Genomic DNA, 72,089 nt, shown 5'->3' with positions numbered 1-72,089 from the left:
TATCAAAGCATTATGTATGTGATTATTATTGAATTTATTTCAGCAATTTATAAATTGATATCCCAAATCAACTAAAAACAACGACCAACAAAAAATATGGAAAGTTACCCCAAATTATATGTAATTACCGAAACATGCTCTAATATTCACAAAAATGACCACTAGAAATGATATGTTATCTCTTTATGACCAACTTTTTATGCATTTTAAAAATTACCATCATATCCAAAATGGGACATTTCATACGAGACCAAGTCTATTTTGGAATGAATTTATGACTCATCAAAGTACGCTAACTTAGCAAAAATAGTACAATTCTGATTTTAGATTGATGGATACGGACTTTGGATTTCAGACACAATTCTTACACAAAAACCATTTGGGACAACTAATTCCAAGCATATGTTCACAAGAATAATTGTGATACGTTCTCGTCTAAGTGACTCAAGCTCCCAGCCGCACACACAAAAATGAAGATGAAACATCAGAGGAAGAGGAATGCAACATCCCAAAACAACGATAAATTTTTTCATTTTTAAAACCAACAATTTCAAACATCAAATTGTTCCAAACATTCACAATACACAATATCAAATCATCAGAGTAATAATATCCAGAAAAGTGCGGAAAAAACATGAGGGGAGGATGTTGTTCCATCACGTCGGGCCCTTCCCTTTAGTACGGAAGTACCTAAAACCTGAAACATAACTGTAAGCACAAAGCTTAGTGAATTCCCCATATCAAACATACGAATATGGGCCCCGCCTTGGGGTCAATTTCAATCCAATAAACAAATATGGGTCCCGCCATGGGGTATATTTCAACCCGAACATGCCATAATGGGCCCCGCCCTAGGGTATATTTCAACCCGACATACCATAGTGGGTCCCAGTCTGGGGTATATTTCAACCTGATCATACAAACAAGTATACATCACATAGCAGCTAGCATTCTATATAACCGAAATAATGGGTCGACATTGGTGCCTTTTGTTGGGTTATGGGCACTACATCATTCCTATGGTGTATATGCAACCTCAATTGCTTTGATCACAACAACATTGAATACCAAAGCAATGATCCTAAGAACTAGCATACAACAATCCAATTGACATATAAACTAGGGTTTAGATCTTACATTTCTTGTCATGTGGTTATAACAAGTTCTCCTTGAATATCCTTGACCTTTGAAAGCTTAGTGCCTCAAATGTTGCACCTCTAATGGAGTCACAAACACCACTAGCAACAAGATGACTTTAGGAGAGTGAGGAGGAGGCATAAAATAGTCCAGGGTTCCCTCTAGAAGTGTAGGGCCGAATTTTTGGAGCCTTAGGGTTCCTTTTATAGTTGAGCTACTAGGGTTTCAGTCAAAACCCTAATTAGATTGCTTAGCCACCAAGCAGCCCTTTAGATCCTTCCAGAATCAAGGCCTGGACGATGTCTATGTGGGCTTCCACCTTGAATTCTTCCACCTTATTCCTAAGGGATCTACAGCCCAAAATCCAATTATCTTATAACTGCAATTCCAGTCCCCTAAGTTTAATTAATCTCTTTTGACCATAAAATTAATTCTAATTAGTTCTTGATCAATATTAATTAAACAATATGATTTCTCTTTTAATATATTATTCACATAATATATTAATAAATCATAATTAATCCTCTTTCTCCGTAATTTATCCAACTAGTTGCTATGGTGAAGGCAACCCAAAAGGACCATGCTCATAATCGGGTCAAGTACATACCAAAATAGTTATGGGCTTAGACACCTAATCCAACAGTCTCCCACTTGGATAAGTCTAATAACTATTTTGCAAGTACGACTTCAGAACCTGATGAGCAATCGTAGCTTTCAAAAGTCGTTGTCAAACTCTGATCTTATCAGTAACGCGTCCTTTAGATAAGGGATCATATATTCCTCCATTCTAGATATAGTATGAACTGAGACATGGATCTTAATCATACTCTCTGTTCATGTGTTGTTTCCCGATTTCCGATTTATGACGACTGACTAATTGAACAAATCAAATCAGGCCTGGCTTGGCCAAGCGCTTTAGGGTGTCATCACTAAATCATCGAGGGGCCCACATATATCGCTTGTATCCCTCTTAGGGTAAAAGGAACAGATAAAATTCGACTCAAATGCTCGCTTGTACCTACTCATCGAATCACACATAACAATATGTTTTATAACACCAAGTTACTGGTGCGTTTACATATTATCAATGTGCAACCGACTTGTAAATTACAACTCACATGTCTCGGTTTCAAGAATATAAGATATTATCGTCTCACTAATCACTCGTGATAAAATCCATAAAGTGATTCAAGTGAGCGTGGGTTTAATCCAATACTCAAATCTTATTTCAGGAACACTCATGAGCACTACAGCAGACCTTTGCTATGTCTAAACGCTTTAGACAATCTACAGTCGGATTCATGACAATCTAGCTTCAATACCTACTTCCAAAGTATTTATCGACTGTGGATGGTTTGAATAATCTTATTATTCATGAAGTCAAAAATGCAAAGTGAAACACAAGAATAATCGAATCAAATATGGCCCCAAACTTGTGAGTATAAATAAAACACCTTTTATTTAGTCACCATGTTGATTACACATTACCTTTGACCCATGTATACAGTGAGAAAACTCACCTCACAGACAGATGAGAAAACATAAATAGCACGCTGCTCCGAAATAAACTCGACCAATCACCTTTACTAAAACAGTGACCAAAACTCAGAATATAGGACAAAATACCTAAAATACCCCTAGGTCAAACCCTGGTCAAAGTCAACCGAGTCAACCAAGTTAACTCCGTGAGTACGATGGGCGTTCCCAACTCGTATGCAGGGCGTACTGCTTGCTTGACCAAACAACGAAGGGTTGACCTTGAATGCGCATCGTACCCTTTGGTACGCCCAGCGTTCGTGGCTGCCACCCACTCAATCCATTAAATGTTTAATCCTTAAGCACTTACGTCCAGAATCTAGATCTTGACCCTAAAAAGTGTTCTTAACCATAAGTTTCCAACTTTATGGTTTTGAATGGCTAATAAGACCTTATCACTAAAAACCCTAGCCTCTTGACCCATTAAGACAACCTAGATCATGCATGGGAAGAAACTAATGTCCAGGATCATGTTTTTATGACTTAACACACCCTATAACATCTGAAAGGATAACACAAACATCATGGAGTACTCCATACTCACAAGGATCAAGATTTGGGACAAAAAGGTGCCAACTTTAAGCTAAACGATCTTAATGAAATATTCATCAAGGTTGGAGCTTTATACCTCCAGAAGGTGCACAAGAGATAGTACTTTTTGGATCCAAAGCCTTGAGTGAAACACCACAACTTCTAGGTTCCTCCTTCACCACCAAGAGCACTAAAATGGCACCAAAATGGCTCTCCAAGCTTCAAAACACAATCACACACTTTAGGGTTTCGAGATAGGGATGGAGGCTAAAGATAAGGAAGGGTATGGGGCTATAATGATGCTTAAATATGGTCCAAACCCTAAAATCTATGGTTTACACCCTGGCCACGTACGCCCAGCGTATGCAAGCCTTGCCTAAAAATTACGAAAATGCCCCTTAGAACTAAATTGCAAACCAAACTCAAATCAAGGGTCAAGTTTGAAAATACCTGGAAATCAAAATGTTACAACTCTCCCCCACTTTAAGTAGACTTCACCCTCGAAGTTTGTTGTCGTGAATAAATCAAGGTAGTGCTCAAGCATTTCCTCCTCATGCTCCCATGTCCATTCGGAACCCCTCCGATGCTACCACCTGACCTTGACTAGACATACTTCTTTATTGTGCAGGGCCTTCGTCTTCCTATCCAGTATCGCCACTGACCACTCCACATAATTCAGGCGTTCATCCACCTGAATTTCATCCAAGGGAACAACTACAGACTCATCGGCCACACAGTTCCTAAGTTGAGACAAATGGATGGTGTTGTGAATCTGGCTGAGCTGATCTGGCAAATCTAGCCGATATGCAACCTTACCCACCCGGGCAGAAATCCTGAAGGGACCAATGAATCTGGGGCCCAGCTTGCCCCACTTCCGAAATCGGGGGACACCTTTCCAAGGTGACACCTTTAGAAGTACCAAATCTCCCACCTGAAACTTGAGCTCTGAACGTCGCCGATCTGCATAACTCTTATGCCAGATTTTCATGACTCGCAACTTGTCACACACCTGCTGAATCAATTCAGTGGTCTTAAGTACCACCTCAATACTCCCCATGACCCAATGCCCGACCTCCCCCCAACAAACCGGGGTCCTGAACCTCTTTCCATATAACACCTCAAAAGGCGGGTGGTCAATACTGGATTGATAACTGTTGTTGTAGGAGAACTCGGCCAGTGGAAGGTAAGTATCCCAACTCCCTCCAAAATCTAAGACACAAGCCCGAGCATATATTCGAGCGTCTGAATCATCCACTCACTATGCCCGTCAGTTTGGGGGGTGGTATGTTGTAATAAAATGCAGCTGAGTACCCAACTCCTCGTGAAACCTCCTCCAAAACCTGGAGGTGAAACAAACATCCCGGTCCGAAACCACCAAAACTGGCACCCCATGCTGAACTACCACCTCCCGAATGTAGATGTCAACTAACTTCTCCGCAGATATACTCTCGGCAATCGGTATGAAATGTGCACTCTTGGTCAATCTATCAACAGCGACCCATATAGAATCAACTATATGAGTCGTTGTAGGCAGCTTTGTGATGAACTCCATAGTAATCTCTTCCCACTTCCACATGGGAATGGGTAATGGTTGCATCTTGTTGTACGGTCTCTGATGTTCGGTGTTGAATTTCCTGCAAGTCAGGCACCTCTCAACAAACCAAGCTATTTCCCTTTTCACACAGGGCCACCAATAACTCAACTTCAGATCCCTATACATCTTTGTGGCCCCTGAATGGATCGAGAACTTTGACTTATGTGCTTCCTCCAAAATTGTCTGCCTCAATCCACCAATTTTCGGAACCCAGACTTTACCACACTAAGTCAACAACCTCCGATTGTCTCTGAAAAATAATGGAATATACCCTTTTATTCGCTCAACGTTCCAATTCTCCTTTTTTCAATCCCTCCACATGAGACTTTTTTATCAAATCCAACAAAGGCTAAGTAACAACCATCCTCAAACAAATATCCCTGATTGGAGAACTCATGGCCTTACGACTCAAAGCATCAGCCACCATATTGGCCTTCCCAGGGTAGTACAGGATCTCGCAATCATAATCCTTTACCACATCCAACCATCTCTGTTCCCGCATATTCAAATTCGGCTAATCCATCAAGTATTTTAAGTTCTTGTGGTCAATGTAAATAGTACACCTAACCCCATACAGATAGTGCCTCCAAATCTTGAGGGCAAAAACCACAACCCCCAACTCCAAATCATGCGTAGGATAATTCGCCTTATGAGGCTTCAGCTGCCTCGAAGCGTAAGCAATCACATAACCCTTATGCATAAGGACAACTCCTAAACCCGAAATAGAGGCATCACAATAAAATACAAAATCATCCAAACCCTCGATAAGCGCGAGAATTGGGGCCTCGCATAATCTTTGCCTCATAGTCTAAAAAGCCAAATGTTGATCAACCCCCCACCGAAAAAACCACATTCTTCTTCGTCAAGCGGGTCAAAGGCACTGCAATCTTGGAGAAGTCCTGAATAGATCTACGATAATACCCTGCGCTCAGATGGGGTCTTTGGGACCTCCCATCACATCACTACCTTGATCTTGGCTGGGTCAACCAATATACCCCTCTGGTTGACAATATTCCCCAAGAACTGCACCTCTTGCAACCAGAACTCACATTTAGAGAATTTAGCGTACAACCTCTTCCTCCTAAGGGTCTCCAATACCCCTTGCAAGTACTCCTCATTCTTCTCATTGGTCTTGGAGTAGAGCAGAAGATTATCTATGAATACTATCACTGAACGATCTAGTATCGTCCTGCAAACCCGGTTCATAAGATCCATGAACGTCGTCGGTTCATTGGTGAGCGTGAAAGGCATCACTATGAACTCATAATAACCATAATGAGTCTTGAAGGTCGTCTTATGCACATCATCATCCATGACCCTCATTTGTTAGTACCCTGACCACAAATCAATCTTGGAAAACCAAGATGCACCCTGAAGCTGATCAAATAAAACATCAATCCTCGGAAGTGGGTAACGGTTCGTCATCTTCAACTAGTTAATGCACATCATGTATGAACCGTCCTTCTACTTTACAAACAGGATCGATGCTCCCCAAGGAGAGTTGCTCGGCCGAATAAACCCCTTGTCTAGTATCTCCTAAAGCTGCGTAGACAACTCTTGAGTATCTGGTGGTGCCAAGAAATACGGTGCCTTCGCTACCGAGCGGCACCAGGAACCAGATCAATCTGAAACTCGACCTGCCTCTCGGGAGGCACTCTTGGCAAATCCTCAGGAAATACATCAGGAAAATCCCAAACAATGGGCACCCCACTCAACTCCGCCGTGCCCTCAACTTGAGTGTCTGCAACATAAGCTAGGAACCCATAACAACCCCGTTGAAGATATCTCATAGCCATCACAGCTGAATAGAGAGTCGGCCCATGCGAAGCTCCCTCGCCGATAATAACCAGTTCTCCCCCACTTGGGGTTCGAACTCTCACTAGCTGACGCTCGCAATCAATCATGGCCCCATTGGGGCCCAAATAATCTATCCCGATGATAACCTTCGACCCTCTCAACAAACTCAGCACCAAATCAATAGAGCACCTCTCACAAAACAGATTCAGGACATACCTGCAATGAACCTGTCACAACTAGCATTTTTAGCTAGGAAAATTATGTCTTCATGTAAAATCAACTCTTGTATAACTTGTAATCTAAGTTGATGTCATGTACTATGCTCATTCAAAACCAACCATTTGAATCAAAACTCATGAGTGAAGTTCAAAACCTAATTCAACGCATCTCATATACTCAACTATGGGTTTGAAACCCTAATATCCCAGTTCAAACTCAGAATGGACCAGGATCCTATTATTGGGCCTAATGGGTCAGTAAACTCTCAAATTTGGTTATTTCGGGATAAGGAACGCTATTTGGGCCTTAAATAGACCCATACTCATTAAATAATAGCATTTTGGGCCATAAGACTTCTCATGGGCCTTATTGGGCCTCAAATGTCTCTCTTTGTCATCATGGGCCTTAATGGGTTGTAAATAGTTTCTTGAACCCTAATGGGCCGTAAACTCCTTCTTCCCCATCAGTATTGGGCCGTAAACCCTCATAAGGGCCCAATGGGCCAAAAATCTTCAACTTGGGCCTCATAATTTCGAATATAAGCAACTATGGCCCAAACTCTTCTATTCTCTTTTCCTTCCCCCTCATTCTTGGCTATACTACAAAAAAAGAGAAAAACAATGGGATAATTAGGGAGTGCCACCTCACCATTACAAGGTGGATTTCCAAGCAATTATACCTCAAATATCTAGGCTAATCTCATTTATCCATGTATGTCACATCTCATCTTCTCTCTTCTCTTCTTCTTCTTTCTTATTCTCGGCCACTCTCTCCCTCTCCACCCTTATTCACCACTTCAATTCCAAATCACTTCCTCTCAACATTCAACATTCTCCCACCCTCTATCTCTCTAAAATTTCATGTGAGTGTGTGTGTTCTTCAAAGATTCTTCATCAAAGATCATCATTTTTGGTAAGTTATTCTCTCATCAAAGTGTTTGGCTTCATTTTATGATAATCTTCACTCCTTAACATATCATTTCGTGATCCATGCCCTTAGATCCATCTTAATTTCAAAAAACTCCACTCAAGGAGCTTCTAGAGCCGAGATCCTTCTCAATCTTCATCAAAAACCGAAATCATCAAACCAAAGTGAGTTTATGCCCCTATTTTCGGTTTTTACTATGTTTTGGGGGAGAATACAAGTTGTTTTGTGCAGATCTATGTGTATATGCATGATTTTGTGTGTTTTTCATGATATAAGTGTGATTATGTGTTATAAACTTCATAAACTCGAAAACATACTGACTTACGATGATATTTATAGAACACAACACTTATTACAACTTATAATGTAAAGAAAAGGTTTAAAACACTTCAGAGTTGTTTAACACTAAGAAAATTGCATGAGAGGGCCAAAAATGACAAAATAATCAAAACTGAGGTTCTTTATAGAACTCACGGCTTTAAGGGACCAAAAAGGAGTTATTTTTTATAAATATGAGTCTTTATGGTATTTGCGATTTTCAAGGGGCTAAAAGTGAAAATTATCACAAATGGGCCTCTTTTGGGCTTTCACGGCTTTTGGGCCAAATTTGTAAATTTTTGGACTTTTGTGGGATTAAGTGTCATTTTATACAAAGTTGTGCCAAAAATGTAAATTTTTGATAAAAAGGGTTGAAAATGTAAATTTATCAAATCTTGGGCCAAAAAGTTAAATTTATTCATAAATGGGCCGAGAATGTAAATTTTCATAAAAAGTGAGGCCAAAAATGATATTTTTGACAAAAGTGGGTTGAAAATGTTATTTTTACTTAAAACTAGCCTTAAATGTAAATTCTTGGTCTTAAAGGGCCTAAAGTGTCATTTTTACCAAAAATGTGCCTTTATTGTAAATTTTCGGTTTTAAGGACCAAAAATGTCTTTTTACAAAAAGTGGGTCTTTTATGTCATTTTGGTAAACAACTAAACTTAACAACCAACGTAACAACAAACGGATCAATTACGTCACTTTCATGCTGATTGGGTCTGGAATATAATTTACATGTTTAGTGGACCATAGTTGTCCTTTTACATGTCTATTGGGCCTGGAATACACTTTGCATGCTTATTGGGCCTGGAATATAATTTACATGTTTAGTGGACCATAATTGTCCTTTTACATGTCTATTGGGCCTGGAATACACTTTGCATGCTTATTGGGCATGAATTATAAACTACATGTTTAGTGGGCCTTAGTTTTCATTTTACATGTTTATTTGGGCCGGAATATACCTTACATGTTTATTGGGCCTTCGTGGTCCATTTACATGCTTGTTGACTTCACACACTCACAAACGTACACGTTGGGCTATAAAAACTAAATACCTATACGAAAATAGTATACTCTGTGCAACTTCATATTCACGTAAATTTGGTTAAGGATCTTGTGAGACATTTTGGTTGACACCTATTGAGTGTACAATCGTAGCTTGTAGTTATAACCAGAGTCTCCTGGAGGGAGAGCGAGAGTTTGTGTATAGATCTATACGGGGGTGACACCCCACACCTGAGTTGTTCGCTACAGTTAGACTAGGCCAGTCTAGGGTGACAAACTTTACCATCAACGCGTCGACGTCCAAAAACGTCATGACAGGCGGATTAGTCATTATCATGTATGGTTATAACGACTCACTTAGAGGAATTAACACCATCATAAAATTTACGCAATACAACATCTGTTGATAATACGGGAACACACACTCATTGTATTCAGTTTTAGGGTAATGAAATCACAACGTCTTTTTATAAACAGACAACATCGGGTTGCCTGGAATTATTCACTTTATACACTCACAATATTAACACACATGCATTAATTAAAGATCTGACACAAACCTTTCAAACTGTTTTCAGAAAATATCGGATTTTCTGGTAATTACAAAGCAATGCAAAACGTTTTCTCAAAACATGCTTATGAACTCACCAACATTATTTATGTTGATCTTTTTAAATGAACTTGTATTCTCAGGGAATCGTTGAGCAGGTTGGTCGGCAAGAATATCTGGATATTTTGTTGTGTTTTGTTAGTACTATATTTGGATATTTTGGCATGTAATATTAAAATACAATACTTGATGTAAACAATGACAGTTGTAATATTACATGTGTAATGATGCTGATGTTTGGTTTCAATTATATACACAGTGATGATACTACAAAAATGAAGTCACCCAAGCCCCCGGACATTTCCGCCGTCTGGTGCGGGGTGTGATAGAACCCTTGAAGCACTCACGGTACGATCATCTGCAATATCAACCTCCAATGGAAAATCCAGAGTCCCGGGAGCATCACAAAACTTCTTGCTAGGCACAAGAGATACAAAGGATCACGTAGCACCCGAATCAAATAGATCATGAGCAGACATACCATTAACCAAAAAGGTCCCTATACAAGATCAAATATAATCATAAGCATAAATGAGAAAATAAATAAAAGACAGAAATGAGTCACATACCCGTAACCATATCCGGTGCTGCACGGGCATCATAGGTGGTCAGCTAAAATGCCCTGCTCTTCACCACATGTGCCTCCACCTTGCCCAGGTGGCCATCAATGATCCTCAAGGTGGCTGGTGTAGGCGCCACCATTGCTCCTCCTGCCAGTCTCAGACAATCGGTCTTTTTATGGCTGGTCTGATTGCAATGGAAGCAAATCAGAGCACCCCTACGGCAGTCCCTACTCATGTGGCCCGACTGGCCACAACTAAAACAACTTGATCCTGTCGCTCGACATGCCCCACCGTGCGACTTTCCGCACTTACCGCAATGGCCCCGACCCTACTAGCCTCTGGTGTGGGTATTGGAAGTCTTGGGCCTCTTAACCTGGCCCACTGTTGTCTGCACCTGCTTCGGCTTGCGCTTTGTTTGAAGCTCCAACTCAATCTCCCGCTCGCGGGCCCTCCCAATCATATCATTCAGGGTCTTGCATTCCGAGGAGCTCACAAACTCTCTGATATCAACTCTCTGTTGGATATAGTGTCTAAGTCCATAAGTATATTTGGTATGTACTTGACCCGACCCGACATGGTCCATTTGGGTTGCACTTCACCCGAACAATTTATGGATAATCGTTTGAGAATAGTATAAGTTATGATTTATTAATATATTATAAGTCCTAATATATTAATATAAAATCATATTATTTAATTAGTATTGATCTATAATTAATTTAGAATTAATTTAGAGATCAAAAGTATGACTAATTAAATATGGGTTCTTGTATTTATATAGTGTGGGCTAATGCTTATTTGGAATGGGCTAGGCTTGCATGGAAAGTCCATGGATACTCCATGGAGCTTTAACCCATGGATCTCATGGAAATGAAAAGACATGGGTATTAGGGTTTACATGGATGTAACCCTAATCCACCACACTATATAAATGAGGCTTTGGTTCTTGAAATTACACTAGTTGATGTGTGTAAACCAAGAGGGCCGATTTCAAGAAGTTTGTGACTATTCTCTCAAGTTTCCAAGTTTGTGGTGATTTGTGACTTCCATTTGAGGCATCCACATTATTGGTGCTAGGCTCTCAAACTCCAAGCAATCAACTACTACTACAAGGTAAGTAATTCTACTAGTTTTATTTGATTCAAGTATCCCATGCCATGCTAGTTAGGATAAGAACCTTGGAAAAAATAATTATTTGCATGTATCTTAGTCAAACATAGATCCAAGGTTTCTAGGGTTGCATGTACACCATAGGAGTGTTAGAATGCTCAAAACCCATCAGTGGTATCAGAGCCAGGTTTGTTTATTTGATACTTGATGCAAAAAAAAAAAAAAAAAAAAAAAACTTGAAAATCGAAGTTTTGTTCAAAAGCTCGTATCAAAATTTCAAGTTTTGTATATGTACTTACGATTCTTGAAATTTTTTATATGAACATTCATAAACATATGAGTTTAGAAGATCATAGAAATTATGTGCTAATAATTGATTAGATTAATTCTTGATCTTTATGTGTTTTAATGGAGTCCATAACTAGTTCTTAAGTTATGGATAACCAAAAGTCACATTTATAAATAACCATTAAAAGAACACATAGGTTACAAAAAATGAAGAGTCTTCATTTTTAATAACCATTAACTCATAAGTTATGAGAAATGAAAAGTTTTGAAAGTTTACAAAACTTGCCCTCAAGTTTTGGAACATGTAAAGTCATATTAAAAACTTTAGTTCCAACCCCTAGAATTTTAAAAGTTAAAATTCAACCCTTATACTTTATAATATTATAAGTTTAATAATATTTATATATGTATAAGATCAAGTCGTCTTACCGCTAGTACGCCTCATTCACGAAGCCGGTCTATAAGGGGGGTATAAGGTTGTTGCCTATAAAATGGCAACTTAATGGGTGTCCACTCTCACCCACCGCTTCCTTGATCGGTGGAGGGTCGTTAGCCGAACGGGTAGGACAAGGACTTATAAATTCTCATTAAAAGTATAATGATAATACTAAAGTAACTAAACTTTATTGAATTCCCAATCTTAGTTATTTTAGGAAAATGTGAATAAGGTGCTAATCCATGAAATTACACTTTACACTTTGTTTAAGTCGTTAGTGGAGCGTGTGTGGTTAACCGGCACACTAACTTGAACTTAACAAGGTAGGTAAAGGGTGACTTAATGTTTATCATAGTATCGATGGAGCGTGTGTGGTTAACCGGCACATCGATTGAGGGGTAATACATTAAGGGTACCAAGTAATTTGCATGGTTACTTCACACATTGTTTTGTGATCCTCGGCATCCCAGTCACAAAACTTGAAGGGCACACTCGAGATTGAAACATGCCATTGAAGAAAGTTCAATGAATCTCAAAGAATCTAGGAGTTTCTAAACCAATTAAAACCTAATTAAATATTTCGTTTTTCATGGTGGAAATTGTTGAATTGTCATTCACCTACCTTCAAATATCTTATAGCTTAGATTACGGCATCCCTCTTCTAAGTTATAAAATATTGTGTTGGGTCCTAGCCTTAATATTACATTTGGGTGTTTTGTTAAGGACTATCTCTATATCTAATCTAATCTATTCCCTCTTCTTTTCAGATGTCTTCCAATAACAATTCTTCTGGCTCAAACCCTACTAGCTCCTTCTCTCTCATGAATCTTTGTGGGAGAGTCATCTTTGATGGGTCCAACTTTACAGATTGGATCAGAAACATCAGGATGGTCACTCGGTATGAGAACAAAGAATATGTTCTCGACAAGGAGCTGAAGGTACCCGAGCCAACTGCTACTCCTGAAGAGCTTGCTGAATATGAGGTACATGAAAGAGATGCTACAAAAGTGGCATGCATCATGATGGCCACCATGACAGCCGAGCTCCAAAAGTCTATGAGGACTATTATCCTTTTGAGATGCACCAGGACTTGATGGACCGCTACCATCAAAGTGCTCGTCAAGAGCGATATGAAATAATCTCCTCCATGATAACAACCCGAATGAAGGATGGTGAACCCATCACGGGCCACATGCAGAAAATGCAAAGGTATGTGGACCGTTTACTGAAGCTGAATGTGAACTTCCCTGAGGAGTTAGCAATAGACATCATTTTGCACTCCTTGCCATCGTGTTATGATCAATTCCGCATGACATATCACATGAACAAGGAAGAAGTCACCCTCAGCAAACTTCAAGGACTCTTGAAGACTGCCGAAAGTGGTCTAAAGGGTAAGTCGGTTGTTACTACTCCTACTCCTACTCCAACTGCGGCCAATGTCTTGGCAATCGGGCATGGCAAAGGGAAGAAGAGAAAGAACCCTTCTAAGGGTACCAAGGGTAAGACCCTTGAAGGCTCCTCTTCAAGCAAAACCAAGAAAGGTTTTGTCACTCCTTCTGCTAACCCTAATGAGGCTGAATGCTTCTATTGCCATGAAAAGTCGCACTGGAAGCGAAACTGCCCAAAGTACCAGCAAGATTTGAAGGATGGGAAAGTAAAACCCAACCATGGATGTATATACACTATATTGTCTAATAACTCACCTCATTCTAAGTCTTGGGCCCTTGATACAGGTTGTGGTATTCACATATGTTGTGATTTGCAGGGACTAAAAAGAAGTGAGAATGTGGAGCAGGGAAAGATAAACTTGATCATGGGAAACAGGAAAGCTTCACCTGTCACTAAGATAGGAGTTTATTCCTTAGTGCTAAATAGTGGGTTTACATTAGATTTGAATAAATGTTATTATTCGCCAGAAATGGCAAGAAATGTTATTTCCTTTCATGCATTGTATAAACAAGGTTTTACCTTTTATTTTGATAATAATAATGGTATTATTGATGCTTTCTTTAATAATGTTCTTTATTTTAAAGCATTACCTTGTGATGGCGTGTATGAAACTGTATCTGTTGTAGATAATCTAGGAAATAATGTATTGTGTATTAACTCTTCCACTAGCTTAGATAAAGCATCCTTATGGCATTGTCGTCTTGGACATGTAAGCAAGAAACGCATAGGCCAACTCCAAAAGGATGGAGTCTTGGAGTCATTTGACCTAAAGTCAGATGATAGTTGTGAATTTTGTTTGCTTGGTAAAATGACAAAGTCACATTTTACTGGCACTTGTGCTAGGGGTGAAGGTTTGTTGGACCTCATACACACGGATGTGTGTGGACCCTTCAGAACCGCCACAAGAGATGCTAATCGGTTCTATGTGACTTTTACTGATGATTTTAGTAGATATGGATATGTCTACCTAATCAAGCATAAGTCAGAAACCTTTGAGAAATTCAAAGAGTTTAAGCAAGAAGTGGAGAATCAGTTGGGCAGGAACATTAAGATGCTTCGATCCGATCGTGGTGGTGAGTATCTTAGTACTGAGTTCCTTGACTATCTTAAGGAATGTGGGATTGTCTCACAATTGACACCTCCTAGGACACCACAGTTGAATGGTGTAGCTGAGAGGCGCAATCGGACCTTGTTGGACATGGTTCGTTCCATGATGAGTCGAGCTTCGCTACCAATCTCATTTTGGGGGTATGCCTTAGAGACTGTCGCCCATATCCTTAATCTAGTCCCTACAAAGAAGGTTGCCAAAACACCTCACGAGGTGTGGACTGGAAAAGTTCCCAATGTAGACCACATCAAGATTTGGGGTTGCGAGGCTTTCGTGAGACGCGAGACTCATGATAAGCTCGAACCCCGAAGCGAAAGGTGTATTTTCATCGGCTACCCACAGAAATCCTTTGGTTACATCTTCTACAGACCCAGTGATAATGTGGTCTTTGTAGCAAGAAGAGGATTCTTTCGAGAGAGAGAATTCATGAGCCAAGGAGACAGTGGGAGGAAAATTGACCTTGAGGAAATTCAAGAGTCAAGTGGTGAAGGAACCTCAAACCCTAGCCCTCAACCTGAGGAGGAAACTCCTATTGAGCCAACTGAAGAATCTATACCTCTGAGGCGTTCCACCAGAGTTAGGAATGCACCTGAGCATTATTATGGTTTCATATTACTGCAGAAGGTGAGACACTTATCAGTGATAACACACTGGTAAATCTGGATGAGCCTAACAGCTACACGGAAGCCATGGCAGGCCCTGAGGCTGCTAAATGGAAAGAGACTATGGATAGCGAGATACAGTCCATGTATGACAATCAAGTTTGGAACTTGGTTGACAATGTACCTGATCGTAAGATAGTTGGGTGCAAATGAATCTTCAAGAAGAAGACCGACATGGATGGTAATGTACACACTTATAAGGCACGACTGGTTGCAAAGGGTTATTCTCAAACTCCGGGAGTTGATTATGATGAGACCTTTTCACCAGTGGCCAAGATTAAGTCTATTAGGGTTCTGTTAGCCATTGCTGCATTTCATGATTATGAAATATGGCAAATGGATGTCAAAACCGCTTTCCTTAATGGAAAGTTGGCTGAAGATGTTTACATGGTTCAGCCAGAGGGTTTTGTCAGTACAGAGTACCCCAGTAGAGTGTGTAAGCTTGAGAAATCCATTTATGGATTAAAACAGGCACCTCGTAGATGGAATCTTTGCTTTGCTGAGAAAATCAAAGAATTTGGCTTTTCAAGGAGTGAAGATGAATCTTGTGTCTATATCAAGGCTAGTGGGAGTATAGTCAGCTTTTTGGTACTGTATGTGGATGACATACTACTCATAGGAAATGACATCCCAACCCTGCAGGAAGTAAAGTCCTGGCTTGGGAAGTGTTTCGCTATGAAGGACCTTGGAGAAGCTGCCTATATCCTAGGGATAAGGATTTTGAGAAACAGGAGTAAAAGACTAATTGGACTTAGTCAAAGCACCTATGTGGACAAAGTGTTGAAAAGGTTCAACATGCATAAATCCAAGAAAGGAGAGTTACCCATCCAGAGTAACGCCAAATTGAGTAAGACACAAAGCCCTAGTACTGAGGCTGAGATAGCAGAAATGAGTCGAATACCTTATGCTTCAGCTGTAGGATCGATCATGTATGCTATGACGTGTACTCGACCTGATGTAGCCTTTGCTTTGAGCATGGTTAGCAGGTATCAAGGGAACCCTGGCAAGGCACACTGGACTGCGGTAAAGAATATCCTCAAGTACCTACGGAGGACTAAGGACTGGGTCCTTACCCTCGGTGGCAGTGAGGACTTGAGAGTTGTAGGGTATAGTGATGCTAGCTTTCAGACTGACAGGGATAATTTCCGCTCTCAGTCGGGCTGGGTCTTTACTCTAAACGGAGGGGCAATTACTTGGAAAAGTTCCAAGCAGGAGACAGTGGCTGATTCCACTTGTGAATCAGAGTATATAGCAGCAAGCGAGGCAGCAAAGGAGGCTATATGGCTAAAGAACTTCATCGGAGACCTTGGAGTTATACCAGCTATAAAGGAGCCAATGGAGATTTTCTGTGACAACAATAGTGCGGTTGCCTTAGCCAAGGAACCAAGAGATCATGGGAGATCCAGACACATTGACAGAAAATATCACTTCATCAGACATCGAATAGAAGAAGGAATCCTCGTGGCAAAGAGGGTATCATCGGATGAGAACCCAGCAGATCCCCTCACGAAGGGACTGACTCGGGCTAAGCATCTCCAGCATGCTCGGAGCATAGGGCTGAAGGATGATATTAGTTTTAGTAGTTAGATAATCTTGAAATTTGTAAAATGTAATTGACATTTGATGATAAATAAAAGCTGTTATTTATGAGTAAAGTGTTGCTATCTCTTGTCAATCGTTTACTATTATTTCTTTTTGCATGTTTTGACTTCCAGAATAATTATGTTATGGTTTATATCATATTATTCAAACTCTCCACAATCGGTCATATGTTGGAAGTAGATATGAATCAAGACTGTCATGGGTTGGCTTGTAGAGGTCTAAGATGTTAGACAAAGCGGGGCTACAGCACTCATGAGTGCTCATAAGTTCTGAGTATTGGATTCAACCCACGCTCACTTGTATCACTTCATGGAATTTATCTCGAGTGCTCGTAAGACGGTAATATCATATAAGTCTTCAAACCTAGAGATATGATTTGTTGCCTATGAGTTGGTTATGCATTGATTGCACGAAAACGCATTGGTAACTCGATGTTATAAACCGTGCCTTTGTGTGTAGTTCAACAAGTAGTAGAGCAAACATATAAGTCGAAGTTTATCTTTTCCTTCTAGGATTATTCGATGATTTTGTTTTGACCTATGTACCGGGCCCGGTCAGAACTAAATTGATGTGTTCAGTTAAGTTCTATGTCAAACAAATCGGAAATCGGGAAACAAATGCTGGACAATAAGCAAGACCATGTTCCATGTATTTGTCCGGCTGATATCTAGAACAGAGGATTATATGATCACTTATCTAAAATGGCGCTTCATAGTTCAACAGAGTTTAAAGAGCTACGATTGCTGATCGGTTCCTGAAGTCATACTTGCAACTATAGTTATTAGACTTATCCAAGTGGGAGACTGTTGGATATAGTGTCTAAGTCCATAACTATATTTGGTATGTACTTGACCCGACCCGGCATGGTCCATTTGGGTTGCACTTCACCCGAACAATTTATGGATAATCGTTTGAGAATAGTATAAGTTATGATTTATTAATATATTATAAGTCCTAATATATTAATATAAAATCATATTATTTAATTAGTATTGATCTATAATTAATTTAGAATTAATTTAGAGATCAAAAGTATGACTAATTAAATATGGGTTCTTGTATTTATATAGTGTGGGCTAATGCTTATTTGGAATGGGCTAGGCTTGCATGGAAAGTCCATGGATACTCCAGGAGCTTTAACCCATGGATCTCATGGAAATGAAAAGACATGGGTATTAGGGTTTACATGGATGTAACCCTAATCCACCACACTATATAAAGGAGGCTTTGGTTCTTGAAATTACACTAGTTGATGTGTGTAAACCAAGAGGGCCGATTTCAAGAAGTTTGTGACTATTCTCTCAAGTTTCCAAGTTTGTGGTGATTTGTGACTTCCATTTGAGGCATCCACATTATTGGTGCTAGGCTCTCAAACTCCAAGCAATCAACTACTACTACAAGGTAAGTAATTCTACTAGTTTTATTTGATTCAAGTATCCCATGCCATGCTAGTTAGGATAAGAACCTTGGAAAAAATTAATTATTTGCATGTATCTTAGTCAAACATAGATCCAAGGTTTCTAGGGTTGCATGTACACCATAGGAGTGTTAGAATGCTCAAAACCCATCACTCTCAACATGTCATGATACCCCGTCTTCTTCATCTCCTTATCCCCAGCGTAGTGCGGGACCAACAAAGCCACCCCCCTGAATTTGGTGGTAATCTCCGCCACAGTCTCTGTAGTCAGGAGAAGGTCCTAGAACTCCCTCGCCAGTTGTTGCACCTCAATAGCTGGTGCAAACTCCCTATGGAACCATAAAACAAAATCCTCCTAGGTCATGACCGCCACTGTCGCTGACCCTACAACTCGGCTAACCTCCTCCCACTAGTCGCATGCTCGATCCCTCGGCAGGTTGAATGCAAATCCCACCTTTTCCCCCTCAGGGAAAAAACTTGTCCGCTGAGCATTCTCCATGTCAACGATCCAGTGATGGCTAGCGATGGGGTCCTTAGCCCTGAAGAACTCAGGGGCTCCACAAGCCTTGAACTCCCGGAATGAAGGGGTTCGAGCTCTAATATGACCCGTAGAAATCTCAGCTCGAAAAGACCGGAGCATCTCATCCATCAGCTCCATAATCCACTCATTGATGGTACCAAACATCACATGAGTAGCATCCAAGATACCGCAAATAACCTCAGCCGAAATGAACTCGCTCAGCCTCTCATCACTTTGTTTCGTGCCTGAGCTAGAACCTAAACCATAATCTAAACCTGAACCTGAACCTCATCGAGTAGTCACCACCATACTCAAACTGAAACACAAACATATAAATAATCAACATATAACTTGAGGAAATCCCCACTATACAGTCTTCCTTAGATTTTCAAGATCTTCTCTTGTCTCAGGTACAAATATTGTGCTTCAAGTAGTACGGGCCCAATACTACCTTTCACACCTACCTGTACCTTCCTCAAGATCAGTCCTGATTCCTCTAAGTAACCACAATAAAGCCATATACCAATCCTATGCTAACAAAATACATATCATAGCCTTTCCTAGGAATCCCCAACTCTACCTCTCACAATATAGATAACCTCAATCAACACCGCTGGTTGCCTTATGCATGCAAGTTATACACAAAATCGGATCACATAGACTATCAAATAATGATTCTACCCTAAGTCCACAACCAAACAAGGAATAGAAAATGAGGCCAAATCGATCATTCTTGGGCTATATGATCCAAATTGTATACAACTTTGAAAGCATACACTTCGTAATTAACCGAGTCGATATTAATTCTATGTAATACATAATACCCAATCTTCCTACGCTAACAGGACTCACACAAATCAGGTAATTCTATCATATGATTTCTGAAGGTATCCTTAGCCCTAATCTAGCATGAAATTCACATATCAAGCATACTAATCACAATACATAGGTAAGGGTAATTTGGTAACCACTTACTTGAGCTCGGTTTATTGCACACATTGCACTCTTCCTTTTTACTTAATAAAAATCTTGTTAGAATCCAATTTCTTTTTCTTTTTAAAAAATTATCATTTCCTCAGTTTCAGTTCTGACACACCCGGAAGTGTGCCCGAATCCCTCAAACCAAGACTCTGATACCAACTTGTAACATCCCAAAATAGCAATAAAAATTTTCATTTTTAAAACCAATAATTTCAAACATCAAATTGTTCCAAACATTCACAATACACAATATCAAATCATCAGAGTAATAATATCCAGAAAATTACGGAAAAACATGAGGGGAGGATGTTTTTCCATCACACCGGACCCTTCCCTTTAGTACCGGAAGAACCTGAAACCAGAAACATAACTATAAGCACAAAGCTTAGTGAGTTACCCAAAGTACCACATACCAAACATACGAATATGGGCCCCACCCTGGGTGTATTTCAACCCAATAAACAAATATGGGTCCCGCCCTGGGTATATTTCAACCCGAACAGGCCATAGTGGGCCCTGCCCTGCACTCTTCCTTTTTACTTAATAAAAATCTTGTTAGAATCCAATTTCTTTTTCTTTTTAAAAAATTATCATTTCCTCAGTTTCAGTTCTGACACACCCGGAAGTGTGCCCGAATCCCTCAAACCAAGACTCTGATACCAACTTGTAACATCCCAAAATAGCAATAAAAATTTTCATTTTTAAAACCTATAATTTCAAACATCAAATTGTTCCAAAAATTCACAATACACAATATCAAATCATCAGAGTAATAATATCCAGAAAATTACGGAAAAACATGAGGGGAGGATGTTTTTCCATCACACCGGACCCTTCCCTTTAGTACCGGAAGAACCTGAAACCAGAAACATAACTATAAGCACAAAGCTTAGTGAGTTACCCAAAGTACCACATACCAAACATACGAATATGGGCCCCACCCTGGGTGTATTTCAACCCAATAAACAAATATGGGTCCCGCCCTGGGTATATTTCAACCCGAACAGGCCATAGTGGGCCCTGCCCTAGGGTATATTTCAACCCGGCATACCATAGTGGGCCCCGCCCTGGGGTATATTTTAACCCGATCATATAAACAAGTATACATCACATAGCAGCTAGCATTCTATATAACCGAAATAATGGGACAACATTGGTGCCTTCGACCCATGTATACAGTGAGAAAACTCACCTCACAAATAGATGAGAAAATGGAAATAGCACGCTGCTCCAAAATCAACTCTACCAGTCACCTTTAGAAAAACAGTGATCAAAACTCATAATATAGGTCAAAATACCTAAAATACCCCTAGGTCAAACCCTGGTCAAAATCAAGGTCAAAGTCAATCGAGTTAACTCGGTGAGTACGCCGACGTTCACAACTCGTACGCGGGCGTATTACTTACTTGACCAAAAGTTGAAGGGCTGACCTTGAACGCACAACATACCCTTTGGTACTCCCAACGTTCGTGGTTGCCACCCATTAAATACATTAAGTGCTTAATCCTTAAGCACTTACGTCCAAAATCCAGATCTAGACTCTAAAAAGTGTTCTTAACTATAAAGTTTCCAACTTTATGGTTTTACATGGCTAATAAGACCTTATCACAAAAAATCCTAGCCTCTTGACCCATTAAGACAACCTAGATCATGCATTGGAAGAAACTAATGTCCAAGATCATATTTTTATGACTTAAGACACCCGATAACACCAGAATGGACAACTCTAACATCTTGGAGTACTCCATACTCACAAGGATCAAGATTTGGGACAAAAAGGTGCCAACTTTAAGCTAAACTAGATCTTAATGAAGTATTCATCAAGTTTGGAGCTTTATACCTACAGAAGATATACAAGAGAGAGTAGTTGTTGGATCCAAATCCTTGATTGAAACACCACAACTTCTAGGTTCATCCTTCACGACCAAGAGCACTAAAATGGCTCTCCAAACTTCAAAACACACTCATACACTTTAGAGTTTCGAGATAGGGATGGAGGCTGAAGATAAGGAAGGGTATGGGGCTATAAAGATGCTTAAATAGGGTCCAAACCATAAAACCTAGGGTTTAGACCCTAGCCACGTACCCCCAGCGTACACGAGCCTTGCCCACAAATTACGAAAATGCCCTTTGGGACTAAATTGCAAACCAAACTCAAATCAAGGGTTAAATTTGAAAATACCTGGAAATCAAGATGTTACAAGGAAGCATCTTTTGCTATCTTTGAATCCTTCATATTGGTACTAGCACCTTGCAACAAAAATGAATTCATCTCAAGATTAAAAAATCTGAACTCACTGTGGAATAACAAATCATTGTAACTAAATTCAAGAACAACACACATGCACACATACACACATAATATTTTTGGGTTTGTTCTTCAATATACACGTACTCACTTAAGAACACAAAATTTGATTCACATACTTGATTTTCTGGGTTTTCTCTTCAACATACACACATACAAACACGATTCTTAATCTTAAAATCGATTACATCGAGTTTGAAAAAAGCTTTTTGAAAATCACCAGATTAAGGAGACAATTTTCTGGGTTTATTCAAGAACTATCGATTTTTGAAAATCACCAGATTAAGGAGACGAACTCAAGCATATGTGCTCGAATTCTAAAAATCCACCAACAGATCTTTTTTTTCTTTTTTGACCACACCTGTAAATCAGAAATGAAGGAAAGATTTCTCTCTCTCAATCCAGTAGCATGGTCATCGAGCCCTCCACCTCGTCCACCCAACATAACTTCTGACCCGGTCCAACCAAACCACCACATTCTCTTGCTTCATGTGGCCTCATCCTATTTGGTGGTCCGGTGTGTCCATCTAGTTTTGCAGGATCACCAGGTGGCTGACTCTGCCTTTAAGGCCTTCCTGTCTGACCTCTTCTAAGATTTGAAAAAGACAAACATTTCTTTATGTAACTGAGGATCTCTCGGATCTCACCGGAAGTTGAGAAAGACACAACCATAATTGGTTTCTTTTTAGATAATGGTGGAACAGGTGAGGAACAAGAAGAAGAAGAAGAAGGGAGTGTGGTTTTTTTTCTAATGTAGAGAGATAGATAGATAGATAGAGAGGGAGAGAAAGGTGGGCCCAAGGTGGGGGTTTTTATTTATTTTCTTTTTCTTGTTTTAAATAGATTTAAATAAAAAAAATCAAAAATATATTAAAAATGATATATATATATATATATATATATATATATATATATATATATATATATAAGTATTTTTATGTGGGTGAATGACTATTTGTTAAAAGTTTTGAAACCACATGAACCATCTATGAGGTTTTTTAAACTTAGGTACTATATCCTAAATTTTAAGAAACCACATGTACCATTTATAAGGTTTTGTCCTTAAAAAAATAACTATTCTTTTACATCTTATTTTTATTCAAGTGTCAGTGATGTTTCCACCGTCACTTGCCACCCATCTATTTTGTAAAATGACACTTTCCAACACTCAACTTTAAAAAAATACTTTGTAAAATAAAATTTTTTACCCCTCTAATTCTTAAAATGTCACTTTCACCCCTTCCACTTTGAACTTTATAAAATGTCACTTTCACACCCGCTAGTTTCTAAACGTTCATGTTTAAACCCCGTAGTATATATAATTTGATTTTCCTTAATAACTTTCGTTTGTTAACAAAAAAAAACTAATTTTTTACATGTTTATTTGCATGTATGTGTCAATATATTCAATCTGATTTTTCTACAGTTCCCACCCTCAACTTTGTAAAATTTACTTTAACCCATTAGGCTTTGAACTTTCTGTATAACTGTTACATGTTTGCTAAATACTCTGTATATATTTTTCACATGCAACCCATCATTCATCAAATACATTATCGCCACCGCAATGCGCAGAAGGCAAACCACCTCAATTTTATTATTTCTCAAAAGAAAGAGCCTAGGAAAACGTATTGTAACATCCGGGTCATCAGGCATTTCCCTTGATTTATTTAAGTATTTAATTATGGAAACTTGTGAAAGGCAGTATGTTGGGCATACATAGTGTACGCTAGGCGTTCATGATAGAGGCGTGAAGGGGGGGGGGGGGGGGAGCCCCATGCGTACGCCGGGCGTAGGGTGGCCAGATGCAAGCCCTAAATTTTAGGGTTTGCACCCTATTTAAACAACTTATAACCTCTAAAACACTTATCCTATCAGCCTCCCTTGTCCTCTCAGTGCCCAACTCGAACCCTAACCCTCTTGTTTGTATTTTGGAGCTTACCTTGAGTTTTTGGTGTAATTTTGGTGGGTATTAAGAAGAAGGAGTTTGGAGAAGGAGCAAGAACTTGGAAAGGGCCTCTAGATCCAGGAGTTTGGCATCATTTCTGACTCATTTGAGGTATCAAGCTTCAAACTTGACCATTACATGCTTAGTTGTAACTTTGGGGTGTTTTATGTGATATTTTGACTCGATAGTTGAGGTTTCTTGTGTCCTGGTAGTTTCAGCCCATATGAGCTGTCCTTTTGAGTTCTTGGAGGTATTTAGAGTCATAAAAATCGGGTCTTGATTGTTAAGCCACAACCATGCAAGTGTTAGAAGGTCACAAAGAGTGTTTAAGGACTTAAATCATGTCTTAACCCCCATCCATGCATGCAAAGACATAAAGTTTGTAACTTTATAGCTAAGGACGTCTTAAAGGAACTGGCTCTAAGTTTTGGACGTAAGGACTTAATGGATTAAGTCATAAAAGGAGTTCTAAGGAAACTGACCAGTACGCTGGGCGTATTTCTGGTACGCTGGGCATACTCCTGGTACGCTGCGCGTACTGGATCAATTTCCCGCTTCTAGTCAAGGCCAGCGTACGTCGGGCGTACATTCCAGGTACACCGCGCGTACGCATACAGAGTGGTTAACAGGGACTTTTGGTCCTTAGAAGATTGGGCCTGGATTTGGTGGGCTCATGGCCCACTGTGGAGTAAGGCCTTTGGTCCTAGGACTAAGATTTATGGTATTGGGCCCTATTGGGCTTTAAAGCTTAAAGTAATGGACTTGGGCCTTAATTTAGTTAGGAGTTGGGCCTTAAGAGAAAGAGGCCCAATAGGCCAAGGATTAGGAAACCTTGTCTTGGGACATGAATTAGAAGTTTGGGCTTTAAGGGAGTTCTATTTGGACCCAATGACTGATTAAGGAATTTATTATGCTTTAGCGAGAGCAGTTACGAGCCAGCCGAGGAGTACGATTTCGGCATACACAGTGAGGTGAGTCTCCCTTTGTAGAAATCGTGGGTCGAAGGCACCAATGTCGGCCCACTAGTATTGATATGACTTAGTAATTGTCTTTGTGATAATTTTTAAGGTGGTATGTATTGTGTGATGCATATGTGTGATATACATGATTTATGTGGTAGTGGTAGGGGTGAAATAGACCCCGTAATTGGTTGGAATAAAACCGATGGGTAGGTTGGGCACCCAGGTATGCCTGACAGGGGTAGGTCAGACATCCCGGTATGTCTGACATGGGTAGGTTGAGCACCAAGGTATGCTCAGTAGGGTAGGTCGGGCACCCATATATGCCTGACAATATTTTTATGATTTGTATGTGGTATGGTGGGGGAAACTCACTAAGCTTCGTGCTTACGGTTTTCATTTTTGGTTTCAGATACTTCCAGCTCGAATGGGAAAGGGCCGTCTTGATCGCATCGCATCATACCATGATTTTCCGCATTAGTGATTTTGGGATTTTGACTCTGATGATGATTTTATATGTATCATGGATTGCACAACTAAACTATTTTATGTTTTCATGGTTTTAGGAAGAATGAAATGGTTTTCTTTATGATTGTTAAACTTAAAAATGAAATTTTTAGGCTGTATTTTTAAGGGTGTTACAAGTTGGTATCAGAGCCTTGGTTTAAGGGATTCGGGTACACTCTCGGGCATGGTTGTAGAACTCGCTACTCGGTACCTGTTCGGCTGACTACCGAGTAGCGAGTAATCGAGAGTACTCGGGAGTACTGGGGGAGTACTCGGATTCGGTAATTCATGTAAAAATATTTTTAGGGAAATTATATATGTCAAAATAATAAGTTAAAATCATAAGTTGATTGAAATATATTACAAAATCAGATATATGTGAATACACAAAAACTGAAAAACACTCAATGGTCTCATTTCATGAATAATTACTGAAAATTTAAGATATATATGTAGTAACAATCACATGTGTGTATGTTAAATAGTAAATCATTATGTATATTATACATATTAATCACCGAGTTGGCCGAGTTTTACAACACTGTTCGCTTCAATAAGGGGTCGATCGGGGAGTACTCGAATTCTGTAACTCGCCTCGGTAAGGGTCGAGTAGCAAGTACTCGGACGAGTAATCGACTAACTCGGCGAGTTTTACAACACTGCTATCGGGTGTATCTGAACTCAAATTGAGGGTTTGAAAGGTTTTTACAAGAAAAATAAATTTTCTAAAATTTAAAATTAAGGGTTTTTGAGAAAGAACAAGGGGTGTGATGCGTGCAATTGGCCAAGCTCAAGTAAGTTTTCCCCAAGATACCATACATGTTCATTATGATATATGTTATGATTATGAGAACTACATGCTAGATTAGGGCTAAGGATCTAGGGAGGATACCTTGTATCCCTATTATATATGTATGAGAATTGCATGCCAGATTAGGGTTAAGGATCTAGGAAGGATGTCTTGTATGCCTACTGTATGTGTATGAGAATTGCATGCTAGATTAGGGCTAAGGATCTAGGAAGGATGCCTTGTATTCTTGTTATATGTGTCTCTTGAACTGCATGCTAGTACTGCTTATTCAGTGATACGATGGCCTGATTAGGATATGCTTGGTTTGGTTACTCAATGCTCGAATGTTGCTTGCTTTGTGCTATTAGGAGTTCTAGTTATCCCTAACTAACTAGTAACCAAATACGCTAAGTTACATATTACGAGGACTAAATAATTTCAGAAGGTTAGGTTTAGCCCTATTGCGCAGCTCTTGTTTGAGTCCAACCGTTGTAGGGAGAGACATCTCATTCGAAGAATTATCTAGTCTTAGTAATATATAATGGTTTTCACGAGCTAGTTAGGGAGAGATCACAGGGACTTCTTATGCATCTGATGGCGGAGAGTGGGTCGGAGATTACCCTAGGGCAAGCCTAGGATGAGATTAGTGCGGAGAGCAGTAATAGTGAAAGGGACTTGGTGAAGTCAAGGAAATCCTTGAGGAAAGTACGGATTGATGTGGAAGGTAGTATGGGCCCATACTACTGAAAGCAGAGGATCCGTACTCGAGTCAAGGAGAACAGAGATTAAACCAGGGAGCTTGTAGTGTGTGTAAGGTCTCCCGATATTATGTATGACTCTGAAGATTGTGTGGTTTGTTTCAGAATGGTGATGACACGTCATGGAGCAGGGGGCTCAGGATCTGGGTTTGGTTCGGGTACGAGTTCCGAGCCGATTGATGAGGGATTGTGTGAGTTCATTGCATCTGAGATTACGATAGGCATTCTTGAGTCGACCCCGGTGATTTTCGGGTCGATCAAGAAGGGTATCATCGAGCTGATGGAGCATCGCCTTAGGACATTCAGGAGCGACATGGCACCTGGCCAGTCGGGGACTCGTACGCTCTCCTTCAAGGATTTCAGGGGATGCGGCGCACCAAACTTCTGCGGGGTGAAGGACCCCATTGCAGCCAGACGATGGATAGCGGATATCGAGTGTGCTCAGATGACCAGCTTCTGCCCTGAGGGGTCGAAGGTCAGGTTTTCCACGGTGTGTTTGAGGGATCAAGCTAGGGATTGGTAGGAGGAGGTCGGTTACACATTGGGAGGCCCAGCCATTGCGACCATGACCTGGCCGGATTTCGTGACCCGATTCCGAGCTGAGTTTGCACCCGTGGTGGAGATTCAACAATTAGCCAGAGAGTTCCTGGACATGAGACAGACGACTGAGACAGTGTCGGAGTTCACCGCCAAATTCAGGGAGACGTCTTTGTTACTGCCCCAGTATGCAGCTGATAAGGAGATGAAGAAGACTCGATACCACGATATGCTGAGACCGGAGATCAGGGAGTTTGTTAGTTACTCGGCGTGCCCGACACTGGATGACATGATAGCCAGGGCACGTGAGAGGGAGATTGACATGGAGCATATAGGGAAGAGGAAGGCGGAGTCTGGGTAGACATGAGGGAATTCTACAAAGAAAACCAAGGGATTCGACTCGAGGTCGAAGGGACATCAGGTACGGGGTCACTGTGGGAAATGCGGTAAGCCACATGAGGGAGCTTGTAGGTTGGGGAGCTTAGGTTGCTACAAGTACGGCAAGATCGGACACTTTAGCAAGGATTGTACCTGTAACACCCAGATCCATGGTATGCATTAAATATTTATTTATTCATTTTATGAGAAGGACTCGACGATTTGGTGGCCTAACTCGTCGAGTAGAAGACAACTTATGCGCGGATTTTAAGTGAACTACTCGACGATCGGGAGTCTCGACTCGACGAGTAGGATGGCCAAAATGAAACCCTAAACTTTAGGGCTTGCACCCTATTTAAGCATCATATCTGGCCTCCACCCCAACCTCTATCACCTCCAAACCCTAATCTCAAAACCCTAATCAACCTTGAGTGATCTTGAGCTATTTTCTTGCCATTTTTGTGATTTAAAGCTAGAAGAAGGAAGCAAGGACTTGGAGTTGCAGGAGGAAGGATGAAGATCCAGAGTTTAGGATTCATTTCTATCTAGATAGAGGTATAAAGCTTATTCCTTGGCTTCTATTCACTTAGATCCTCATTTGAGCTTCCATATTGTCACTTTTGGGCCATTTCCAAGGTCATTTCCGAGATTTAAACTCTTGGTGATGTAAGGACTTTAGATATGGGCACTCTTGAGCTATAGAAGCTCAAAGTTGCCACCTTTATTCAGCCATGGCCCTATTCCGTGACTTAGACCTCCATTTGTAGCTTGTGGTGGGTGTTTTAGCTTCATAACACCATGCATGCACGTAAAGTTAGCAAATTTACGTGTAATGCTAGTTTAAGGAGTCCAGATCTATGAGTTGGAGGCATTGGAATTGATTAGAATCGACTGTATAGATTTGAAATTGGGGGACTCGACGAGTTATTCATGCGACTCGACGAGTCGGGTCGTGGTCCCCTAACCTTTTCTGGTTTTGAGTGAACCGTTGAGTCTAGGAGACGACTCAGCGAGTTGGGCATGATTAGGACTCGGAAACTGAATAAATCGACGAGTCCAAGGAGGGACTCGACGAGTTAAGTCGTTTTGTCTCGATTCTTTACAAGGTAGAACTCGACGAGTCTGTGAAGGGACTCGACGAGTTGACTCAGTTTATCACAAGACTGGATAGCATAGAACTCGATGAGTTAGGAGATAACTCGACGAGTTGGGTTGACTGGGAGTTGACCTTGACTTTGACTTTGACCCAAGCGTTAACTTTGACTTTGACCCAAGCGTTAAATTTGACTAGGGGTAAAATGTTCATTTTACCCTAGGGAGAATTATCGGATTTTGATTAAGTGTTGTTATTAAATAGATAGTCGGGGAGTCGCCAGAGTAGCAGTCAGAGATTCTTCACTCGAGTTTTCAGCAGTCAGCCTTACGAGGTGAGCTTCCTTTAGTAGGAACGGGTCTACGGCACCAAGGTCGGCCCGCATATGTGATGTGATAGTAGATGAGTGTGGGCGGGGCCCGAATCTCATAGTATTATTTAAGTATAGTTATGTGACTGTTTGATAGGAGTAGATATACTTGTTGTCTGTATGATACTTGTATGTATGTTATACAGCGGAGTGTGGGCGGGGCCCGAATCTCCTAGACAGCGGAGTGTGGGCGGGGCCCGAATCTCCCAGACAACATAGTGTGGGCGAGGCTCAAATCTACATGAGAGTGGGCGGGGCCCGTATCTCTTAGTTGCATGTTATTTGTATGGTATGTGGTAGTTTGGGGAGACTCACTAAGCTTCGTGCTTACAGTTTTCAGTTTTGGTTTCAGGTAGTTCCACTAGCAAAGGGAAGGGCTCGGGATGATCGCATGGCACACACCACAGTTTTAGCCTGGGATGTTTAGACTATGATATTTTTATCATATGATTTTGATATAGTATTTGACATGATGTTTTGAGTTACATGATTCTTGATTTTCTTTATGACGAGGGATGATATATGGTTTTATTATAAGTTTTAAAACGAAATTTTTGGACTGTATTTTTGGGATGTTTCAAGTTGGTATCAGAGCCTTGGTTTGAGGGATTCGAGCATACTCTCGGGTGTGTATGAACTCAAACTAAGGAATTGGTAAGAAAAATTTTTAAAAAATCATTTTTACGAAAAGAATTTTTAAAAGAGAAAAGAACTTTGAAAAGAGAAAACGGGTGTGGTGCATGCAATCAGCCGAGCTCAAGTAAGTACTCCCAAATTACCCATACAAGTTATGTTATGATATGTTTATGAGAATTGCATGCTAGATTAGGACTAAGGATCTAGGAAGGATGCCTTATGTGCCTATTATATGTGTATCAGCTTCATGAGCATTGCATGCTAAATTAGGACTAAGGATCTAGGAAGGATGCCTTATGTGCCTGTTATATGTATCTCAGCTTTATGAACTGCATGCTAGTACAGATAAGTCAGGGATAGCCTGAGAGATATATGCTTGATTATGTTTACTCGATGCTCGAATGCTGCTTGCTTTGTGCTTTTAGAAGTTCTAGTTATCTTTTAATAACTAGTAAATGAATATGTTACGTTACATATTGCGAGGACTAAATAATTTCAGAAGGTTAGGTCTAGCTCTATTGCACAACTCTTGTTTGAGTCCAACCGTTATAGGATAGGATCTCTCATTCAAAGAATTATCTAGTCTTAGCGATATGTAATATTATTCACGAGCTAGTTAGGGGGAGAGAGCAGGAACTTCTTATACAGCTGATAGCGGAGAGTGGGTTGGCGATTTCCCTAGGGCAAGCCTAGGATGAGTTTAGTATGATATCATAAGTAGTAGTAGAAGAGACTTGGTGGAGTCGAGGCAGTTCTTGAGGAAAGTACGGATAGATGTGGAAGGTAGTATGAGCCCGTACTGCTGAAAGCAGAGGATCCGTACTCGAATCAAGGAAGGCTGAGATGAATCCAGAGAACTTGTAGTATGTTAGATCCCTCGAGATATGATGAGTATACTGATGTTTATTATGGTGTATTTTAAATATGGTGATGCTACGCACTAGGCCGATTGGAACTTCAGGCACTGGTGAGGGATCAGGCTCGGGTTCAGGAACTGAGCAGATGGATGAGCAGACGAGGGAGTTTATTTCGTCTGAGATCACGCGCAACATTTTAGAGCAGACTCCTGTGATCGTTGGTTCGGTCAAGGAGGGTATTTTGGAGCTTCTGGATGAGAACCTGAGCGCATTCCGCACTGAGGTGGCAGCCATGATGGGGTCGCGCACACTTACTTTCAGGGAGTTCAGGGTTTATGGAGCTCCCAATTACCATGGGGCTCAGGACCCCATTACGAGTACTAGATGGTTAGCGGATGTCGACAATGTATTCCGCACCAGCAGATGTCCCGAGGGGGACAAGGTTATACTTGTGTCCTGTCCTCTGAAGGACAGGGCACGTGACTGGTGGGAGGAGGTTGGGAGAGCCATTGGAGATAATGCAGTTTTGGATGCGATGGCATGGGGTGAATTTTTGACCAGGTTCAGGGCCGAGTTTGCACCTGTGATAGAGGTTCAACAGTTAGCGAGGGAGTTCCAGGATTTGGAGCAGACGATAGAGACCGTGGCGGAGATCACCGCCAAGTTTAGGGAGAGGGCCCTTCTCGTTCCGCAGTATGTAGCGGACGAGGAGATGAAGAAGGCCCGATATCATGAGATGTTGCGGAGTGATATCCGCCAGTTTGTGAGCCGCTCTAGTTGCAAGACGCTGGAGGAAATGATTGATAGGGCTCGTGAGAGAGAGATTGATTTGGAGATGGAGAGGAAGAGGAAGCCAGAGTCTGTGCCTGGCGTGGAGGGTTCAGGAAAAATCCCAAGGTAGATTCCCGAGTGAAGGGCCAACAGGGTCGAGGCTGCTGCGACAATTGTGGCAGGGGGAATGATGGGCCGTGTAGGGCTGGTAGTTCGGGCTGCTTCAAGTGCGGCCGAACTGGGCATGTCAGCAAGGATTGTACTGCTACCACCACCATCACATCATCTGATCTGATTTGCTTTCAATGCAATCATAGGGGCCACAAGAGGTCCCAGTGTCCGAGTTTGGCAGCAACAGGGAAGGTGGTGCCACCTGCCCTTGCTACATTGAGGATTACAGACGGCCGTCAGGGCCGGACAGAGACGCCAGTGGCGAAGAGCAGAGCCTTCTAGTTGACAGCAGAGGATGTATCTTCTCCTTATCTCTTTATTTATCTTGATTATTGATTATTTTTATGTGTTTATTATAGGATCGTTCTTAGTAAACGATATACCAGCTTTGGTACTGTTTGATTCGGGTGCAACCCGATCTTTTGTGTCGCTCGCGCTCAGCAAGCGATTCGTAGTGGCTCCGGGGGAGCTGAATTGCCCACTTTATGTGGAGATAGCAGATGACATGATTGTTAGGGTTGTGAGGGTTCACAGAGGTTGTACACTACAATTATTTGATGAGCAGTTTTCAGTGGACCTGGTCCCTATTCCTCTGTGAGGGAATAAGGTTATAGTGGGTATGGATTGGTTGAGCCCTAATGGGGTAGTGATCGACTGCAAGCAGCAACTAGTGAGGATTCGGACTCCTAGTGGGGGAGGGTTAGTGATACGGGGTGAGAGGCCGCAGGGTGGATTGAATCTATGCTCAGGAGCGAGGGGCGAGCCGCTACCTTCAGTAGGGTTGCGCGGGCTATGTCGCCTATGTTATGGATACCCGAGATAAGGGTAAGGCGACAGTGGATGATGTACCAGTAGTGCGAGTGTACCCGGATGTATTCCTGGAGGATTTACCTGGAATACCTCCGAAGAGACAGGTTAAGTTCAGGATTGACCTGGTCCCTAGTGTGGCTCCGATAGCCAAGGCACCATATCGGTTGGCTCCTCCCGAGATGCACGAGTTATCTACGCAGCTTCTAGACAAGGGATTTATCAGACCGAGTAGTTCGCCATGGGGAGCCCCGATCCTATTTGTGAGGAAGAAGGATGGGTCGCATCAGATGTGCATAGACTACCGGGAGCTGAATAAGGTAACGATGAAGAAATGTTATCCCCTCTCGAGGATTGATGATTTTTTTGACCAGCTACAGGGTGCATCTTGGTTCTCCAAGATTGATCTACGGTCGGGTTATCACCAGATGCGATTCAGGGACGAGGATGTCCAGAAGATAGCTTTTAGGACTCGCTATGGTCATTATGAGTTTGTGGTGATGCCGTTTGGGCTCACCAATGCTCCAGCCGCGTTCATGGATCTCATGAACAGGGTGTGCAGATCGATGCTGGTTCAGTTTGTGATAGTTTTCATTGATGATATATTGGTCTATTCCAAGACTTAGGAGCAGCATGAGGAGCACCTGAGGGAGGTGCTGGAGACATTGAGGAGGGAGAGACTTTTTGCAAAGTTCTCCAAATGTGAGTTCTGGTTGCGCGAGGTGCAGTTTTTGGGGCATCTTGTCAACCAGAAGGGCATTATGGTCGATCTGACCAAGATAGAGGCCATGATGCAGTGGGAGGTTCTGAGGTCTCCAACTGAGATTCAGAGTTTTCTTGGTTTAGCGGGTTATTACAGAAGATTCATCCAGTATTTCTCCAAGATTGCTGCTCCTTTGACTCGACTGACTAAGAAGTCGGTGACATTCCGTTGGAGGCCTGAGCAGCAGGTAACCTTCGAGTCTCTTAGACAGTGGTTATGCGAGGCCCCGATTTTGACTCTGCCCGCGGGAGTTGATGACTTTGTGGTTTATTGTGATGCGTCGATTACGGGCATAGGTGCAGTTCTAATGCAGAGGGGTCATGTGATAGATTACGCGTCGAGGCAGCTGAAGCCTCACGAGGCTAACTATCCGACGCATGATTTAGAGCTGGGGGTTGTACTGTTCGCCTTCAATATTTGGCGGCATTACCTCTACGGGGTCTGTTGTACCATTTACACAGACCACAAGAGTTTGAGGTACCTCATGGATCAGCCGAATCTGAACATGAGGCAGCGTCGGTGGTTAGATTTGGTAAAGGATTATGATTGTGAGATCCTTTACCACTCGGGTAAGGCCAATGTGGTGGCTGATGCCCTGAGTCGCAAGCTGGTGGTGGATCCGATTAGAGAAATATGTTTGAGGATGACAGTGATCACTCCACTTCTGGAGCAGATTAGCGAGGCGCAGGTTGAGGGCCTGAAAGAAGAGCGCCAGAAGTGCGAGAGGATTGTAGGCCGGTTGGCCTCGTTTGATTATGATAGCCGAGGGTTGTTTACCCTGCATGGGAGGGTTTGGGTTCCGTACTAGGGCGGAGTACGACATGTTCTGATGGATGAAGCCCATAAGTCGAGGTTCTCCATCCATCGTGGGGCGAAGAAGATGTATCGGGATCTTCGCCCTGATTACTGGTCGCCTTGCATGAAGCGGGACATACCGTGGTATGTGGAGAGGTGCTTGACCTGCAGGAAGGTCAAGGCTGAGCACCAGAGACCACACGGCAAGATGCAACCGCTATACATTCCCATGTGGAAATGGGAGGATATCACCATGGATTTCATTACCAAGCTTCCCAGGACCGCACATGGAGTAGATTCGATATGGGTCATCGTGGATTGGTTGACCAAGAGCGCTCATTTTATCCCGATCCAGGAGAGCATATCGACCGATAATTTGCCCAAGATATACGTGCGTGAGATAGCAGCACAACATGGAGTGCCTGTCTCGGTGGTGTCAGACCGAGATGTCCGTTTGACTTCCAGATTTTGGAAGCGGTTCCACGAGGAGATGGATACTCGTCTCCACTTCAGCACCACTTTCGACCCTCAGACAGACGGACAGAGCGAGAGGACGATACAGACTCTCGAGGACATGCTACGCGCATGTGTTTGGGATTTTGGTGGCATTTGGGATACGTATATTCCGTTAGCAAATTTTTTGTATAAAAATAGTTACCGCAAGGGCTCGGAGTGGACTTGGGAACTCGAAGAGGAGATGAGGAAGCACTACCCAGAGTTGTTTTCAGATGCAATAGATTTTGAGGACGAATTCTAAGTCAAGTGGGGGAGAATTGTAACACCCAGATCCCTGGTATGCATTAAATATTTATTTATTCATTTTATGACAAGGACTCGACGAGTTTGTGGCCCTAACTCGTAGAGTAGAAGACAGATTATGCGCGGGTTTTAAGTGAACTACACGGCGATTCGGGAGTCTCGACTCGACGAGTAGGACGGCCGGGATGAAACCCTAAACCTTAGGGCTTGCACCCTATTTAAGCATCATATCTGGCATCCACCCCAACCTCTATCACCTCCAAACCCTAATCTCGAAACCCTAATCAACCTTGAGTGATCTTGATCTATTTTCTTGCCATTTTTGTGATTTAAAGCTAGAAGAAGGAAGCAAGGACTTGGAGTTGCAGGAGGAAGGCTGAAGATCCAGAGCTTAGGGTTCATTTCTTTCTTGATAGAGGTATAAAGTTTATACCTTGGCTTCTATTCACTTAGATCCTCATTTGAGCTTCCATATTGTCACTTTTGGGCCATTTCCAAGGTCATTTCCGAGATTTGAACTCTTGGTGATGTAAGGACCTCAGATCTGGGCACTCTTGAGCTTTAAAAGCTCAAAGTTACCACCTTTATTCAGCCATGGCCCTATTCCGTGACTTAGACCTCCATTTGTAGCTTGTGGTGTGTGTTTTAGCTTCATAACACCATGCATGCACGTAAAGTTGGCAACTTTACGTGTAATGCTAGTCTAAGGAGTCCAGATCTGTGAGTTGGAGGCATTGGAATTGATTAGAATCGACTGTATGGATTTGACATTGGGGGCCTCGATGAGTTGTTCATGCGACTCGGCGAGTCGGGTCGTGGTCCCCTAACCTTTTCTGATTTTGAGTGAACCGTTGAGTCTAGGAGATGACTCAGCGAGTTGGGCATGATTAGGAATCGGAAACTGAAGAACTCGACAAGTCCAAGGAGGGACTCGACGAGTTAAGTCATTTTGTCCCGATTCTTTACAAGGTAGAACTCGGTGAGTCTATGAAGGGACTCGACGAGTTGACTCAGTTTATTACAAGACTGGATAACATAGACCTCAACGAGTTAGGAGATAACTCGACGAGTTGGGTTGACTGGGAGTTGACCTTGACTTTGACTTTGACCCAAGCGTTGACTTTAACTAGGGGTAAAATGTTCATTTTACCCTAGGAAGAATTATCGGATTTTGATTAAGTGTTATTATGAAATTGATAGCTGGGGAGTCGCCGGAGCAGCAGTCAGAGATTCTTCACTCGAGTTTTCAGCAGTCATCCTTACGAGGTGAGTTTCCTTCAGTAGGAACGAGTCTACGGCACCAAGGCCGACTCGTATGTATGATATGATAGTAGCTGAGTGTGGGCGGGGCCCGAATCTCGTAGTATTATTTGAGTATAGTTATGTGACTATTTGATAGGAGTAGATATACTTGTTGTCTGTGTGATACTTGTATGTATGTTATACAGCGGAGTGTAGGCGGGGCCCGAATCTCCTAGACAGCGGAGTGTGGGCGGGGCATGGATCTCCTAGACAACGGAGTGTGGGCGGGGCCCGAATCTCCTAGACAGCGGAGTGTGGTCGGGGCCCGAATCTCCTAGACAACAGAGTGTGGGTGGGGCCCGAATCTCATAGACAGCAGAGTATGGGCGGGGCCCGAATCTCCATGAGAGTGGGCAGGGCCCATATCTCTTAGTTGCATGTTATGTGTATGGTATGTGGTAGTTTGGGGAGACTCACTAAGCTTCGTGCTTACAGTTTTCAGTTTTGGTTTCAGGTACTTCCACTAGCAAGGGGAAGGGCTCGGGATGATCGCATGGCACACACCACAGTTTTAGCCTGGGATGTTTAGACTTTGATATTTTTCTCATATGATTTTCATACAGTATTTGACATGATGTTTTGAGTTACATGATTCTTGATTTTCTTTATGATGAGGGATGATTTATGGTTTTATTATCAGTTTTAAAATGAAAATTTTGGATTGTATTTTTCGTATGTTTCAGTACCGCTCCCACTCCCACCATTCCAACATCAGATCTGATTTGCTTCCATTGCAATCAGAAAGGCCACAGGAAGGCCCACTGTTCGAGCTTAGCATCAGGAGCGCCAGTGGTGGCACCGGCTCCAACGACACTGCGGATCACAGACGGCCGACAGGGCAAGACGGACGCTCCAGTGGTGAGGAGCCGATCCTTCCAGTTGACCGTCGAGGAGGCGCGTGCCACACCAGATGTGGTGACGGGTATGTTTTCTTCTCTCTAACTTTTATTATATGTCAATTTTGATATTTATATTCTATGTGTTTTGTTTAGGATCGTTCCATGTGAACGGCATCCCAATACTTATATTATTTGACTCGGGGCTACCCGATCATTCGTATCTCTTGCACTCAGCAAGAGGTTTGTTGAGATTTCAGGCACGTTACATTCTCCTTTAAAGATCGAGATTGCGGACGACCGATTCTTCCGGGCATCAGAGGTTTATAGAGATTGTGTCCTGAGGATGTATGACGAGCGTTACCTCGTGGATTTGGTTCCCATTCCTTTGCGTGGGAACAAGGTCATCATAGGAATGGATTGGTTGAGCCCTAATGGGGCGATGATCGACTGTGAGCAGCAGTTGGTTCGGGTCAGGACCCCAAGTGGGGGAGTGCTGGTGATTCAAGGTGAGAAATCGCAGCATGGACTGTTCATGTGTTCAGCAGTGAGAGCCACAAGCTACCTTCATCAGGGATGTACAGGTTTCGTCGCCTACGTTATGGATACCCGAGAGGAGGCTAAGGCGACCATGAGCGATGTGCCAGTTGTGCGGGAGTATCCAGATGTGTTCCCAGATGATTTTCCTGGCATTCCTCCAGAGAGACAGGTGGAGTTCAGGATTGACCTAGTTCCGGGTGCGGCTCCAATAGCCAAGGCGTCGTATCGGTTGGCTCCTCCCGTGATGTAGGAGTTGTCTACACAGCTGCAGGAGCTGGTAGACAAGGTATTTATTAGGCCGAATAGTTCACCTTGGGGAGCCCTGATTCTGTTCGTGAAAAAGAAGGACGGGTCTCACCTGATGTGTATAGACTACTGGGAGTTGAATAAGGTAACGGTGAAGAACCGTTACCCACTTCCAAGGATTGACGATCTCTTCGACCAGCTTTAGGGGGTATCTTAGTTTTCCAAGATCGATTTGAGTTTAGGCTATCACTAGATGAGAGTCAGAGATGAGGATGTATAGAATACTGCTTTCCGGAATCGCTATGTCCACTATGAGTTCGTGATGATGCCATTTGGAATCACCAATGCTCCTGCCGTGTTCATGGATCTCATGAACCATGTGTGCAGACCGATGCTGGATTGGTCTGTGATAGTATTTATTGATGATATCTTGGTTTATTCCAAGACGCAGGAGCAACATGAGGAGCACTTGAGAGAGGTGCTGGAGACACTGAGGAGGGAGAGACTTTTCACAATGTTCTCTAAGTGCGAGTATTGGTTGCGTGAGGTGCAGTTTCTGGGGCACCTCATCAACCAGAACGGTATACAGGTCGATCAGGCTAAGGTGGAGGCTGTGATGAGATGGGAGGTTCAGAGGTCTCCATCCGAGATTCAGAGCTTCCTCGGTTTAGTAGGCTATTATCGGAGATTCATTCAGGATTTCTCCAAGATAGTGGTACCCCTGACCCGGATGCCGTCTTTCGCTGGGGGCCTGAGCAGCAGGCAACGTTCGAGACTTTGAGGCAGAGGTTGTGCGAGGCGCCGATCTTAGCCCTTCCAGAGGGTGTTGAGGATTTCGTAGTACATTGGGACGTGTCTATCTCGAGTTTGGGCGCAGTGTTGATGCAGAGAGGCACGTCATCGCTGACGCCTGAAGGCAGTTGAAGCCTCACGAGGCGAACTACCTGACACACGACCTGGGGTTGGGGCGGTTGTTTTTGCCCTCAAGATTTGGCGACACTACCTCTATGGGGTCCTTTGTACCATTTACACGGATCACAAGAGTTTGAGGTACTTGATGGACCAGCCAAATCTGAATATGAGACATCGACGGTGGTTGGACGTGGTGAAGGATTACGATTGCGAGATCCTCCACCACCCGCGGAAGGCCAATGTTGTGGCCGATGCACTTAGCCGCAAGGCATTCGCGACCCCGATCAGAGAGATCTGCCTAAGGATGACAGTACTGACCCCGATTTTGGAGCGGATTCGGGAGGCTAAGCAGGAGGCTATGAAGGAGGAACACCGGAAGAGTGAGCGTATCGTGGGTCATATTTCCTCCTTCAACTATGATAGTCGCGGGCTATTGACACTCCATCTTAGGGTGTGGGTTCCGTACACGGGCGGTGTGTGCCAAATCCTGATGGAGGAGGCGCATAAATCCAGATTTTCCATCCATCCCGGGGAGACAAATATGTATAGAGATCTCTGTCCTGATTACTAGTGGCCTTGCATGAAGCGGGATGTAGCCTGGTACGTCGAGAGGTGCTTGACCCGCAGGAAGGTCAAGGCTGAACACCAGAGACCTCATGGCAAGACACAACCGTTGGATATCCCTGTATGGAAATGGGAGGATATTACCATAGACTTCATTACGAAGTTGCCTCTGACGGCGCGCGGAGTCGACGCGATATGGGTCATCGTGGATCAATTGACCAAGAGCGCCCATTTCATACCGATTCAGGAGAGTATCTCGGCCGAGAAGCTGGCAGAAATCTACATCAGAGAGGTAGTAGCTCGACATGGGGTGCCAGTTTCTTTGATTTCTGACAGGGATGTGCGGTTCACTTCCAGATTCTGGAAGAAATTTCATGACGAGTTAGGTACTCGTCTGCACGTCAGCACGACTTTCCACCCGCAGACGGATGGTCAAAGTGAGTGGACCATCCAGACCTTGGAGGATATGATGTGGACCTGTGTTCTAGACTTCGATGGTAGATGGGATACCTACCTTCCCTTGGCAGAGTTTTCCTATAATAATAGCTACCACGCTAGTATTGACCGTCCTCCCTTCGAGATGCTTTACGGGAGGAAATGCAAGACCCCAATATGTTGGGGTGAGGTTGGCCAAAGAGTAATGGGGAGTACTGAGGTGGTACTCAAGACGATGGAGAAGATCCAGCATGTCCGAAGTATACTCCAGATGGCCCAGAGTCGGCAGAAGAGCTACGCCGACAGACGCCGATCAGACTTGGAGTTTCATGTCGGGATATGGTCCTTTTGAAGGCGTCACCTTGGAAAGGTGTCATCCATTTCATAAAACGGGGCAAGCTGGGCCCTAGGTATATCAGACCTTTCATGGTGGTAGCCCGGGTGGGAAAGGTAGCATATCGGTTGGACCTTCCGGAGGAGCTTAGACAAATCGATAACACTTTTCATCATCTCGATGATGCGGAAGTGCATAGCCAATGATTCTGCAGTGGTTCCTTTTGGAGGATATACAAGTGGATGACCGCCTGAACTACATCGAGAGGCATATAGCCATTCTCGATCGAAAGACGAAGGCTATGAGAAATAATGAAGTAGAACTGGTGAAGGTGCAGTTGCGACATCGTAAGGGCTCGGAATGGACGTGGGAGCCAGAGGACGAGATGAGGAAGCATTACCCCCGAGTTATTCCCAACAGCAGCAGCAGACTTCGAGGACGAAGTCTAATTCAAGCGGGGGAGATTTGTAACATCCGGGTCATCAGCTATTTCCCTTGATTTATTTAAGTATTTAATTATGGAAACTTGTGAAAGGTAGTACGCTGGGTGTACATGATGGAGGCGCGAAGCGTGGGGGGGGGGAGCCCTATGCGTACGCTGGGTGTAGGGTGGCCAGATGCAAACCCTAAATTTTAGGGTTTGCACCCTATTTAAACAACTTATAACCTCTAAAACCCTTATCCTATCAGCCTCCCTTGTCCTCTCAGTGCGCAACTCGAACTCTAACTCTCTTATTTGTATTTTGGAGCTTACCTTGAGTTTTTGGTGGTTTTGAAGAAGAAGGAGTCTGAAGAAGGAGCAAGAGCTTGGAAAGGGCTTGTAGATCCAGGAGTTTGGCATCATTTCTGACTCATTTGAGGTATCAAGCTTCAAACTTGACCATTGCATGCTTAGTTGTAGCTTTGGGGTGTTTTATGTGATATTTTGACTCCATAGTTGAGGTTTCTTGTGTCCTGGTAGTTTCAGCCCATATGAGTTGTCCTTTTGAGCTCTTGGAGGCATTTAGAGTCATAAAAATCGGGTCTTGATGGTTAAGCCACAACCATGCAAGTGTTAGAAGGTCACAAAGAGTGTTTAAGGACTTAAATCATGTCTTAACCCCCATCCATGCATGCAAAGACATAAAGTTTGTAACTTTATAGCTTAGGACGTCTTAAAGGACCTGGATCTATGTTTTGGACGTAATGACTTAATGGATTAAGTCACAAAAGGAGTTCTAAGGAAACTGACCAGTACGCTGCGCGTACTGGGTGAATTTCCCGCTTCTGGTCAAGGCCAGCGTATGCCGGGCGTACGTGCCAGGTACGCCGCGCGTACGCATATAGAGTGGTTAACATGGACTTTTGGGCCTTATAAGATTGGGCTTGGATTTGTTGGGCCTCATGGCCTACTGTGGAGTAAGGCCTCTGGGCCTAGGACTGAGATTTATGGTATTGGGCCTTCTTGGGCCTTACTGGGCTTTAAAGCTTAAAGTAATGACTTGGGCCTTAATTTAGTTAGGAGTTGGGCCTTGGGAGAAAGAGGCCTAATAGGCCAAGGATTGGGAAACCTTGCCTTGGGAAATGAATTAGAAGTTTGGGCTTTAAGGGAGTTCTATTTGGACCCAATGACTGATTAGGGAATTTATTATGCTTTAGGGAGAGTAGTTACGAGCCAGCCGAGGAGTACGATTTCGGCATACACAGTGAGGTGAGTCTCCCTTCGTAGAAACCGTGGGTCAAAGGCACCAATGCCGGCCCACTAGTATTGATATGACTTAGTAATTGTCTTTGTGATAATTATTAAGGTGGTATGTATTGTTTGATGCTTATGTGTGATATACATGATTTATGTGGTAGTGGTAAGGGGTGAAATAGACCCCATAATTCGTTGGAATAAAACTGATGGGTAGGTCGGGCACCCAGGTATGCCTGACAGGGGTAGGCCGGACACCCCGGTATGTCTGACATGGGTAGGTTGAGCACCCAGGTATGCTCAGCAGGGTTGGTCGGGCACCTAGATATGCCTGACAGTATGTTTATGATTTGTATGTGGTATGGTGGGGGAAACTCACTAAGCTTCTTGGTTACGGTTTTCATTTTTGGTTTCAGATACCTCTAGCTCGAAGGGGAAAGGGCCGGCTTGATCGTATCGCATCACACCATGATTTCCCGTATTAGTGATTTTGGGATTTTGACTCTGATGATGATTTTATATGTATCATGGATTGCACAACTAAACTATTTTATGTTTTCATGGTTTTGGGAAGAATGAAATGGTTTGTTTTTTGATTGTTAAACTTAAAAATTCAATTTTCGTGCTGTATTTTTAAGGGTGTTACACGTATCATCAACGAGTTATCTCGAATCCAAAAATCTTTCCAAAATTGGGTCAAGGAACAATTACCAACCTTTTTTCTCAAAGACTTTACAGAGCAAAATGTCTTTTCCATGCAATTGATTTATAGAGTCAACTATTTTGCACTAATCTCACCCCCTTTTCGAATTAGTCCCAACACTATCCAACCGAAATGCACCTCCATCACCATGAACAAAACGAATAACATTTACCCACAAAGAACTATATTCATTAACAACCTACCATCTTTTTTAAGCGTAAAGGTCAAGATTAAAACCAAACATAATTTTAATCCAATTCCACCGTTATCTTTATCAGCCAACATTGTCCTCCGCTTGATCGATAGGATTTTATACCGACCATCTTTTGCTCCCTATGAGAACGGAGACCTCATACTCTTCAATTGGGACAAGACTTTACGAGACATTTTGAAAATAAACATAAAAATACCTAAACTACCCAAACACAACTTTTTAACTAGTCCTATCAACTCCAATATAGATCATTTTAACTTTCCATTTAAAAAGTTTATTCATGAATTTTTCCAACAATCACCTTTATGCCTATATTAAGATATACAATTCAAGATCTCTACCAAATAATGAAACATCTCTGTGTCATTGTAGACTTGACCAATGAACTATCTTCTGTTTATATATATATATATATATATATATATATATATATATATATATATATATATATCAAATTAAATGATCATTTTTATACACCATTAAAGCATTTGTATAGAATCCTCAAAAAAATATCTATAAGAAACTATATTCACAACAATGGATAAATTGCCTTTTGAATCTTGATGAGAAAATGTAGAAGGATATTTAATTTCTCTTGATTCTTTTATATGTTTGTAAATCAGGTTTTCATATACCAAATATTTATTTCTAAGATGGAATTGCTTTTATATGTTATAAAAAAGTTTTTTTTTTTATACTTTGATATTTGCACATATGTTACATTTAATACAGTGACGGATCCAGAACAAAATGTCAGGGTAACACATTGGATTTTAGAGGTAGCGCACCGAAAAATTAAAACTATGCAAAAAAAAAAAATCTCAAAAAATTTGTACTTTGCTAAAATTTTTTATAAAAAAAAACTTATTAAATGGTTCTTCACAATTGAATTCAAATACTTCGAATAAAAATGTTGAATCATGATTTGGATATTTTAGCATGTGAACCTTTTCATCTCAGAAGATATTACTAATAGAAAATAAAATAAATTAGATTAAACATTTTCTTTCACAAAAAATCTTGGAAGCAAATGTTGGGCTGTGTAAAAGCCACATCCCATGTTTTAAATCACTCCATGAAGAGACAAAAAGGTGGCCACAACTGTCAAAAAATAATTAAAAGCCACGATGGCTGATAGAGATACAGATTTCTCAAAACCCTTGATAACTTCTTCCCTATATGCCCCTTCACATATACAACTTCCCATGTACAAAATACCCAAAATACCCTTCTCCTTAACTACAAGATATCCAAGACCAAATTGACTGTTTCCAACACCAAAAGAACAATATATATACCTTAAGACATTGGCCCAATGGGCCAAACTGACTTAATCCAATTTGAATATGCACAGAATCAGACATTAGATAAGCCAAAAAATGAGAGGCTGTCACACAAATGTGTTGATCAATTGGCCAAATAGTACACTAGGATAAAGACACATACATCCTCAATGCATCATTTGTTTGTACTGTACAACTCATTTTAACAAAAACTTGCTTCAAGTATGTGCCATTAATTTGGCTTCTGTTAACACTTGAATAAATACCTAGAAAAAGTGAAACTAAAAACAAGAAGTGAAACTACAACTAAATGGCTTTTTGATATGCTTCTTACTGTGTCTAGTAAGAGGTTCGATTCAAACTGTTTAATACAATAATTAAAAGTTTTTGATTTGGTCATATAGCCTTTAATATGCCTCTTGCCAGGTCTGGTAAGAAGCTAGGTAGTAGATGACTACTCAGTCAATACCATTTGATACCACAATTAAAAGCCTCTAATTTGGTCATATAGCCTCTAATATGCTTCTTACCAGGTCTGGTAAAAAAAGTTGGGTAGTAAGGGGCTCGATCTGACTCAGTCAGATTCAGACCGTTTGATACCACAATTAGAAGCCTCTAATTTGGTCATATAGCATCTTACCGGGTGTAGTAAGCTGGTCTAGTAAGTCGCTAGGTAGTAAGAGGTTGGATGCAGGGATCTGACTCAGTCTAATTCATTCGATACTATAATTAGATCGTTTGATACTATAATTAAAAACCTCTGATTTAGTCATATAGCCCTCGGATATGCCTCTTACCAAGGTCAGGTAAGAAGTTGGATGTGACTCATTCAGATACAACTCAATCAACAACTATCAAACAGCTTCCAACCCTTTCATTTTTCATCATTTGAAAATTTAAAGCCAAAGATAAATGATAAATCTCAATAACTTATGATACAAGAAACACACAAATATGCCTTCATTACCAATTTCCCATCAACTCGATGCTCTCAAAATTCAAAACATGTTGCATAAAAGCAATCCAACCATCTTCATAAACTAACAAGAATCAAATGAAAATACAATATTCTATGAAAGAGTTCCAATAACTCCATTAGAGTTTGTAAAATAAACTAGTGAGGTGCATGTTACAATAACTCCATTAGAGTTTATTATGTGACAAACAAAAATCAAAACTAACATTCAAGTGACTCATCATCACTCATCTTAAAACTCACAAAACCGATGCTTGTTTCTTCACTTTCTTCCCTTTTTCCTTCCCCATAATCATCCTTGACAAAACATCCGCCTGTTGTGTGTTCCCTTGTTCTTTCAAAACCCTAATCAACTCCTCACCATTACTTTTATCAGTCACTCCTCCTTTCTCTTTAATTTTACACAAAATCGAATAAGCATTAAGTGTCTTTCCAGCTTTCAAAAGAGCATCCAAAACCTTATCATAACTCGAAAACTCAACCCCATAATCTCTCTCCAAAACAAAATCCAACAATTTCACAGCAGCAATTGTCTTTCCTTTCTCACAAACAACCGAAATCAACCCATCAAAATCAGGCCCAAATCCAACATTCATTAACAACTCAATTCTCCCCAAAGCTTCTTCCACATGACCTCTCAACAAAAGTGCTTCCAAGATTCTTGAAACCAAATCTTTATGATCTTTCATACCCTTTTCAATCATCATTTTCATTACCCTACTTGCAGTTTGTACTCTTCCATCTTCAAACAAACTTTCCATTACTGATTTGAAGATTAAAGAATCCGGGTCATGCCCGTTTTCAATCATGGATTCAAGAACCGTTTTCGCATCAGAAGGTTCTTGTTTCTTCAAGTAGCTTTCAATCAACATCTTGTAAGAAGTTTTATCAGATGAAACGTTTCTTCTCATCATGATCTTTAAAAGTTCAAAAGCTGAATCGGGTGTTCCTTCTTTTGAGTGACCTTGTATTAAACTGTTGAATGAAACCGAATCTAAAACACCCATTTTCATCAACTGGCGAAATAAAGTTTCGGCTTTTGATGTCATGTTATTGTTGCAAAGATAGTCAATCATTGGGTTGAATAAGTTTGACTCGAGTTCTAAAGTACCCTTTGTGTTCAACACGATTTCTTGTTCTATAAGTTGATCTAACAACTTCACAGCTTCATCATACACCCCGGAGTTTAAAAGATTTACAATTAGAACCCCGTAATGTTGAGCTTCGGGTGTGATGTTTAAACGAATCATGGATTTAAGAGCATCTGTAGCTAAATCAAGATTACCTGATTTACATTGACCTGAGATTAATTGTACAAAAATGGAGTTATCATGTGGGAGAAGATGTCGATGTGTCATTTCTTTCATGATTGTATGTGCTTCTGACATTTTTTCTGCTTCACAAAGACCAGGTAATAGAGTGGAATATGTGAAAGAATTCGGTTTAATTCCAAAAGATTTCATTTCTTCATATAACTTCAATGCATCATCTATTTTATTAGCTGTAACATACCCTTTGATCATGGTGGTGTAGCTGATTACAGTTGGTTCGATGTTTCTTGCTTTCATTTCCATGAAGAATTTTTCGGATTCTTCGATCTTTTTGACACGATTAAACCCGTTGATCATTGTGTTGTAAGTGACAACATCTGGGGAAATTTCACGGGTTTTCATGTCTTCAAAGAATCTGTTTGCAGTTTCAACTCTTGAAGAAAGGAAAAACCCCCAAATCATGAGATTATAAGTGTGTCTTGAAGGGATTATGCTTTCTGCTAACATTTTATTGAAGTACCTTTTCGCCATCATATATCTTCCTCTTCTCATTATCACCTTGAATAAAGTGTCGTATGATTTTATAGTTCTTGGTACGCCTAATTCCTCCATGCTCCTGAAAATCTTCACGCTTTCTTGAACAATTCCGGCTTTTCCATAGCTATCGATCAAAACAATGAACAAATCTTCATCCCATTTGAGACCCTTTTTAGGCATATCGAGCAAAATTAACCTCGCATGATTAAGCTTTGAAGCTTTACCCAAAATTTCTATGATCTTGTAATGTGTTTCTCGGTCATGTTTGAACAAACCCGAGCGCTCAACCCACCGGAAAAACTGTAAAGCATGGTCGGGATTTCGAGCACTATGCAATACATTGTAAACGAGATTGTGATCAAACACAGGGACTAATGTTCGAATCGAGTTCTGTAAACGAGTCGTCCATGCCCTATTTGCCATCATTCTGCAAATTATATCTTCAATTTTTTCTGGGTTTCGATGCTTACCTCGTGGGATTCCGGGTTCGCGATTCTGGATCGTCCCTGGTTGTGCTTCTTCACGGGTTGAGACCGGTTTCTCAGGATGTGATTCGGCGGAGAAATCTGGGGTTTCCGTTTTGGGGGTTTCTTCATTTGTGGGTGTGTCTGGTGAAGATGATGAGCAGAAAAAGCAGAGACCCAGATGCTGTGAATTGGAGATTCTTGCAAGATTGGAGAAGAAGCTGTGTTTCAATACATGGGGTTTTGATGCAGCGATTAAAGACATCATTTTGATGTTTTGGAAGATCAGAATGGAAGAGTGACAATGTTACAGTGTAGGAGAAGAGAGACGTGCGTGGTTGCTGAGGGCTAGGGTTTAGAACTGGGTTCAGGGGTCGACCAAATTCTAAAAAAAAAAAAAAAAAAAAAAAAAGAGAGAGAAAAAACCATATTCTCTATTAGTTGTTTATAGCAAAATATAAAGAGAAAATTAACCACATTGAAATGTTTTCTATATCATGATCTTTTAAAACATAAATACATAATATATGTCTTTCTTTCATTTTTTTTAATATGATTCCTAAAAATAAATAAATAAATGAATAAATAACCGTCGTATGTTGGACCCGTTTCATGGTCATAAGCTTACAATATTTTAGACATGTCAGGTTTTGAATGTTTGACATCTTCTATAAATATTGCACCTCAACAATTACACTTTCATTTTTTATAATATGTTTTGTAAAATATGATCTTTAGCAAAATGATTTTTACAACTCTGATAATCTTATCATTAACATATCATTGATATATATTTGAATATACATTTAAGACTTCTCAACTCTATTCTTTAAGTTAGTGTATCAACCTTTTGTTTCTAAGCAAAAAAAATAAATAAAGGGATAATGACTTAGAGAGGGTAAATAACTATACTTTTTATTATATATTTGGTCATTTAACTTTTTATTGTGCACTATTAACCATTAAACTTGTTTTTTTTGTTTAAAATATACCATTATGACCGGTAATAGAGGTTTTTTCCGGTTTTCGTCGTCTTTTCCGGCCAAGTATGATTTTTCCGGTTATCTTCTCCGGCCAAAATAAATTTCCTACGAGATGAGTTGACATATTTTTTAGATTTCTTGTTTCTCGCTTTCTTTTTCTTTCTTATCTTTTGTCTATTCTCTGTAACAAAACCCATAAATCAAGGTTTAGATACATAATCACAGATCTAGAAATCGAATCTGAAAAATAGTGTTCTTGAACAAAAAAACCTTTGAACTTCAAATCTGAAAATGGTGTTCTTGAGTAGTTCTGAAAACTATTTTTCAGAACTCGTCTTCATCCGTCCAAATGATTACATAAACGATTTTAGGAACATTTTTCCAGATCTAAAACGATTTCAGTGTTCATCTTCATCTTGCTCGTTTGTTTTTGAAAACGATTTTAATGTTCGTATTCTTGATTTGTGTTCAGTTTTTAGGTTCATGTTCAAGAACACACATACATTGCAATCGTCTTCATCAGAAATCAAAGCAAATTTTGACATCTTGTTTGTGTTTTTTAGGAACGAACCCGGAAATCAGAGTTTCATAAACAAAAACCCTTGAACATATACAAAGATCGAGCGTTTCTTCTGTTCTTGAAACCCAGAAACGAAACCATTGAAATCGAATGGTTTGAGTTTTCTTTTTTCAGTTCTTGAGTCTTGAAAACACATATGAAATTATCTTCCAATTTTCGAAATCTAGAATCATTTTAAGATCTGCTCAAGAACACCATTTTCCAGATGTAAAGTTCAAAGGTTTTTTTGAGTTATAAAATTGTTTCAAATAATCAAGGGTTTCATGTTCGAAATCTAAAATGAAGCTTCAAAATGTAAAAGTAAGCTTGAAATATGATGCTCAAAATGTTTATATGTTTATGTTTGAGATCTTAGAGGCCAAAGAAGTCTAGAAAAAAATTTTCCTTCAAAAACTTCATTCGTCCAAAAAAATCATGTTTGGCCGGAGAAGATGACCGGAAAATTCATAGCCTGCCGGAAACCAGAAAAACCTTTTATTACCGGTCATAATGGTATATTTTAAACAAAAAACAAGTTTAAGAGTTAATAGAGCACAAAAAAAAGTTAAGTGACCAAATATATACAAAGGGTATAGCTTATTACCTTCTCAAGTCATTATCCCAAAAATATAAATCTTTCAGCAAATTATTATGCACTTACAACTTCAATTTTTTTTTCAAAAATGGGATATAATGTAAAAATCCAAAAAGATTTATATTCAACTTTACATATCTATCTTGGCAAAAAGTATTTCTAAATGAAACATTATAAGAAAGCCATTATCCTTCAATCTTAGTAAGTACGTGAATATATTTGGTACCTTGTAAATTACAACTTAAAACAATGTTCTTTACAACATGATTCCCTATGCTACAACCATCCCCAATAGATAAATCTTTCAAGAATTAAACAATCTTTGTAAAGCTAACTACAACTATACCATTATGTCGCATTCCATTGTATATCGACATGTATCTCTCCATTTCGTGAGTTAATGAGATGGTACCTCTCATTGATACGATTGTTATAAACTACATCCACAAGATTGATATCCACGTGTCCCAATGCTTCCTGCATATATATTATAAATCATGTTACTTGAAAGATAGATATACATCAGGTTTAGGTTTACGCCAGATACATCATAATGTCTACAGAGCAAGGAATGTGATACATAGTCTTGAACCTGACATCTCTTATAGATTTTCACCTCCTTATTAGTACACCACTTATCTACAAGAGATAGTAAGTGACAAATGTAACTCTATGGATGTAGGCTGCATGGACCCCACTTAGAGGTTGACCCACCTCATATTTTAGGAAAAAAAATTATTTTTGAAAATTGTATATTTAGTCATACTTAATTATTTTTGACACCATTTTTACTAAAAGGTTCAAAAAAAAAACCCTCATAAGTTTAGATTTTTTGTATTTTTTTTCTTTCGTTATATTTTTGTATATAAGATGTACCCATGTTGGTTTTGGTTTTGGATCTTCCACACTGCAAATAAGTACATACCACCCTAGGCATATCCTACAAACCAGTCTCACAACCAACATAAAAGAGGTAAATTAAAAGGTCCACAAATCAATAAGGAAGGTGATGCTCAAACTTGAACCATATGACCTTTCTTATTGATTGCATCTAGTGTTTGAAAGATGGTTTACCTTTGATGACACAAATCTAAAGGCTCTATTCTTGCGTTTGCTTATCACTTCAATATGGATAGCCTCCTCTAATGGAGCTTCATCTAACATAAATTGAAAATCCTCATTCCAACTTGGATTCCGAGTTTTCTTCAATACCTATCATCAAAAGACCAAATCAAGAATCCCAACAAGCAATCTCAAGAAACTTAAGATAGCTACAACTCTCAACTCACCTTTGTTTTACGTTTTTCTCCTTTGAAAATGACTAAAGCAAAAGGATTATTATGGCGCTTTCCATCAAGATCTTTTGCCCCGATCACTGTCACCACAAGCAACCCCGCTCTATTCACATACGAACTCTCAAGTGTTTTAGGAATTGTTTCTTTTTTCATAAACAAGTCAATAGGTCCATTGAACCCCATGGTGTCTTCAACAAAAGGAACAAAGTTTAATTCCACCGTGATGCTTCCACGTGGCTTCTTATTGCGCGGATCATTTGGATTCATGTTTTTCACCAACTCCATTGTAAACTCCTTCTTTTCATGTGGTGTCAAAAGATTCAATGGGATAACTTGCATTCCTAACTTGTCATGCACCCCAACCTACACAACCAAAACCATAACATTTTATGTCAAATTAAGCAAAACCCCCATGGATCTTGATCTTGAAAAGTAGTAAAAAAAATTATTTTTTGTTATAAAAAATCACACCTTTTCCCAATCGTATATGCGTAGTTGAAGGACTTGACACGCGGAATCTTTTACAGTAAGTTTAAAGTCTTCATTCCACTCGGGGTTTAGATTTTTGAGCTTTACACTAGTTTTCTTGTAAGAAATCCTCTCTCCACTTAAACTTAAACGAACATATGGATCAGAAGTTCCAATTATATCCATCTTTTTGAGTTTGCGGGCCCGTATAACTTTCACATGTAGGATACCCACGGGTTTCTTGGCTGCACCACTATCCAAAATCATCACTACCAAATGTCAAACTTGATTTTCTTCAGAAAAAACAAGATTCAAAGAGTGCTACTATTGCAAACATGTAAAGAGCTTACATGGAAGCATCAAGAATTGGGACCTCCAAAGTTTGAGGCCATAGATAAACACTAGATACTTGTTCATCGATTAGTCTCTATCATTTGTCCACATTCACAATGATTTAGCCAAACAACTTTATGATTTAATGAAGTTTAAAAGTGATAAAAAAAAAGGTTAAAAAATGGAGAGAAAGAGAACCTGAACATAATTATGGACTCCAGGGATTGCCATTAGATCACCTCCCATTACTTTCAACCCAAAATCTACTTCAGGCTAAAAATACAAAACATAACCTTCATTATTGTTCCACAATTAAAAAATATAAAAATAAAAACTAAGTAAATAATGTGTACAAAGTACAAACCTTCTCCATTAGAGAAACTTGTGCATTTGAAAAGCAAGGGAAGGTGGGAACAAATGGTTTCAAAGTCACCCGAATTGCTGCAGTTATTTGCGTATCTATCAACTGACAAAAAACCAATGTCATTAGATAAATCATATGATCAATCTTGGAACTAAACTTATGTATATTATGACATAAAAAACGAAACTTTTTTTTAACCTGAACTTTGATTGGAAAATATAATAACTTGAGAACCAAAATTATATTGGGATTTCCTGCCCATTTAGCCATAAGATCAAAGACAAGATGGTTTTCATTCATTTGGTGTACTTTTATACCTGCAAAGTTTTTTTAACAAAAAAACAGGCTTCGATTAAATTGCAAAGTGGTAGAACATTTTCTTTAATAAACATACCTTGAACTACAGGAGGAAGAGTTCCAAGGGTAAGAGTTTCAAAATCTATGGATCTTAAATGAAACATGCCAATGTATTCAGAAAATATAGGTTCTGATAAACTTTTAATCATGCCACATATTGCCTATATACAAGAATGAAATTAATGTGAGATGGGTTAATTATAATTTTTATAAATAAAAAACCAACAAAAGATTCTTTAAAGTGTTCACCTTATCAATATAAGGCCACATATCACGAACTACATCGTTAAACCAATCAATCTGTAGAATTATAAAGAAACCATGTTGCAGTGTTTTTGAAAACATAAAGATGACAAGTAAGAATTAATGTTTGAAATGTAATACTCACTCGTTCATAGTCTGGGTGCTTCACCCATAATGGAATTTCGGGTAGAATATCAACCAATGAGCTTCTATCGAGCTCCTGAAGAGGCCTAATGAATGGAATCTGCAAACGTTTTTAGAAAACTATATAGAAACGAAATAAAACCATAACGCAGCTTAAGAATTAACATTCATCAATCAAATCAAATCAGTCACCTTCACATCTGTAGATTCTGTGCTAATAAAGATGAGAAATCCCAGAAAAAGACCGACGGGAATTCCAAATACAAATCCGATAGTTCCCAATAAACTACCGATAAAGTTCATCTTCACACTATTTTCATTTGGGTTATTGACAAGAACTCGATCTTGGTTTCTGAATCATATAAACATAATGTTTCAATGATTGAATCATTGGTGTCAAAGGGAGATAAACAAAATGGAATTACGAAATCCAGAAAGCGATGATTAGATTGTATATGGCTTGCAAGATTGAATTTGATAGCGTTAACGTAATGCAGGAGTGTATGACGAAAACACACGATTAAACAAACAAAAATGGGCTTTTTGAAGCAATAGAAAACAAGGAATAATAAGAAGTTACATTTGCCTCCCTCAATGTTTAACATAATTTCAATTTTTAAACATTAAACAAAAAAAATAATCTGTACAATCTATTGATTGCTTGATGTTAAGGGAAAACATCCATGGGAAAAGCAACACTATGTAAAAGAGGGTCTAGAAAATCACTTGTTCACATTTCAATTTATTAAAAGATGATATTGAGAAATAGGGGAGGTAAATGACATAATAGTAAAATAGAGGCATGGTTTGTATAAATAATTTTGTAGATATGTCGTGCGAAATAAAATATGCAAACGTATGACAGAATATGCCCAAGACTTCTTCATATTGACTTTTCAACACCCATTACGTTTCCATAAGAAGTCTAACCCAAAATTATCAACTCTTTCCTACTATTGAATATTTAAATTTTCTTCAAAATGATTTTAAATACACATATTCGAGTGAAATCACTAATCTAACCCTTATAAATAAATATTTTAATAATAATAATCAACTTAAATTTACTTTTGTAAAATTATCATTTTCTCCGGAATAGAGCATTACGGAGTCAGTGTATTTATTCTAGAGCTTTGGTCCGAAACAAGATTGTCTGTACATTCCGGACTTACATTTCGGAGTATCCCTGTCCAAAAGAAGAATCTATGTACGATTGTCAGGTTAGTATTTTAAAGTAACAACACGGAGTCACAGACACACATTTCAGACAGTTATTCCAGATTATAAAACATCCATTTTCGTCCCCTATATATAAATGTTACCGCATGTAGTTAGACGATTACTTATGATCATCCGTAATTATCTCCTATAACTCCTTCAAGATGAGTTTCTAGAGAGTGAGCAAGAAGAAAGCTTTACCAACTTGTATGTTTACATAAACAACCTTAGGCGGACCAACCCTCACATTTACATGAACATCAAAACTAATGTGATGGATCGTTTACAAGTTTGTTTTGTGGCTATTGGATGTGTGGTAAATTTTTTGTTCCATATACAACTACATGCATTCATACGTTGTTTGTTGCCTGACATCTTTGGTAAGTAGTGTACGTCTAAGAGGCAACCACCTAAACACAATGTTCATAGCGGTTGTTATGGACGGGAACAACCACACCCTACCTATAGCATTTGTTCTGGGCGTGGCAAATAATTTCGACTATTATACCTGGTTCCTGATGAGGTTGAAGGAAACTCTCAGAGAGAGTAGGGAAGTATCATTCATAACCAATATGGACAATGTCATTAGCTCTTGCATATGTTAGGTACTCCATGATTCTCATCATGAGTATACTTGTAAAAATGTGTCCATATATATGTGCACAAGAGTTGGTGGAAACAGAAGATTGGAACCTTTGTTCTATATGACATCCAAGTCATATACTATGTCTGATTTTGAACAAAACTTCTATCGACTAACCCATGATACATGTGAGGTGCTTGCCAACATCGGCCATGCGAAACGGGCAAGAACATATTTTCCAAACATCCGTTGGAATATACTCAACATTGATATTCCACAATTTCTTTTGGTGTTATCGGTTAATCAACACAATGTACCGATAATAACGGTTACTGAGGCAATTCATGACTACATTCAACGGATTTTTGTTGAACACAATTTCATGGGAGGTAAAGTACCATAAAATATTGAATAATTTTTCTTGTACAATAACTGTAATTGATAATATTTACTTTTTAAGGAGGTTGACTAACGTATTTACCCCGTATGCAGAGATGATGCTTCAAAAGAGGATGCAAAAGTTTGTTTGGTGGCAAGCAACAAAGATCCCGCCCGAGATCTCATCTCTGTTCCTGTGGCATCCCTATTTTCACGGCCAATTTAAAACTTTTTATTTATGCTTATTTATTTTAGAGTATAAAACTTAATGCGGAATTTGTCCCAAAACATGTTATATTTCCGAAAAAACATTTGTCATTTATATATAAAAACCATGGGATGTCATCTGTAACATCCATAAAAATCATGCCAAATTTAAACTTTTAAAAACATTTCAAAACTAATGATTATTACAAAACTTGTTTTCAAAATAGTTCAATGTCAAAGTATCCCAGAATCAAATCATAAACAATAGGAGGTGTACGATCACGCCTTCGCCTTCGCCTTCCTGCGATCATCAGAAGTACCTGAAACAAAATCAACAACTGTAAGCCCGAAGCTTAGTGAGTTCCCCCAAAATACCCATACACACATCAGCATATACGTAAACACAAACAACATAGTATGGGTCCGATCAACCATCGGGTTGCAATACCCCAGGCCCTCAACCATCGGGTTGGAATGTCAACATACTATAGGTCCAGTCATCCTCGGGATGGAATACCCCAGGCCCACAACCATCGGGTTGGAATGCTCTCATACTACGAGTCCAATCATCCTCCGGATGGAATACTCACGGCCCACAACCATCGGGTTGGATTGCCTAGGTCTGTTGGCTCTCGCACAAATCAGATAAGTGTCAACCACCAATCAAACATGTGCACATATATCAGATAATCACATAACAGTCTATAGACAAGCAAACCGATCTAACCGATCATACTAGCATAACCTCATCCTATCTATCAGGATACTGATCTAACAGATCATAGCAACATAATACCATCCTATCTACCAGGATACTAATCTAACAGCTCATACTAGCATAACATATCAGGATAGCATTCCAAAAGGGCCGACCTTGGTGCCTTAGACCCTTGAGTATAGTGAGGAAACTCACCTCACATATGTCGAACTGTAGTAATAATGCAAGACTCTCGAATCGCAGCCACGAACTCAACCACCTATCACCACCATAGGACCAAGTCCATCAGAATCCCAATTACCAAAATACTCTCAAAGTCCAACTGGTCAATCCCTTGGTCAAAGTCAACGGTCCATGTTGACTCGACTCGTCGAGTGCAGCTAGAAACTCGTCGAGTTCCTTAAGAACTCAGGAAGTCATGAAACCCTAACTGACTCGCTGAGTTTCCAACCAACTCGTCGAGTCCATGCGTGTCCAGAAGTCGAGGAAAACCCCTACTGACTCGTCGAGTCCTCTTATTGACTCGCCGAGTCTATGCAGAAACCAAACAACGGGAAAACCCTTCCCAACTCGTCGAGTCGGCTTGTCTGACTCGTCGAGTTCATACAATCCATTTCTTATCCAGATGATTTTGAGCCACTCCAAAGCTCCAATTGGTGGATCTAGCCTCCTAGGGCCTAGTTATTGTTGGGTTTTAGTATACTACAACATCCTATGGTGCACATACAACCCTAAATACCTTGGATCTATGTTTTCTCTATTATACATGCAAATGGTTTCCAAGGCATTAAACCTATAACTAGCATGCATTTGACATAAACCATATAATATACTAGTTAGGAAAACATACCTTTAATATGGCTTGAAGTCTTGATGTATTTGGCCTTAAGAGCTTAGCACCAATAGTATGAAATGCCTCAAATGGAATCACAACACACCTAGGACAAAGGTGGCTCTTGAGAGAGAATTCCATGCACCAAAACACCTCCATATTTCTCTAAGAAAAGAAGTGGTGATTTTGGCTATGGAGTAACCTATTTATATGTAGGATTCCAAGGGTCATGGATATAACCCATAATCCATACCCATGGGTTTTATGATCCATGGTTCATGTGGCCCAACTCTTTATGTATCCATACATAAACTTGGTCCAACATGGATCATAAGCCCAACACATATAAATATAACTAATTATCATAATTAGTCCCCATAGATTTAATTAGTCTCTTTTGATCACTAAATTAATTCCAAATTAATTCTTGATCGATACTAATTAAAACATATGATTTCATATTAATATATTATAACTTATAATATATTAATAAACCATAAATAACCTTCTCTCAAAAGTCCATCCTAACAAATTGTCCTGATGATATGCAACCCAAATGGACCATGTTACTCTCGGGTCAAGTACATACCAATAATAGTTATGGGCTTAGACATCTAATCCAACAGTCTCCCACTTGGATAAGTCTAAAACTATTATTGCAAGTACGACTTCATAACCCGACTAGCAATCGTAGCTCTTAAAGCCGTTGTCGAACTCTGAACAAATCAATGGCGCGTCCATTAGATAAGGGATCATATATTCCTCCATTCTAGATATCATATGGACTGAGACATGGATTATAATCATTCTCTCTGTCCATTTGTTGTTTCCCGATTTTCGATTTATGATGACTGACTGATTGAACAAATCAAATCAGTCCTGGCTTGGCCAAGCACTCACATGTGTCATCGCTAAATCATCGAGGGGCCCACAGATATCGCTTTTATCCCGAAGGTAAAAGGAATGGATAAACTTCGACTCATATGGCTTGTTCTACTACTTGTTGAATCATACACAAAGGCACGTTTTATAACATCGAGTTACCAAATGCGTTTTCGTGCAATCAATGTATAACCAACTCATAGTAACAACTCATATCTCTAGGTTTGAAGAATATAAGATATTATCGTCTCATGATAACTCGTGATAAAATCCATGAAGTGATTCAAATGAGCGCGGGTTGAATCCAATACTCAGAACTTATGAGCACTCATTAGTGTTGTAGCACCACTTTGTCCACCAACTTGGACCTCTACAAACCAACCCATGATAGTCTTGATTCATATCTACTTCCAACATATGACCGACTGTGGATGGTTTGAATAACTTAATCATTCAGGAAGAGCGACTTAGTTATTCTGGAAGTCAAAACATGCAAAGTGAAACACAAGAATAAATGAATCAAATATGGTATCAAACCCTATGAATATAAATAAACACTTTTATTTATCACCATACTGATTACTCATTATTCATTGTTTCGGTTTTATCAACTTTATACTTGAATTAAAAACACTAGTTGTCCCATGCTCCAAGCATGTACACTATGTTTTTCTTAAACAATAGCTTTGCCATACACCAAGTATGCACTCTATGTTTGTCTATGATCCTTGCTTTGTGAAATAAACCAATTGAACATAATTTCAATGATTCTAATTTCACACTCCCAAATCCTTATCGAAAAATGTGAGAATTTCAAATTCCTATCATTTATCGAAATCTGTTTAGATTTTAAACTTATATGCACTGACCCTCCTGTAATGAATATGTACAAAGTCACAAAGACTTGTCAACAGTCATTATAAGGTATTCCAATGGAGATCAAATCCATGGAAACTAAGTCTCATATTCAAAGTACATTGCTTTGGACATGCTTCTTGCATTAAGTTTTCTAATCTTACACAGATAACTTCCACCTATGGAGACAACTCCATATTCTCATTTTGACTATCACTTCTGAATAAGAGATGCCTCTTTTCAGAATATGTCAATATGGTCCTTCCAAAATTAGCACTATACTTCCAACTGTCCCTGAGCAACCAATCTTTGGTAAACCTCAGATTGTCCTCGACAATTGCTTAATCATTTTAGTCATATCCAATTCTAGACCTTTTCCCTTCTTAATGCCTCTGGGCATTTGGAAAAATTTAGAAATGACAAATATTATAGCACATGCAATCGATCCTGTACCCAAAGCAAATGGTACACGATTCATGATGTCTCACATAAAGACATGATTCTAGACCAGTCTTTTGTTACAATATTTTTATTTGCCATGTTTTCAAAATTTGACTATGAAGAGGGATGCCGTAATCATAATCGAATTTTGAGAACGCAATATATAGAATTTCCTTAAGTTGAACCAATCCAACATGAAATTCATATATATATTCTTGACTAAAGATGATTAAGGTCTCAATCTAAGCCTTTAGAACTGAAATGAAGTATATCCTCTCCCTTAATTATAGCAAAACAACTTTTTCAATCCCTGCAGCCTCACGAATTGAAACTTTTGTTTTCTATAATTAACATTGCTAACTTGCAACACTAACAATAATTATCATGCTCCCACTAACATGATGATTATTAGCATAACACTTATGCTCCCACTAGCTTTGACATGTACTCAGAAATCAGCTGGACTTTTAGAAATCAATACTTTATTGACTTTCTTACCAAAGTTCAGATTTCTGATACGAGATGCTTTGATAAAACTTTATCAAAATCATACACCTTTCCTTAGATAGCATGCATGTCGTAATCATAGTCTCAATTGTTTAGACCTTTTGCCATCTGCTTCAAATCTACTTGGTGGAAGTGTTTCCTCACCATCATTTTCATGAATCGGAGAGAAACCTTATGACCCTTAGATTTTATGGTGTATGTGTTCTTATCCATGTGAATCGTCAAAACCATAGTCACAAGACAAAGATAATGACAAATCCAAACTCATATGGACTGAACTTATGCAATCTTAACTTCTTGCCACCTGGCAGTACAGGGCCTGCCATTGCTTCCAAGTTGTTATGCAACCAATTAAGAACTTTCAAAACTCCTATGCAAAGCCAACTTTAACTGGAATGGGCACAGAATATGTCAACACGATAGGTTATAAACCTCAACTCGTGTGCTAGTGAAGAACCTCAGGTTTTATTCTTGATTAGTTCTTGAAATTTTTTTTAGGATCTTTAAGACTCCCACTATCCTCTTGACATATAAGACTATCTTGCAAAATATTCAAGAGATAGTGCAGACTCTTTATCAAGACAAACACTTCACACAATTGGCCTTAGTTGGTCTTTGTTTTATCCAAAACATCACAACTTACCAATTTCAAATGTACAAGAGTAGGACACTTTTACTCTTACATTTGACAAGTGTTTTAAACCTTTCTTTAAGATATGTCACTCAAGTTACAATCTTGGAGTATGACTCTAAGAATTATTATGGAACGAAGTATGACTCATCTTCCTGATCTAACCATTTCAACAATTCATGACTCCTCTTCTTAGTCATAAGAATGCACTAAGATGACCTTTAGAGGACTAATTGTGATATGATTTCTAAATCATTAAGATGATCACAAACATGATACTAAAGTACTCTCCCATCTTTTCAGATTTGAGAAACTTTTATCTTTCTGCCTAATTTGATTCTTCCCATTCGTTCTGCCATACATTGAGACTTTTCCAATGTTTCAGAATTATACTTAAACTTGTAAGTATGACCATATTTACTAAACTTTAGTAAATCAAATAGTCTTAACGAGCTTTGTGGTGGACATGACCAGTGCACAAGAATGTGTACTCGATCCCTTTAGTCCTTCACTTGACTCACACATCCATGTGAACAAGTAATTAGTCTTGATTTTCCAATGCTTGAAAGTTCTCATTCATCATACTATTCAACTTGCATGATTCCAAGTTTCGGTCCAATTAAAACTTGGGTGATGAGGAACTTTCCTGATTTGGTAAATTCAGACACTACCACAAATGAAAGAATCAAATCCATTTTCCAATATTGCTGTCAGTGGAATCATATAAGCAACAATTTTCCACAAATGCCATTGTAAGGATACTTCAAATAAATAAAATTAAACAATTTTCTTTTATTTTAAAACTTTGCGGAAAAACTTATCCTTACAATCCACATGGAAAATTGTTGTTATCTATTCCTTAGCAATATATCATAACTTCTTAAGCAACTGCTCAAAATTCTGATGCGATCGAAATCCACCTTCGCGATCAGAATCAGCATATACTTCCTTTAAGATTTCTCTCTATTCTTTGATTCTTAAAACATCAACATGTGACCCAGTCACATCATGTAATGAGGATCTCAGAATAGAACTTAACAGAGTTAGATAATGGGCTCTACCTGATGTAGAGTCAAACTTATTGACTTTAACATCTTTAGGTAAATTTGGCAGCTTTGCAATCAACGCCCCTTCCTTTGGCAAAATAAACATATGGACCCTTTGGTAATGGGACTATCTCAGACTTAGCCTTTCTCTTTACCATTTGGTCAACCGGGTTGACTATGGCCAATCCCTTTCCATTGGGAAGAGAATGCTTTTTTCTAGATTTCCAGTGTCACCATTGTCACTGTCCATAAATTTTTTTGGAAGTTGATCTTCTAATCAAATTTGCTTTACTATCGTTTCAAATCATTGCTGATTCAGCAGCACCAAGCAAATAGATATGATCATTAAGGTTCATGTCATAGTCTGTTTCATAGTAGTCCCAAAGGAACTCACTATGTGACTTAGAAAGTGATTGAACATCCAACTTTCTCAAGACTTTGACACCCAACTCTCCCGGCTTGTCAATATGTGACTTCATCTCTAAGATGTGATCACACATAGACCTTGCTTGCCATTAGGGCTTGAGTGACCTTGAACTTGTGGGTTAGGGAGAATAATTGGAGGAGGTGGAGGAAGAGAAGTATGACTTCCATGAGCCAAACTCGGGAAGTCATATTCATTAGGAAAGCTTGGTTTGGGAAGATCATTGTTGTCTAAACCAGACATCAACAATGGGAGAAATTCACGTAAAGTTGATTTAAGTCCTTAATATAACACCCAATATGATATATTAAGGCTAGGACCCAACAAACTATTTTATAACTTGGAAGAGGGATGCCGTAATCCAAGCTATAAAATATTTGAAGGTAGGTGAATGACGATTCACCAATTTCCACCAAGATAAACGAAATGTATTATTAGGTTTTAATTGGTTTTGAAACTCCTAGATTCTTTTGAGATTCATTGAACTTTTCAATGGCATGTTTCAATCTCGAGTGTGCCCTTCAGGTTTTGTGACTGGGATGCCGAGGATCACAAAACAAGGTGTGAAGTAACCATGCAAATATACTTGGTACCCTTAATATTTACCCCTCAATCGATGTGCCGGTTAACCACACACGCTCCAACAATACTATGATAAACATTAAGTTACCCTTTGCCTACCTTGTTAAGTCCAGGTTAGTGTGTCGGTTAACCACACACGCTCCACTAACAGCTTAAACAAAGTGCAAAGTGTAATTTCATGGATTAGCACCTTATTCACATTTTCCTAAGTAACTAAGATTGAGAATTTATAAGTGTTTAGTTACTTAGTATTTATCATTATACTTATAATGAAGGGAGAATTATAGTCCTTGTCCTACCTGTTCGGCTAACGACCCTCCACCGGTCAAGGAAGCGGTGAGTGAGAGTGGACACCCATTAAACTGCCATTTTATAGGCAGTAACCTTATACCCCCCCTTATAGACTGGCTTCGTGAATGAGGCCTACTAATGGTAAGACGACTTTATCTTATACATATCTATATAATTGAAATTATAATAATAGTATAAGGGTTGAATTTTAAACTTTTAAAATTCTAAGGTCTAGTTTGGAATTAAAGTATACATGGGGGGTAACTTTACAAATTCCAAAACTTGAAGACAAGTTTTGAAACCTTTCAAAACTCTTGGATTTTTCATAACTTATGAGTTTAATTAAGGTTTAATGAAAAAAAAATTCAAGTTCCATAACTTGAGGACAAGTTATGGAAGACATTAAATCATTTAATGATGACATTAAAAATAGTGACTCTTCTATTTTCATAACCTATGAGAATTAATGACACTTTAAAAAGAAAAACTCTTCACTTTCCATAACTTGAGGACAAGTTATGGAGTTCATAAAAACCATTAAGATCAAATATTCCAATTAACACAATAATCAAATAATTTTTCTATGATCTAGATTAAACTCATAAGTAAAGATAATTCACATCAACAATTTTCAAGAAATTAGATAATCATATAAACTAATACAAATCTTGAAACTTTGACATTTATCCTTTGAAGACTCTTGGAATTCATAACTTAAAGAGTTAATAAATGAGACATTTCACATCCATAACTTATGGAAGTTTCAAAACTCTTAAGATCATAACTTTAAAAAAAACTTTTGAGTTCCAAAATTTTATGACAAAATTTGTAACTCCTTAAAACCATTTAGATCAAACTTTTAAAACAAATAAAATAATCATATCATTCTATCTTTTAATAAATTGACCTAATTCAACTCTTGTAGTAAAGTGACTCAAATTTTATAAATAATCAGTTTTTCATAAAATCAAGTAATTATCATAAAATTTGACAAACTTCATGTTTTTTTTTCTTTTTTTTCCTTCAACTTGGAAAAAAAATACATTTGCATCAAATATAATAGAAAACAACTCATGGCTCTGATACCACTGTTGGGTTTTAGTATACTACAACATCCTATGGTGCACATACAAACCTAAATACCTTGGATCTATGTTTTCTCTATTATACATGCAAATGGTTTCCAAGGCATTAAACCTATAACTAGCATGCATTTGACATAAACCATATAATATACTTGTTAGGGAAACATACCTTTAATGTGGCTTGAAGTCTTGATGTATTTGGCCTTAAGAGCTTAACACCAATAGTATGAAATGCCTCAAATGGAATCACAACACACCTAGGACAAAGGTGGCTCTTGAGAGAGAATTCCATGCACCAAAACACCTCCATATTTCTCTAAGAAAAGAAGTGGTGATTTTGGCTATGGAATAACCTATTTATATGTAGGATTCCAAGGGTCATGGGTATAACCCATAATCCATACCCATGGGTTTTATGATCCATGGTTCATGTGGCCCAACTCTTTATGTATCCATACATAAACTTGGTCCAACATGGATCATAAGCCTAACACATATAAATATAACTAATTATCATAATTAGTCCCCATAGATTTAATTAGTGTCTTTTGATCACTAAATTAATTCCAAATTAATTCTTGATCGATACTAATTAAAACATATGATTTCATATTAATATATTATAACTTATAATATATTAATAAACCATAAATAACCTTCTCTCAAAAGTCCATCCTAACAAATTGTCCTGATGATATGCAACCCAAATGGACCATGCTACTCTCGGGTCAAGTACATACCAATAATAGTTATGGGCTTAGACATCTAATTCAACAGTTATCACGTAAAGTTGCAAACTTTACGTGCATGCAAGGTCTTAAGAGCCAAAACTAAGCTAAAGAAGAAGCTTAAGGCAAAGAGAAGGCCATAGCTTGACAAAGACTGAAACTTTATGACAATAAGGGGCTAAAGGAGTCCAGATCTGAAGTTGCAACCTCAGATCTTGCCCCAAACCCGGAAATACCACAACTTCTCCTTGTTCCAAACTTCTTGAACTTCAAGCTCTTCTCACCAAGATCCACCTTCCAAGCTTGAAAACACATAAATATGGAGAGTAAACACGATTTAGGGTTTTTGAGCTCAAGGGGGGCTGTAAGGGAGGCTAGGGGAGGCTAATGACCCTTTAAATAGGGTGCAAAACCCTGGATATTAGGGTTTCATCCTCCAGCTCCAACTCGTCGAGTTGTATCCTCCAACTCGTCGAGTTGGTCACTTAAAACACGCGGCCAAATTCGTTCCTACTCGATGAGTCAGGGCATCCAAGTCGTCGAGTAGACCTTTCAAAATGGAATAAAGATGTAAAGTTTATACCTGAGAGTCGGGGTGTTACAATTCTCCCCCACTTGAACTAGACTTCGTCCTTGAAGTCTGCCGCGGTGAACAACTCCGGGTAATGCTCCCGCATCTCAGCCTCCGGCTCCCAAGTCCACTCAGATCCCCTCTGGTGCTCCCATTGTACCTTTACCAAAGGTACTTCCTTGTTCCGTAGAACCTTCGCTTTCCTCTCCAGAATGGCCACCGGCCTCTCCACGTAATTCAGGTGCTCGTCAACCTGAATATCATCTAATGACACCACTGCCTCCTTGTCCAGAATGCACTTCCGCAACTGTAAAACGTGGAAAGTACTATGGATCTAACTAAGCTCCTCTGGTAGCTCTAGTTTATATGCCACCTTGCCAACCCTGGCAATGATCCTGAACGGTCCAATGTATCGGGGACCCAACTTCCCCCTCTTCCTGAAGCGGATCACACCCTTCCAGGGTGAGACCTTCAGGAGTACCATGTCACCGACCTGAAACTCCAACTCAGATCGTCGTCGGTCGGCGTAGCTCTTCTGCCTACTCTGTGCGGTCTGCAGCTGCTGTCTAATCTGCTGAATCATATTGGTAGTCTGTAGGACTACCTCTGTCCGACCCATCACTCTGTGACTCACCTCGCCCCAACAGACTGGGGTGCGGCACCTCCGTCCATACAATAGCTCATAAGGTGGAGCACCAATGCTAGAGTTAAAGTTGTTGTTGTAGGAGAACTCTGTGAGGGGTAGGTAGGAGTCCCAGCTCCCACCGAAGTCAATAACACAAGATCTCAACATATACTCAAGATTCTATATGGTCCGCTCACTCTGGCCGTCCGTCTGCGGATGATAGGTTGTACTGAAGTGCAGACGTGTGCCCAGTTCCTCGTGTAACTTCTGCCAAAATCGGGAGGTGAACATCACAGTGTAAGACGATAGAGACCGGAACCCCATGACGAACGATAATCTCGCATATACACATCAGCCAACTTCTCGGCCGATGAGCTCTCCCTAAGGGCAGAAAATGGGCACTCTTGGTCAATCGATCAACGATGACCCAAATAGCATCGAACCCCTTCGCCGTTCTCGGCAGCTTGGTGATGAAGTCCATCGTGATATGCTCCCATTTCCACATGGGAATCTCTAGAGGCTGCAACTTTCCATGCGGCCTCTGGTGCTCGGCCTTGACCATCCTACAGGTCAAGCACCTGTCAACATACCAAGCGATCTCTCGCTTCATGCACGGCCACCAATAACTCAATCGCAAGTCCTGGTACATCTTGGTGGCCCCTGGGAGAATGGAAAAGCGAGACTTATGAGCCTCCTCCAATATAATCTTTCTGACCCCACCAGACATCAGAATCCAGACCCGACCGCAACGGGTCAATAATCCCCGGCTATCTTGAACAAACCGGGTGTTCTCACCCCTAATCCTCTCCAGCTTCCAATTCTCTTGATGCATACCCTCTGCCTAAGCTTCCCTGATCAAGCCCATAAGTGGATAATCCACTGAAATCCTCATGCACGTCACTAGAGTTGATGATCCAGCGGACTTACGGCTCAGAGCGTCCACAACCACGTTCGCTTTACCTGGGTGGTAAAGGATCTCACAGTCGTAGTCCTTGACTACATCCAGACATTTGTGTTGTCTCATGTTCAGGTTCAGCTGATCCATGATGTGTCTCAGGCTCTTGTGGTCCGTGTAGATGGTACATCGGACCCCATAGAGATAATGTCTCCAAATCTTGAGAGCGAATACCACCGCTCCCAACTCCAGATCATGAGTAGGGTATCTCGTTTCATGCGGCTTCAACTGCCGCGATGCATAGGCTATCACCCGTCCTCTCTGCATGAGAACCGCTCCCAGTCCTGTGATGGATGCATCACAGAACACTACAAAGTCCTCAACTCCCTCCGGAAGAGTCAAGACTGGAGCCTCGCATAGTCGCTGTCTGAGGGTCTCAAACGCTCTCTGCTGCTCGGGGCCCCACCGGAAATCCACCCCCTTCCTTGTCAGAAGAGTGAGGTGTACTGCAATCTTGGAGAAATCCTGTATGAACCTCCGGCAGTACCTTGCCAATCCCAAGAAGCTCCTGATGTCCGAGGGAGATTTCGGAACCTCCCACTGCATAACCGCCTCGATTTTGGCGGGATCGACCAAAATCCCCTCCTGGTTAACGAGGTATCCAAGGAACTGAACCTCTCGTAACCAAAACTCGCACTTCGAGAACTTGGCATAAATCCGTTCTTACCTCAGAACTCCCAATAACTCTCGTAGATGCTCCTCATGTTGCTCTCGGGTCTTGGAGTACACCAAGATGTCATCTATGAACACTATGACCGAGCGATCGAGCATCGGCCTGCAGACCTGATTCATCAGGTCCATAAATACTGCTGGCGCGTTGGTGAGCCCAAACGGCATCACCACGAACTCGTAATGTCCATAACGAGTTCGGAACGCGGTCTTCTCCATGTCCTCCTCCCTAACTCTGACCTGGTGGTACCCAGACCTCAGGTCTATCTTGGAGAACCAAGATGCTCCCTGCAACTGATCGAAAAGATCATCTATCCTCTGGAGTGGATAACGGTCACAATCCGAAAAATTTTAGATCCAGCAAAGTCTAAACCCTAACCTAGTACAAGTGATACTAGGCTAACAAAGATCATCTATAGCCTTAGGGCTTGTTTATAGAGCTAACAAAGAAGCATGGATAGAAACCTAAGCTAAATTAGGATGGTATAATCCAACATTTGGCAAAAAGTTAAGGTTTAAACCATAAATAACACCCCATATATGTGTTTTCGGCCATAGGGTTCTAGAAGAAAGAGTTTTCGCCCAAGAAATCAATACAAAGGTGGTTTTCGGATATAGAATCAAGATCAAAAGGTGTTTACGGTTTGGATTTGTTCCAAAAAGGTGTTTACAATTTGGATTTGTTCCAAAAGGGTGTTTTCGGTTTGCTTTTGATCCAAAAACACAATCCAAAGCCCATTAGGCGTGAAAACCCAATGGAGTTGAACCGAAAACCCTAAAGCCAAGGCCCATAGTGAACCATAAACACCCCCTATACATAAGTGTTTATTCGAAAACAATCTCATTTCTCACATTTTCCAGCCGTAAACACTTCTCATTTTGCTCTCAACTATCATCCGTGAACACCAAATCTTCATGAGATTTCTACCCAGATCTTCATAATTCACCAAGAACATTCAACAAGATCTTCAAATCTTCAAGCCTTGACCGAAAACTCCCCATGTCAACCGAAAACACCTCTTTTCTCACTAAAAACGTCTAGAATTATTCCAAATAATTCCTAAGACTTTTGTAAGTAATTTTCTTATTTAATTAAGTGTTGTCTAACACTTAATTTATTAATTTTAGCCATTACTTAATTATTTAAATTAATATATTATTAATTTAAATACGATATCATGTATAATTATTATTAGGATACGACTACTGTCACATATTCTAACTCGAGGATCATTCACAACCACTTTGAGTCCGATCAAGCACACGCACTAGAGGTGAGTTCACACCCCTATGCTTTTACTGTTTTTCAATGTTTTTAGGGGGGAATACAAGTAAAACACAAGGAAATATTGTGTTAACATCCAAATGATTTCAAACTGTTTTAACCAGATCAAACTGTTCTAAACTGCTTCAAACTACTTAATTTATTTTATACTTCTGTTTTTCCAAAAATAAAGCTTTAAACCTTTTGTAGCATGTCGAGGAAAAGGGTACTTTTCTTAGGTATTTGATTACTGTTAGACAAACGGCTAAATTACTAAGATTTTCACTCCATTCAGAACACGTACAAAAACTGTAATATGTATAGTTTAGGGAGCATATATACTAACACTACTAGAAAAAAAACCTTTTACGACACGCAATGCGCATCGTAAAATGCTCAGACGACGCGTAAATGCGTGTCAAGGAAGGCCCTGTCATAACGAGAGACGACACGCTTTTGCACGTCGTCTATTTACGACGTGCATTTACGACGCACATTTACAACACACATTTACGACGTGCAGTTACGACACGCAATGCGTATCAAGGAAGGCCTTGTCATAAAGGAAAGCGACACGCATTTGCGTGTCGTAACCTTACGACGCGCGATCAGGACACACATTGCGTATCATTAAAGCCCCTTTCATAAATGAAGATGACACGTATTTGTGTGTCATAATTTTAAATGTTTTAATATATATATATATATATATATATATATATATATATATATATTTGATAGAATTACTAATTTTCAAATTAAACAACAGATTGAATTTATCATAATACAAAATATGATACCATACATAAGAGCAATAATTCATTTCAAAAAAATATCGCATGTCAAACAAGTTACCTAACATTACATGTCAAACAAGTTACCTAACATTACATGTCAAACAACACTACATGTCAACACTAATAACACTTAAAAACATGCTTTTTCCTGCATTTGGAGTACCCACTATTTCGATATCAGCAACCAACTTTATGTCCAATTCCAACCACCTGTAAAAGAACAACATTGTAAAAGAACAACATTAGAAGATCAACATTTGCTTGATTTGATGATTCAACATTAGTTGCCCTTGTACCTATTCCTATTAAAAAGATACATATGAGAATATATATATATATATATATATATATATATATATATATATATATATATATATATATATATATAGCTTATGTAAAGGCAAATTGAGTTAACTTACCAGCATGAATATGTATGTTAATGTGCCTTGCGATACTTCCAATTCCAATAGGACTATATTGTTGGATTAGGTGTCTAAGCCCATAACTATAATTGGTATGTACTTGACCCGAGAGTAGCATGGTCCATTGGGTTGCATATCACCAGGACAGTTTGATAGGATGAACTTTTGAGAAGAGGTTATTTATGATTTGTTAATATATTATGAGTTCTAATATATTAATATGAAATCATATTATTTAATTAGTATTGATCAAGAATTAATTTGGAATTAATTTTGTGATCAATAGAGACTAATTAAATATATGGGGATTGATTTGGTAAATCATTCATTCTTATGGTGTGGACCAATGATCCATGATTCTTTAGGTTGGGCTAAATCAATGTTACAACCCATGGATGATCCATGGGGGTTTAAACCCATGGAGCCTAAGGAATATGGAAGGTCATGCACATTAGGGTTTACATGGTGTAACACTAATCTTGCCACACTATATAAGAAGCCCCTTAGCATCCAAAGTTGGCTACTAGACACACTAGTGTTCTTTGAGATCATTAAGCTGATTTTGGTGTTAGGATATTCTCTCAAGAGTCATCCTTTGTTCTAGGTGTGTTGTGATTCCATTTGAGGTGCAACACTTGGGGCACTAAGTTCTTAAAGGCCAAACTCAAGAAGTTCTACAAGCAACAACCAAGAGGTAACTCCATAACTCAATTTTATGTTGTTTATATCACATTGTATGATAGTTGTAGGTTTAATGATTTGGAAACAATATTGCATGTATAATTAGAGAAAACATAGATCCAAAGAATTTAGGGTTGTATGTGCACCATAGGATGTTGTAGTATACTAAAATTCATCAGTGGTATCAGAGCCATGGGTAGTTTTCTATTATATTTGATGCAAAATGTGTTATTTTTCAAAGCTGAAATGATGTCTGACTACCCTACTTGACGAGTCCATGCTTGGACTCGACGAGTAGGATGAGTTTTGCCTTGGACTCGTCGAGTCCAGTATGGGGCGCGACGAGTTGCCTGTCCAGACAGTAGTTTTTCGAGTTTTTTGGCCTGTTTTGGATTAGAATCATTACCACAAAATGTTTTAGTTTATAAAATATGATTTTGTTGATATGGTAATGATGATTCTCATCCAAATAAAAGTTAATTGTCAAAGTTTCATGATTTGTATTAGTTTATATGATTAGGCAAATTTCTTGAAACTTGTTTGATATGAATTATCTTATCTTATGAGTTTAATTAGATCATAGGCAAATTGTTTGATTTTGTTAGTTACAGTTTTTGATCTAAATGTTTTTGATGAAATCCATAACTTGTCCTCAAGTTATGGAAAATGAAAGGTCTCATTTTTAAATGTCATCTTAAATGGTTTTAAGTCTTCCATAACTTTTCCTCAAGTTATGGAACTTGAAGAGTCTTTTACATAAATGTTTTTGTGAACTCCATAACTTGTCCTCAAGTTATGAAATGTCAAGAATCTTTTCATAAAACCTATATTAAACTCATAAGTTATGGATACCAAAAGTTTTTGAATAGTTCAAAACTTGCCCTAAAGTTTTGGAATTTGTAAATGCAAAGTTTCACTTTGAAACATTTAGTTCCAAACCCTAGAATTTTAAAAGTTTAAAATTCAACCCTTATACTATTATAATATTATAGGTTTAATATATATATATATATATATATATATATATATATATATATATATATATATATATATATATATATATATATATATATATATATATATATAAGAACAAAGTCAGTCTTACCGTTAGTAGGCCTCATTCACGAAGACGGTCTATAAGGGGGTATAAGGTTACTGCCTATAAAATGGCAATTTAATGGGTGTCCGCTCTCACCCACCGCTTCCTTGACTGGTGGAGGGTCGTTAGCCGAACGGGTTTGACAGGACATTTAAATTCTCATTAAAAGTATAATGAAATACTAATTAACTAAACACTTATAAATTACCAATCTTAGTTACTTAGGAAAATGTGAATTTGGTGCTAACCCATGAAATTTCACTTTTCACCTTGTTAAGTCGTTAGTGGAGCGTGTGTGGTTAACCGGCACACTAATCTGGGACTGACAGTGCATGGCAAAGGGTAATTTGATGTTAATCATAGATCAATGGAGTGTGTGTGGTTAACCGGCACATTGATTAGGTGGTTGTAACATTGGGTGTACCAAGCTAATTTGCTTGGTTATTCACACCTTGTTTGTGATCCTCGGCATCCCAGTCACAAAATTGAAGGGCACAATCGAGATTTAATCATTCCATTGATTAAATTCAATGAATCGTAAAGGATCTAGGAATTTCAATCCATTTAAAACTTAATAATCAATTTCGTTTTTCATGGTGGAAATTGGTAAATCGTCATTTACCTACCTTTAAATATTTTGCATTCGGATTATGGCATCTCTCTTCCGAATTGTAAAATATTGTGTTGGGTCTTAGCCTTAATATTTCATTTGGGTGTTATATTAAGGACTTAAATCAACTGACTTGAATTTCTCCCTTTGTAGATGTCTAGTTCAGACAACTATGGTCTTCCCAGATCTCTTGGAACAAGCTTTCCTCTTGAAGATGATGTTCCGCGATTGGATCGTGGAACTGGAAATCATACTTCACTTCCTCCACCCCCTCCAATTATTCTCCCTAACCCACAAGTTCGAAGACTTGAAAAGTTCAAGATCACTCAAGC

General features: G+C 39.7%; 2 protein-coding genes across 2 annotated transcripts; both read right to left on the bottom strand.

Moving 5' to 3' along the window:
• Positions 1–45,003: 45,003 nt before the first annotated feature.
• On the bottom strand, positions 45,004–47,707 carry LOC145119662 (Tetratricopeptide repeat (TPR)-like superfamily protein). The gene has a single exon (XM_079055367.1). The coding sequence runs from the start codon at positions 47,581–47,583 to the stop codon at positions 45,283–45,285; it is 2,301 nt and encodes a 766-aa protein (XP_078911493.1). The 5' UTR covers positions 47,584–47,707; the 3' UTR covers positions 45,004–45,282.
• A 1,841-nt stretch (positions 47,708–49,548) lies between these two features.
• LOC145122860 (synaptotagmin-3-like) lies at positions 49,549–53,149 on the bottom strand. Its single transcript, XM_079058424.1, has 12 exons — positions 52,849–53,149; positions 52,658–52,756; positions 52,519–52,569; positions 52,307–52,430; positions 52,111–52,229; positions 51,913–52,014; positions 51,747–51,821; positions 51,566–51,642; positions 51,219–51,468; positions 50,742–51,110; positions 50,527–50,664; positions 49,549–49,929 (listed from the first exon to the last, which is right to left on the bottom strand). Exons 1-12 carry the CDS (start codon positions 52,957–52,959, stop codon positions 49,801–49,803), a joined length of 1,644 nt encoding a protein of 547 aa, XP_078914550.1. The 5' UTR covers positions 52,960–53,149; the 3' UTR covers positions 49,549–49,800.
• Positions 53,150–72,089: the final 18,940 nt, after the last annotated feature.

Source organism: Lactuca virosa, chromosome 6 (genome assembly GCF_052849685.1).
Source record: "Lactuca virosa cultivar CGN04683 chromosome 6, Lactuca_virosa_CGN04683_v6, whole genome shotgun sequence".
Lineage (NCBI taxonomy): Eukaryota > Viridiplantae > Streptophyta > Magnoliopsida > Asterales > Asteraceae > Lactuca > Lactuca virosa.
Note: the sequence above shows the minus strand (reverse complement) of the source record. Positions and strands in the feature narration are given on the sequence as shown.

What these genes read in the sequence shown, in the direction of transcription:
- LOC145119662 (XM_079055367.1), bottom strand. Translation starts at nt 47,583, where the DNA reads ATGATGTCTTTAATCGCTGCATCAAAACCCCATGTATTGAAACACAGC.
- LOC145122860 (XM_079058424.1), bottom strand. Translation starts at nt 52,959, where the DNA reads ATGAACTTTATCGGTAGTTTATTGGGAACTATCGGATTTGTATTTGGA. An exon ending in GCATATACGATTGGGAAAAG is followed by an intron (nt 51,111 to 51,218) that starts GTGTGATTTTTT and finishes TTGGTTGTGTAG; the next exon opens with GTTGGGGTGCATGACAAGTT. An exon ending in TTAGATTTGTGTCATCAAAG is followed by an intron (nt 49,930 to 50,526) that starts GTAAACCATCTT and finishes ATATATATGCAG; the next exon opens with GAAGCATTGGGACACGTGGA.